General features: G+C 43.8%; 1 protein-coding gene and 1 long non-coding RNA gene across 3 annotated transcripts; one reads left to right on the plus strand and one right to left on the minus strand.

Moving 5' to 3' along the window:
- Positions 1 to 53147: 53147 nt before the first annotated feature.
- On the minus strand, positions 53148 to 54334 carry LOC120644481. Its single transcript, XR_005663771.1, has 3 exons — positions 53985 to 54334; positions 53795 to 53872; positions 53148 to 53383 (listed from the first exon to the last, which is right to left on the minus strand). It is a non-coding gene; the product is annotated as an uncharacterized LOC120644481 (long non-coding RNA).
- Positions 54335 to 62745: 8411 nt separating this feature from the next.
- LOC120644482 lies at positions 62746 to 64449 on the plus strand. Of its 2 annotated transcripts, none has more exons than XM_039921109.1 (4): positions 62746 to 63221; positions 63306 to 63475; positions 63549 to 63708; positions 63875 to 64449. In XM_039921109.1, exons 2-4 carry the CDS (start codon positions 63338 to 63340, stop codon positions 63940 to 63942), a joined length of 366 nt encoding a protein of 121 aa, XP_039777043.1. In that variant the 5' UTR covers positions 62746 to 63221; positions 63306 to 63337; the 3' UTR covers positions 63943 to 64449. The 2 variants fall into 2 exon arrangements, with proteins under 2 accessions (XP_039777043.1, XP_039777042.1); XM_039921108.1 differs by having other exon boundaries at positions 62753 to 63221; positions 63309 to 63475.
- Positions 64450 to 72089: the final 7640 nt, after the last annotated feature.

The raw sequence follows: 72089 nt of genomic DNA on the forward strand, positions 1-72089 counted from the left end.
CCAAGCAAGGCTACTGGTCAGACACCTTTCTTCCTAGTCTATGGATCAGAAGAATCCTCCCTGCGGACATTATGTGGAAATCACCAAGATTGGAGATGTATGACAAGGTTGAGGCAAATGGAACTCGAAAGTTAGAACTCGACTCACTTGATGAGATTAGATGCAATGCTCTATTACGATCGACTCGATATCTCTAGAATATACGATGCTACCATGACCGTAATATTCAGGAAAGGTCCTTCAACATCAGAGATATGGTGCTTCGCCGCATTCAGGATGAGACAGGATTACATAAACTCAATTCACGATGGGAGGGCCCCTTCATTGTTTCTAATGTTACAAGACCAGGATCTTATCGACTAGTTTTTCCAGATGGTCAGAAAGTTCCGAATTCATGGAATATCGAGCATCTGCGTAAATTTTACCCTTGATTTATCATTCTGATGTCTTTTGCTTTGCAAACCATTATAATAAAGAATTGTGTCGTTCAGCAAATCGACTACTATAGACAATGGTCAGCATTTCAAGCAGTCTCCAGACATCTAGTTCTTCCACCAAGTCAAAATGACTATTGCTCAACCTTTCTCTATTTCGCAGAATTAAAGGCACGAGTATCTTGGGCTACCACACCCTTTAAGATATTCACCCTAATTCACTCAATGTTCAACCTTCTTCTTGCCTGGCAAGATGAAGATACAAACTTCAAATGAGTTATCTAGGGGTACCACCTTTCGGAGTCTCTACTCCAAGAACTACTTCGAGTACCAACCTTTCTCTATTACGCAGGGTCAAAGGCACAGGTTAATCAAGTAGTTTTCAGGCTTCCTACGCCTAAGAGACGCACTCTCTACAAGCTATCAGCCAACCTTCCTCTGTATCACAGAGTCAAAGGCACGACCCACACCAGATAGTATTAGACTAATATGTCTATAATTTGATATCTCCACCAGCATCGGCTAATCAACACCAATGGGATGGTATTCATTTCCCAAAGCCTGTGATAAAGCACATGACACTTTACAAGTAACCATGTCGCATGAACATCACATAAAGGGCGCATTTACATACATTACAAATACATGTTTGATTACAAAGATTATGAGTAAATTGTTTAAGCTCCGGCTTCTAGTTCTTGCTCTAACATCTTTACAATCTTCACAGCTACTAGCTCGGCTTCCTCAACATACTTGGTGAATTTTTCTTCATTATATTCCATTGCCATACCATCACCAAGAGGAGCTAGTCTTGCTTCAGGCCAATAGGACTTGACAAGTCCAAGGACATGCGCCACGTATTGCTTGGAAGTCTCTATCAGGTAATGGGCAATTCTTTAAGGAGCCTCATGGAGATGCTCTACCAAAGTCTTGCTCGTTGATGCACCTTCCTCGACTGGATCCACTATATCCACTATGGCTTGTGCAGCAGTCCTGAGCTCTGTGCATTGCTCTATGCTTTGCAGTAGCTTCCCTTGGGTTTCTTCCAAACTTTTCTTCTGATTTTCAGTTCTATCTATTGACAACAGATATCGAACTATCAACATCGGGAACAACTTGGTCAAAGGGTTATCTAGTTAACACAAGGAAATTACCTCAATTTTTCTGGATCACATCCTTCAACAACTGGACCTTATGCTCAAGAGACATTTTCTCCTTTTTCAAGGACTCGTTCTCCTTTTCAAGCAGCTATAGCTTCTCATGACCTTCAGCACCCTCCTTCAGTTTCTGCGACTTCAAATATGACCGATTGGCCATTTGCTAACAACAAACGGTGTTAGGCTCAATTATTCAAAGATATAAGAAGGAAGCACTCTATATATTTCTTACCACAAAAAACCGGGAGAACTCTCGAATATTGGCTTGAAATTTCTTCAAATTCGCCAATGTCAACTGCGGATCTTCTTCAAGATCTTCGCCATGATTGTACTCACAAGGAGGAGGTGACGTCCTTATTTCCATTAGCAAGTCGTCATCAGACTCCTGCTCTTCTGCGACTTCTTCAGAAGGATTTGTTGGATCACCCATATCATATAGTTGAGCCATAGGTACATGTACGAAAGCTGGTCGTGATGGCAGCATTGGCTCACCAGAGAGAATTTATTGTGATGCCGGTCTTGTTGCTCCTACATCATCTCTGGGCTTCTCCCAAGCTGCAGGGACCTCCTCCGCATCTGATATTGCAGCAGCAGCCTCCTTTTCTTCAGTTTTCTGCTTCTTGGTTTGCGGCTCCGAAGTACTACTAAGCAAAGATATAATACTTATTTCCATAACATTTTGGTAATAAGACATTGTCGAATCGACTACTGACCTAGACATTGCACCGGCTTTTCGCTTGCGCACGGTTGTCCTCGGCTTTTTGGGGCAACTCGATTTGGCTTCTTCATCTTTCTGCAAGGGTAGTATGATCATCGGAATCAGAATCTGATAGTGTATCTGATACATTGGGATCAATATTTGGCCGATAGTCATGCGCCGGCTGATGTGCACTGGGTATCAGATGACTTGGACGCACAATATCGGGCATTGGTGGATCACTTCGAAGCACATCTACATCAATCTGCAGACAGATAACAATCATCAGATTACTGTGTTACACAATGTGATTCAAACTACTCGACATAACAGATTATCACCTAATTTGGAGGATTCTTGACATGGTACAATTTTGGCAATATTGGTACATCAACCACTCCATCGAGTACATTTTGAATTTGCTCCATAGCTTCTAGTTGATGTATCTTTTCTGAAGAGAAGTGGGATGGATCTGATAAGCCAATATACTTAAAGCCTAAATTGCATCGCTTTTGCAATGGCTGGATTTGACGCCCAACCCAAGACAGCATCACTGATCCACCAGTCACCCCACTTTTCTTGAGATTGGCAATCCTTGTCAGTAGTTCTTCTTTATTTCCTCCTTGCGCAAACCATTCACTACGGATTTGAGGACTTTATTTCCTCCTTGCGCAAATCATTCGCTATGGATTTGAGGAGGACCAGGTACTCTATCAGGAAGAGCAGGGGCGTGGTTATCAATATAAAACCACTTGGCTCTCCAGTCTCCGATTTTGCTGCGAGGGGTGTATTGCACATACTTTTCTGCCATTTCTGGACGAAGCTACAGATCAGCACCTCCCACTTTGGCTATGTTCTTTGCATGAGGATGAGGATTCAAATAGAAGAGATGTTTGAATAGATCAAAATGGGGATAGATTCCAAGAAATGCTCGCACAAATGAACATAGATTGAAAGATGAAGAATGGAATTTGGGGTCAGATGATGAAGTTGAATCCCCCAATGAAATAGCAAAGCTCACAGAAAATCACAGATTGGTACTGCAAGGCCGCGCTCTACAAAAGAATTTAAACAAGACAGTCTCTGCAACTTTCTCATATGGCCTATCATGATCTTCAGCAGACTGTCATTGAATTATTGCTCTCAATTGCAGCATTCGATTGTCAACAAGATAGGCGATTTCAGACTTTGATAACTTTCTTTTTCCAGCCATCTGCCATGGTTGGTTCCTTGGTAGCTCCCCAGCTGCTTGACTACTTGGGTGCCATTCAGAATGTCACGAGTTGCTTCACTCGCATAAACTCGGTGGCTGCTGGATTGGCGCAGGGATCTATAGCTTGCAAGATAGTTGCGTATTCTCAACGAGCCTGTGGCGGCTTTTTGGATTCAGATGATAATGGCAAAGGTGAAAATCCTAAGGTTTTACTAGATGGTTAAATAACCTACACAGTGGCAATTTCAAAAATGATAGAAAGATGAAGTGTCACGCACCAGTTACGGTTCATTTTTAGCGATAAATTCTGGGATTTCTCTTATATGGCATATTCTGAATTTATCACCAGAAGCAATTTTTTACTGTTTGCCATGACTTTTGATCCTTAATTCCAAATTTGCAGGATTTGGCTTTAAGGCTCGGGGGCTGCAGGGTACGTGTCATAAATGGCATGTTTTTTAAAGCGATTTAAAAGGAAAGAGAGGATTTGGAAGATTTTTTGAAGACTGATTTAACCCTCAGCCTGATTCTGCGATTCAACCTAAGGCTCGGGGGCTACTTCGTATGGAGCGCGAGTTCATCGCGCACCATATAAATTAAGATTCGGGGCTTGAGCACCTCATAACCTCGATGCAGCCAAGGAAGTACTCAGAAGACTGCTTGAAGCACTCCATGAAGCATTGGAGGATCCCAGAAGCACTCGAAGCACTTGGCAACATCATCAGAAGTACTCGATGCCTGCAAGACTCGACTATGAATAACTCGGAGGCTTGTTAGACCCAGGGCAGCAGGACTATTCATAGGCGTGGAATATTCTAGAGTAAAGGATAGCACATGGAATGTTCTTTACCTCGCATGTAGCTGCTTGTATAGAAGTAGAACTAGTCGATGTACAAGGAAAGTACCCGACCATGATAGAGTAGGACTCTGCTAGTACTCGGCTAGGAGTTTCCATGTAACCCTGTCCCCTCGGACTATATAAGGGCGGGAAGAGACCCCTCCAAAATAGACAACTTCATACACAATCACCTAAGGCAATACAAACCAACACACAGAACTAGGGTATTACACTTCGGCGGCCTAAACCTGTTTAAATCTTTGTGTTCCTTGCACTATCGCATTCTGATCTCGGTGAGTTCCTGCCTACAATCAATCTCCTCAGGGTATCCCTCGGAGAGCTTGGCGGCTAAACATCGATAGAGTAGGCAATTTGTGAGGAAAATAAACTCTTTATTATAATAAACTGAGCGATTACAAGATAGAAAGATGACATACCCCTGTTCTTGCGACTTGAATATAAAACACTCTTGATTAAGACCTACCACTTGCCCAGAGTAATTTGCACTGAACAATGGCTATTTTGCATAATATTATAATATTATACAATAGTATATAGTAGTCTTCACTCGTGGTGAGACTTGCTTGGAAGCAGGGGTGCACCTAAGGCTTTGTGCAATGTTCGGCACTCATATGTCGAGTGGGTGCCTTTGGGGGGCACCTGCATTTCTGGTGGAGGATTTGGTTGAATCTTTCTTGGTGTGTGGTGGCTCTTTCACGATGCTGATCGTGAGAGGTTGACGGCCGATCGCTGCTGATATACTGCCTCTTTGGTGGTGGCCTCGAGTAGTCATCTGGAAGTCGGTAGTTGGTGGAGGGGCAATAAGCCTTTGTTTCTTCCCATTTTTGCCTCTTGGAGATGATGATGCTGCGCACGTCGCGGCCGATGTTGATGACATTGTGAAGGTCGCTGTTGGAGTAGTCGAACCAATCGCTATGGCGCTCGTGACTGTAATCAGCTGCGCGTTGATGGCGAAAAGCTCGCTTGATGATTGCGAATCATGCGGCGCTCATAGAGACCCACTTCCTCTTGCTCGTCCTTGTTGGCACCCACCAACGTCACCACTAGGATTGGGAGATCCCAGACTGCAACGCCCACGAATGCCAAATAGCGGGTACCTCGCGTACCTCGAATAAATCCACAAGCGTACGGAGTACCGCTGTAGCATTTTATCCGAGAGTATCCCGGGGTGTCATTTATATTTCTGCAGGGAAGTCAGCGGTGTAAAGAGTTTATTAAGTTATGGAAAATACCATGAACTAGAATTCAGAATCTAAGCAGGGGTAAATGATTCACGAAAAAGTGGTAGTGTGAGACAAGAGAAACCAACTCAACCATACTCACCTTAGGACAGCAGGGAAACAGAGAGAGAAAAGGATAACAAGAGTTAATTTATTAGCTAACATGCTCGAACTATGCTGGGTTGATTCGTTCAGACACAAGATTGAGCTTAGAAACATGGATAAGGGAGACTGCTACTAGCTTGGCAAGATAAACCCGACCAAACCATACGACTCTTTATGGACCTCCTATGGGAGACTGCTACTAGCTTGGCAAGATAAACCCGACCAAACCATACGACTCTTTATGGACCTCCTACCACTCTACCCGAACATGGAGGATTACTGGGCTCTAACAGGGCTGTCACCACCCGCAGGCTACCTCTACAAGCCATGGGATAGAGTCAGATTCAAACATAGTCATTAATCCAGACACCACATTTGCATTAACAAAAACCACTCTAGCCTTGCGGAAGGACATCCATGTCTATCTGGAGCCTTAGTTCTAGAGCGCCCCAAAAAGGGAGGATGACGCAAAGCCATGAATTGGGGACTCAACTAGTGTATGAATCAAACAACTCAAACATAAATCATGAAAGATATCACACACATTGCCAAAGCATATGAACCAAACATGCTAGATAAATAAATAAACTCTGGTACAAACTTAGGACATTACACAAATAGAAGATACAAGACATACAGAACTCTTCATGAAGACCTTAATTAAGACCTTGAACTATGACTCCTTACCTGAATTCTACTAGTCCGAAAACCTTTACAAGGGAAGATATGAGCTACATCTTATGTGAGAGTGTTAATCTTACAACTCTTGGTGTGTCTTGATTTGGAGCCCCTCCACTTGTATTTATAGGAGGGAGCCACCCTCTCCTTGGCTAGGAACTAAGTGTGTTGCTCCTTGAACCAACATGGAGGACCAATGACAAGCTTCCACATCGAAGCTGTAAGGCGGTGGGGCCCATGGGCCGTCGGCCGACCATCATGGTCGGGCGGCCATGGGCTGGCCCTAGTTGCCTTCTTCTTTGGCCAAGACTGTCTTGTGGGCCCTCTTGTTTCTGGTTGCTGATATGGCTCAACTTAAGTCGGTTTGCTTCAGTGGTGGGCCCTCCAATCCATGTAATGCTTGTGTGGCGGTGCGTGATTGGATGGCGTCTTGCTCCTTGGATCAAGGGTATGATTGCCCTTCATTTTCAATTGAAATCTGCACTCATAAAGTTCTAGAGGGACATGTGGAATTTGATGATTTATTAGTGACATGAGTGTAAGAAATGCAAGTCCTTCCATTTATTGTAATCATATTGACCCTTAGAAATGGTCTGTAATGAGCATCAATAAGATCCCCCAAGCTGAACTTTGCTCGTTCCTGAGCAAAGCTAGACTTTAGGTTGTCAATCAGGAGTTGCTGAAATATTTTATTTCTTCGCCATGCAAAAATTTACAACAAAATATTCTACCTCAAATTGAATAAGTTGGTCAAGGTTTTGCTTACGCTTGTTACCTTTGTCTTCATGGGGCTTTTGGCGTTCTCCTTGTCTTGGGCAGTTGAGAAATAGAACGACTCATAAAGCACCACTTACCCATTCTTTGCTTATCTTTACATCCGGAGGTTTTAAAGGATTTTTCAAATAAAAGCAAGTTCCTCAAATGACACTCTCGAATTACTCACTGTGTATGACTCCTCACCAAGGCTTTTTTATGCCTTCTTCTCACCTACTTCTAAAAGGCTTCTGTGGAGCTCATGGTAGAGAAAAATAATGAGGCATACTTGTATCAAATATTTTGCAAAGTCAGAGATTGAACCCAAAAGAGTAAACAAGTCATACAATCTTGATCGAGAAGTGCATGTGTGTGGTGGATGATATGTGGGTAGGGAATGAAAAACTCCATATATGATCTCTCCCTTGTATTTTATTTTAGGCATGGCTAGCTCTTTCTTTATTTATATGGACCTTCATGTGCCCTTTTTTTTTTTGACTCGTGGACCTTCATGTGTCCATATTTTTTTTCGCATAGCTCATGCCCTTCTTGATAAGGAAGTTCAGGAGAGACATCACATATAATGTGGAGCATTCAAATATGGAATGAAATGGGTGGCATAAATTTGCTATCTTCCGGTGTAGAAGATTTAGAAAGTGAGGATGGTGTGTACGTGATTCTCGATCATGAGAGCATGAAAAGGAACTCACAAAGGTTACAAAATTTGACAAAGCTCAAAATGATAGCAAGCAGCATGTAGATTGGATCGTTCAATGTAAGCTTCATGCATATGGCTCTAGTAGGAATTTTCCATCATTGAGGAACTTCTCATTTTCTTATTTTAAAAGATAAAAATTTCGAACGTAAAATTTTGCTCAGAATGAGTTTGTAGCAACTTTAATTCATCATATCATATTTCTCAACAATTTAGACTTGGATCATGCACTTGCAACCAAAAAATTTTAGGTTCAAGGCAAATTTTTTGAGACCAACTAACTCAATTCTTAGAGAATATAGGTTGTAGACTAAGCATGAAGAGAAAATAAAACAGAGCAACCGTTCATCATTTCAACTGGAGAACTAAAATACTCTTACCGGTCATAAGGGAAAATAAAAAGGACTAAACTGAAGGAAATGAAAGCAGATATTTTTATCATTTTTTTCTGCAATGCAATGCAATGAAGGGAAAGGGAAATATACAGATGCAGGGATACATGTTACCTTCCGGGGCTACCTTCCCCCAAGCTAGTTTACTGACCAGGCCCAGGGTTATAGCCCTAGGACTAGTAGTATGTTAGGTTGTCCTCGTGCTGTTTCCTCAGCACATTTAGCATGGTGTTGTAATTTAATTGTTGCTGAGCATGCTGCTGCGTGCTATATTCAATGTGTTGGTTGAGGGTGCCTTGAATTTGCTATGTCCTTTGGTCTATGTTGTCGCACCGGATGTTGAGGTCATGGAATCCTTGGCTGAGGTCGTGGTACCCTTGGGCCAAGAATGAACGGCGGGGTGCAAAGAGTGGGGGCACCCCACTTGAACTGGAGCTCCCGCTATGTCCCTAGTTAGCCCTTGCGGCCTGCTCCCATGCGGCGCTGCCTGCGCTCTGCCATTGTGACCCACTACCTTCAGGTTGGGGACATATTGGTCCCAACCGGGTTGCTGTTTGGATGAAGACTCGGGCATCCCCCCAGCTGGAGCATATCCTGCATAACCATGAAAAGCATGTGGTGGAGGCGGTGGCATATCCATTGCGGCATTCCTTGATCTGCTTCTAGTCATCCTTCGGGACACACTACTCCTGCGAGGAACTTCCATAGGCTGCAGTTCAAATGTTAGACTACGGCTCAAGTCTCGGGTTAGGAAGCAGGATTTCGTTCATATAGCCGGTAAATAAAAATATAACTGAGCCATCTGGGCCACTCTTTAAAGTGTGCCCTTGAACCAAATAACCCATATCGATTTTTAAACGAGGAGCAGCAATATATGAAATTTGAGCCCATCTCAAAACACCTAAACCATTGGCGATTCGTCTAACGAGAGAAGTACATTCAATAGGCCCAACCATTCGAAAATTTCCAAGCCACTGGCGAACCATTTCTTGCACGGGAGAAAATTTTATTTTGTTCACCATGGCATAAAGAATTCGAAGCTCATCAACATGAATAGTCCGAACATCCTATCTAGGAAAACATGTAAGTGCAACCCATTTATGTACCAGATGCAAGGTCGGATGTTGAATATCACTGCAACGAGGCTGTGTATACATGGGTAATCCCGAAATGGAGTGCCAAAAACTTTCTTTATGATATCCATGGGTTGCATGTTCAATATCGATGGCACATCGATGATGGAAACCTAAAAGAGTGCCCAAATCCTTCCAAGTCATTGAAAATTTGTTTCCGAAAAATCAAAATGAGACACCATTTTCAATCTCTACAAGTGTGCAAAGAAATTCAATCGTCAAATCCCGGGAACCCGTTTCAGAAATTTCAGCAAAGGCAGACCAACCGATGGCTTTCCAAACACTGATGAATTCAGAATCCATATGTGTCTTCTCTAGCAGGTCCTCGTCGAACACCCGCGTGTAACCGAAAGCTGTATCTTTCAGCATGTTGTAGGCTTGGAACTCTCGGTCTCCTCGGAGCTCGATGTGGGAATCATCTGGCGCCTCCTCTTCTTGCTGCTCGGCTTGCTCTTCTAGTGCCTGTGACTCAACTTGTTCATCTTGATAGGTGGATCTTGGTGTAGGGGTGGACGAGCAGTGCGAGCTCGATCCTCCATGAGAGCGACTTGAGCTGGAACCCGTTACCCTCTTGAGCACACCCACGAGCTTCCTCCCGATCTTTCTCATATCTGAAATTACAAACAAAAAGACACACAACAAGAACTCGGAATGGTTACGTGAGAGTTAGTAAAAATCAAAGTCACTCATCCGAGAGTTAGTAGTCCTTGCGGGGCTTGGTTGGCTCTCACAAAATCATTCTTGTGGGTGATAACACTCCACAAAATCATTCTTGTGGGCGATAACGCACCACAAAATCGTTCTTGTGGGGTAGTAGTATCACCACAAACACATTTTTGCAGCAGAACGGAAGGAAACACGAGTTGTCGGTAGAGTTCTTCCCTACGGGGTTGATCTAATAACCAAGTTGTCGGTAGAGTTCTAATCAGTTCGAGAATCCTTGGTCGAGTCGAATTTGGTTTCGGAAGGTGTGGGTGGTTTAAGGATATATTCCATTTGTCCTGGTCGGATTGGGTCTTCCGAGTCTTCATCTGAACCAGAGGAGGAGTCAAACTTGTCGTAGTCATGGATTTCTAAGAATGTATGCTTGGGATGTGGGACAAGTGGTATGCCCACCTCCATCCTAAGGGCGTTTTCATTCATCCAATGCATATACGATTGGATTGGAGTTGAGCCTTCTGGTTCCTCCAGGAATCTTCTATCATAAATTGATATACTTTCGGCTAGTTCGGGAATTTCTGTAGCTGGGGTGGGAGTTTCTGGAAGTATGGTTCCAGTTTTGGAGTTGTTCCATTGATTCAAGTAATCGGTGATCGAGATGCTATCACCTGGCTGATCGTCCCCTGGGAGAAAGTTGCCTGATCGAGCAAGTCGAGGGCTGTTCTTCTTGGGGTTCGGGCGAGTTGCCCGAAAATTATCCCAGAGCTTCTTGGCTTTGGATTGCTGCCAGAGTTTGTTGATTTTATGTGGATTGGATAGCCCTTCCATAAACATGTTGACGTCGTCTGACCATTCATTGTGGTTGTCAAATTCCTCTGGATAATCAAGTTCTTCCAGGTATTCCACAAACTCCTGATCGGATGTCCAATCGGGTGATTGTGGGATAGATTCATCATCATTGATAGGGTCGGAATTACTGGCCCCTTTGGATCCAGGGGGAAGTCCCCCATCTGAGATTCTTTGGGTTTCCAATAAGTCTTCAGCCCGTTATGAGTTCGTTCTCTGTATCCTTCTGCGTGGAGGGTGTCTTCCGCTAGCTTGATGCAGTCAGCTAAGAAAGCGTGGACTCAATCTGTTCCTGAGAAAATATCGCCCATTCGATCAAGTCGAGGGCTAGATCACTCAGAAGTTTGCGAGGCTTGGACGTTGCGGTGCCGGAGAGTTTACTCCGCAAGGTTAATGCAACCTTCAATGTTGCAAGAGACCCGATCTACTCCGCCGTGTAGTTCGGTGTTGCTTATCCTTGGATGTTTGATACTTTTAAGATCCTGGATGTAATTCCATAGTAGATCGGAAATTTTTGATGTATGGGTGGTTGAAGTGGTATCAAGATTGGAGATGGATGCCTCCCGCAGAATGGTAGTTTCCTGCTCTCCAATCTCGAGTAATTTGTCCAAATATGTCAGACCCGAGGCAGCGGGACTGCTCACAGGCGTAGAATATTCTAGAGTAAGAAGTATCGCATGGGATAAGTCTTACCGTATTGTAACTACTCGTACAGAAGTTGGACTAGTCGATAGAAGGAAACTACCCAATAGACATTGGAAAGGACTCTAATAGTAATTGACTAGGACTTTCCATGTAACCCTGTCCCCACGGACTATATAAGGGCGGGCAGGGACCCCTCCAAAATATAGGAGTAACCACACGATCATTGATCAAATCTTAAGGCAATACAAACAACCTCACAGGACGTAGGGTATTACGCTCTTGGCGGCCCGAACCTATCTAAATCTTTGTGTTCCTTGCACCATCGCATTCTTGATCTTGGCGAGTCCCTGCCTACAATCAAATACCTTGGGGCTACCCGTGGTAGGCTTGATGGCTAAACACCAACAGCTGGCGCGCCAGGTAGGGGGCTTTGCCAAACATCACCAAGATAACTCGATGGCCAATTCCGGCGACTGCAACTCCGTGCCAGAGGGCACGACAATCATCTTTGGTTCCTGGGTCTACGCTGCTGACTGCTCGGGTGGCTTTACCAGCCGCCTAGCCAAACTCGAGGAATTGGAGATGCCAGCTCTAGCTCGATGCAACAGCATCGACAATTTCGTCGATCAGCTCGACGAGATTCTGCTCCCAGTCCATGTTGAAAACCTAATTCAACCCAAATCTCTCTCCAACCTGGAGGATGATTTGGACGAACTACTCGAAATTGGAGAATAGGAAGCCACCATTCTGCGGGAGGTATCCATCTCCGATCTTGAGACATCTTCAATCACCCATACATATGAAATTTCTGATCTACTCGGGAATTACATCGAAGACCTCAAGACCAGCAAGCATCCGAGAGTCAGCAACTCCAAACTACTCGATGGAGTAGATCGAGTCTCTTATAACATCAAAGGTTGCATCAACCTTGCGGAGTCCAATCTCCAGCACCATGGCGTAAAGGTCCCTCAAGCTCTTGAGCATTCCAGCCCTCGACTCGATCGAACGGGCGATATTTTCTCAGGAACTGACCGAGTCTATGCATCTCTAGCTGATTGCATTAAGCTAGCAGAAGACACCCTCCATGCAGAAGGGTACAAAGAATGCATCCACAATGGGTTGAAGACTTATTGGAAACCAAAGGAATCTCAGACCAGGGATTCCCCTCTAGATCCAAAGGGATGAGTATCTCTGACCCCACCCGTGATGATGAATTCATCCCACAATCACCCGATTGGACATCCAATCAGGAGTTTGTGGAATTCCTAGAAGAACTCAATTGCCCAGAAGACCCGAATAATCTTGATGAATGGTCAGACGACGTCGACATGTTTATGGAAGGGTTGTCCAACCCACATAAGCTCGAAGAACTTTGGCAGCAATCCAAGGCCAAAAACTCTCAACAATTTCCAGGCAACCCGCCTGCACTCCGAGGAGAAAAACCCTCGACTTGCTCGATCGGGTATCTCTTCCTCAGAAGACAACGAGCCAAACGATACTATCTCGATCGTCGACTACACGAGACAGTGGACCGACTCTAAAATTGAGGCTACGCTTCCAACCTCACCAACCCCAGTTACAGAAAATCCCAAGCACATTAATGATCATATTGAATCCGGTTCTTTTTTGGAATAGATAAAGACTTGGAAGACCTAGCTCGATTAGATCAATCAGAAGATTGTGTCAGACCACCCACACTTGCATAAGCCGACTACAACTCAACGAAGGATACTCGAACCGACCAGGATTCTACTAAAACCCTGTTTATAAGAGCAACCCCCTGGGAAGGACGGTACACTGGGAAGAACCGGAGTCCCGTAATCAATCTGCAGAGATATTTTACCCCCAGGTTGACTAGCTCTCATTTCAGACAGGCACACCAATCTCTCCATTAGAAGACAAAGGTCCCCAAGGCATCGAGGATCTCTGTCGCAAGGTCCTCATGATGCGCATCTCAGAACTTTCTGACTCAGAGGACGATCTCCTCGAGCGAGTCAGCCTTGGTGATTACAACTTGGATGAATTCGACGAGTGTCTGTCCGATGATATTGACACCAGTCCAACAGTAACGATGGACATCAATGTGACACCCCTGGTATTTAAGTTTACTAAATCAAGATTAACAATAAATGTTATGCACAAAGGGTAGACAAAAATTTAAATAAAGCAGCACAATTTGATTTTTCAAGGAAAATGAATAAGTAGTTATGTCTTTGCAATTTAAAAATTTGTAACTTTCAAACCGAGTTAAATATGTTCATGAAATTTCATAGGCATATCCTGTATGAAAAGAGTAACAAATGTCTAATTGAACACTAGGAGTAAAAATGACAAAAGTCACATAAAATAATAAGTCCTTTAATTCACAATTTTTGGAGTGCCTGAAACAAAAGTTGTAGATCTCGAAAAATTGAACAAGTTTGGTATTCAAAAGTTTTTCATTTGACCTCGGGAACAGGGAGAAAAACTTAGTTTACATCGGAGCCCCTGTAACTTTTCTCTATGTATGTTTATGCCCCTAGCGTCATCTCTCTCCTTCCTCCTCCCGCCGCTCCCTGCGCACTGCCTACGCCGCGCCGTACACCGGCGCTGCCACCTGGACAAGCCACGCGCCGCGCCCTCGGCCCAAACCACCCTGCGCCCCCGGTTTCCCCTGAGCCCGCTCCTCCCTGGCACAGTGTAAGGATCACCGGGGTGTCCGACCCTAGAGGGGGAGGGGGTGAATAGGGTCGCTAATCGCTTTCTATCCTAGAGCTCAATCTATTTGCATGAGATAAACCTAACACGTCCTACACATGCTAGTTATGACTAAGGTTTATCTATGCTACTCTCTACTTACCCATAAAAGACTTGCAACCTATAGCCAATCCTAATCAAACTAACTAGGAAAGTAAAGGCACGCAAGATAGAGTAAATGAGGAAATGTAATACGGTAAGTAAAGAGGTAAGGGAGAGAATATGCAAACTCCCATGAAGACACCAAGACACACAATTTAACGTGGTTCGCTTAGGACACCAAGTCCCTCCCTACGTCCACGGCCACTTGTCCAACAAGAACAAGTGTGATGCCGAGTCTCTTCGCTTGATCACCGTCTTGCGTTCACCACCAAGGCTCCCGGCAAGCAAAGGCTATGTGACCCCAAGTCACCAAGACAAGGCCACCGCCACAGTCTCTCTCGAAGCGTCACCCACGGCACCGTCTTTACTATCGGAGCTTCTCACCAAGAGGGGTCTCCTTCCCCGCACAAAGTGTCGTTGCCTCTCCACACCAAGTCGGAGGGTCACACGATGAGTACACAAGATGCTTGCCACAGCAAGTCTTTCACTCAAGCTAGTTCTCTCAAGAACTAAGCCTAATCAAGCACTAAGCACTCTCACAAGTGTGCTTAAGCCTATATGATGTACAATGAAGCTCTAAGGTGGTTGGAGGTGTTCTTCAAGTGTAACAGGCTTCAGCAACTCCAGCACTATCAAATGACCCGGCCTTGGGGGTATATATAGGCCACACACCCCAAAAGAGCCGTTGGGAAAGGCTAACAAAATTTCTTAACGTCGGTTAAATCGACGCTCCAGGTTTGCCAACACCAGTTTAACCGGTGAGTGTACTTTCCCTTCTTCTAGCCGTTACAGCTTCCAACGGCTACTTTGATCAATCGACCGACGCTCTCAAAACTAACGTCGGTTTAACCAGTGAGTGCAAGCTCAGAAACCCCCCGAAAAATGGAGTCTCTGGACAACTGCACCGACACTCACTTTGCCTTGATCGTCGGTTTAACCGGTGCCTGTAAAACTCCTGCTGTCTCTTCGGCCTCCAAATCCATTACACCGGTGAGTGTAAAACACCCAACGTCGGTTAATCCGGTGCCAAGTTCATTGCACCGATGAGTGCAATTTGCTCATCATCGGTTTAAACGGTGATAGCAAATTGTCTTCGTCTTGATCTTTTCGACTTGGAACCACCGTAGGGGCGGCCCTTCGGGCCTAGCTACGCCTATCTTCTCTTTGTCATCACTTGAACCTAAAAGCCTGAGAATGGTCATCATAATAATCATATTAGTCCAAGTGTTGTGTTGTCTATATCAATCACCAAAACATTATATTGAAATATGGCATGAGGCCATTTTCGCTACACACAGCGCACACTCGCCACGCGGCCCCGCCCGCGTAGCGCCGCCAGCCGAGCGCCACCACACCGTCGCCCTATCCTCCTTCCCCGGCCGCGCCTCCTCCAGAGCCAGCTACCCAGGTCGCCCTCCCCCTCACCCTTGGCCTATAAAAGACAGGGCTCAAGTTCTCCCTACGTGCACGAGCCGCCATTGCCCTCCATTGGGCCGCCCCTCTGCCATTGCTCCGGCGAGCTTGGCCACCGTGGAGCCACCCCTCCCATGCCCCATTCCCCAATCCAAGCAGCACACAACCTGTCTCACCATGCACGGAACCTCCCCAGCCCGGCCGCCCCATCCCTGCGCCGCCGGCATACCAACGCCGCGGTACAGTGGCGCCGCCACCCCCGACTGCACGCCGAGCCCCTACCTCCGCCCCTCCTCGGTCCAAATCAACCACACCAGAAGCTTCCTCTCATCGCCCTGAATCTCACGGGCACGGTCTTGCTCCTCCTCCCTCGCCGGAGTGCCGTCGCCGCGGCACCGCGCCACCGTCCGCCGCCTGCTCTCGCAGGGAGCTCAACTCCGACCACCCCAGCCCCAACCGCGAGCACCCCAAGGTGCGCTAGGACACCCTCTTCCTTCCCCACCCCCTATACCTCACCGCCGATGACCCCTCTCGATGGAATTTCGCCGAAGAGAAGTGAGCTCTGTTCATAACGTCGGCCCGAGGACCTGAACACAAATAAAAACTATGAATCCGAGGTCCAGAGTGTAAAATGTACATGAACCCTAGAACTTAAATTAGTGAACTTTAAAAATGTGTAGAAATTCGTAGAAAAATCGTAATAATGCAAATCCAAATGTTATGGAATCCTTGCAATAAAATCTACAAGATCAATTACATGCACATCTTCAGTTTCTGCCCACATTTAAATCTAGGAAAAAGATTAGAATAAATAGGTTAAAATTATTCTAGGAGTTCCACTCATCAACTATAGGTGATTTTTGGTAGACATATACCTTGTGATATATATAGCTCTGTGTAAAAGTTTGGAACCCAGAAACTAAGTGTAACTAGATGAAATCTTACCTCATGCTAGATCTAGCAAAGAACTTAACTTTTTAATTCTGGAGGTTATGTTGTAGTTCTTGGCATGAAACTTTTTATAGAATATGAGAACACTAAAAGAACACCAACCTGCATGTTTGAGTATTTTTGGAACTGTGTAGATATATCTATGATTTAACCCTTGTAATATGGCATTAAATCATGATATATAGTTTTTTACTTAGAAAAATCTGGTTTTATTCCTGGAACCTCAAATTAATGTAATATGCATACTGGAAAATTTTTAACCATTAAAACTTACAAGAACTCCTTGGATAAAATAGTTTTCCTTTATGCTTATATAAGTTGTGTTATTTTTCATGCTCAGTATAATTGTCCTTTAAATCTGAAAAATTTACAGTAGATTAATCACATGTTTTTTCACACACAGTAAAATTTCCATAGCCACTTCTTATGATTTTCTCTCTGTATAAATTTCGGACACATTCAATGGCTGCAGTTTATTTTATTTATCATTATTAATCCACTGTACGAAAAATGTTGAAATTTTTGCAGTAAGCCTACATCTGAGTTATACACCTTGTGTAAAAATTTTATGACCAGTAAATACTCAGAACTAAAGTTATGAATTAATCCATAATAAGGCATTAAGGAAAGAAATAATAGTCATACAATTAATTGAAGCTTTATAGGAAATCAACCCCGCCTTCTTTATGAAACAAACCAGAGATAATTATACTCTATAAATGATTGCCCAATAAACTGAATAAAGAAGTTCATCACTCAATGTTAAGTTGGATTACAACTCTATAGTGAAGGAGTCCGAGGACATGCAGCTGAACGCCAGCGGACTAATCCAAGACCCGAACCAAAGTTCGGAAGAGCCTCAAACGTACAGTGCCCAATAAGGCAAGCCCCGGTGCATCTAAACACCCATTAATTTCGAGTCTATAAAATTCATGTTGTAATAATTTTTATCTATGCATTTAAGTTTTCAGGAGTTGACTGTAACCATAGTTGCATGTTCCTAGGTACCCATGTTTTGATGACCATTAGAATGCTCGACTAGATGCCTTGCTAATTAGGACCGGTAAAAGTCGAGTAGTTTCCTGCTACTCGCGAGATATAGGTTCTGACTGCTACCACATGCTGCCACTATAAGGTTTACGGGCGGGGTCATAGTTTGATACGGATGGTGGAGACCCCGTCTGTTTAGTGAAAAGACACTGAGGGCGCAGTGTGTGGTACATCTGTTAAGCGTTTGAACGTACTAGCCACATGCCGAGAAATATGGTAATCGGTAAGCAGAGTACTCGATTGGACCGGGGCGTGGACTTTACTTTCACCCCCTTTTGGACGAAGTCTTTTGTCCAGGATGAACGCAACATGCGGGTGTAGAGTCGTCGTACTCTTAGTCGAGGGGGGTGACCCTTATCCACAAGCCGGGAAGAATGGGAAAATGTTGCGTGGGTGACGTCGCTCCCCATGCATGTGTGTTAGGTTTGCCCCGCAAGGTTAAGAACTCGATTCGAATCGGCCGCCACTCATGGTCAACGAGACTGCTTAACATTTCTGCCACATAGAGTAAGAACTAGAAGATGGTTATGATAAGATGGATGAAGTTCGATGTTTTACCCCACATGCTTGTTTAGAGATAGGTGCTCATCTAGACTGGCTTAATCAATATATAGAATCTGGAAATTAAAATATGAGTAGAAGGATTTAAGTTTATCGCTTTTTCAGCAAAAGAAAACCAAGAGCCTTAAAGTCTTGCATTGTCTAGCTAAGTGGACTAAGGTATATCCATTGACGGGTAAGCCTTGCTGGGTATTAGTATACTCAGCCTTGCTTGTGGCATTGTTTTCAGGTGAGGCTTTTGAAGAAATGATTTCCGGTTTAACTTGACCTTGTAAACTACCTCCTGGCTGGTCTGTGGTGTGGGGCGGATCCTCAGCTGGTGCTGACTCCGATGATCAAGAGTGATGTCTCGTATGGCTTTATCGAGATGTCTAAGTAATGCTAGTTCGCGTGTTTCTACTTCAGCTGAATAATGAACTTAGATGAACTGCAATAATGAAGAACTTATGTAAATTATATCACTTTCATAATGGTGTTGTAATAATTTGATTTCTGCTGCTACTCTGAATGTATGAAATGAGAGTTGATGTATTCTCTGGAGCTCATCTTCTTATGAGTAATTGCTTGATAGATCCTGGATGTATCGTGGCTTTTATCGAGAGTTTACTCGAGGAACTGCTGTCATTTATGCGAGTTGGATCTGAGTTGCCTTGCAACAATGATTAGCGCATCGAACCGAGTTAGTTCGGGCGGTTCCGCCACAATCAAGAGCACCATCAACCATGATCCTCCACCCGCTCCTCCAAATGTAATAGTTACTATCAAACTGGAGGACAATGAAGAAGAAACTGATCTCTACAAGCGCCGCAGGACCTGCAATCAGAAGTGAGCCTTCCAGTGCCAACGCAATGCTAACTATGGTCACAAGCGCCATGGCGACTCGTTTGACTACTCCAACAGCGATCTCTGCAATGTCATCAATATCGGTCGCGATGCGCGCAACTTAATCATCTCCAAAAGGTAGGAACGAGAAGAAACAGAGGCTTGCTGCCCTTCAAAAACTACTGCCTTCCAGATGACTACTCGAGGCCACCATCAAAGAGGCAGCACATCAGCAACGAGCGTCCATCAACATCTTGCAATCAGCATCACAGCAGGGCCACCACACTACAAGAAAGATTTAATCAAACCCTTCATCAACGATGTAGGTGGCACCCCAAGGGCACCCACTGGACGTACGAATGTCGGACATTACGCAAAGCTCTAGGTGCACCAATGCTTCCAAGCAATCCTCGCCATGAGTGAAGACATGTTACATACCCTATTATATAGTATTATTATACCATACTCAATAGCCATTGTTCAGTGCAAATCACTCTGGACAAAGCGGTAGGTCTTAGTTAAGAGTTTTGTATTTTTGAGTTGCAAGAACAAGGGTGAGTCACCTTTTTATCTTGTAATCGCTCACCTTATTATAATAAAGATTCATTTTTATACATAAATTGCTCACTCATCACTCATTTACAAAGATCTACTACCGCTTCATATACTTCCTATTCGAATTCCCAGCTTCTCAAAGAGAGGACGGAGAATTGGATAGTCTTTAGGCTCCCAAGCCTCACAGATCCAAACTGATCGACCTAGTCCTTACAAAGGACTCTCTACTCGTATATCTATCCTTTGAAAAGAAAGGAACACGATAAGTTCGAGTAATTAAAAGGCCACAGGCCTATTTTAATTATCTACTCGTATATCTGTCCTTTCAAAGGAAAGGAACACGATAAGTTCAAGTAGTTAAAAGGCCACATGCCTATTTTAATTCTCTACATGTATATCTATCCTTTCAAAAGAAAGGAACACGATAAGTTCGAGTAGTTAAAAGGCCACATGCCTATTTTAATTCTCTACATGTATATCAATCATTTCAAAGGAAAGGAACACGATAAGTTCGAGTAGTTAACAGGCCACATGCCTATTTTAATTCTCTACTCGTATACGATAAGTTCGAGTAGTTAAAAGACCACATGCCTATTTTAATTCTCTACTCGTATATCTATCCTTTCAAAAGAAAGGAACACGATAAGTTCGAGTAGTTAAAAGGCCACATGCCTATTCTAATTGTCTACTCGTATATGTATCCTTTCAAAGGAAAGGAACATGATAAGTTCCAGTAGTTAAAAGGCCACATGCCTATTTTAATTCTCTACTCTTATATCTGTCCTTTCAAAAGAAAGGAACATGATAAGTTCGAGTAGTTAAAAGGCCACATGCCATTTTATTTCTCTACTCGTATATCCGTCCTTTCAAAGGAAAGGAACACGATAAGTTCGAGTAGCTAAAAGGCCATATGCCAATTTTAATTCTCTACTCGTATATCCGTCCTTTCAAAGGAAAGGAACACGATAAGTTCGAGTAGTTAAGAGGCTATATGCCTATTTTAATTCTCTACTCATATATCTGTCCTTTCAAAGGAAAGGAACATGATAAGTTCGAGTAGTTAAAAGGGCACATGCATATTTTAATTATCTACTCGTATATCTATCCTTTCAAAAGAAAGGAACACAATAAGTTCGAGTAGTTAAAAGGCCACATGTCTATTCGAATTCTCTACTCGTATATCTGTCCTTTCAAAGGAAAGGAACACGATATGTTCAAGTAGTTAAAAGGCTACATGCCTATTTTAATTCTCTACTCTTGTATCTGTTCTTTCAAAAGAAAGGAACATGATAAGTTCGAGTAGCTAAAAGGCCACATATTTATTTTAATTCTCTACTCATATATCTGTCCTTTCAAAGGAAAGGAACATGATAAGTTCGAGTAGTTAAAAGGCAATATGCCTATTTTAATTCCCTACTCGTATATCTGTCCTTTCAAAGGAAAGGAACATGATAAGTTCGAGTAGTTAAGAGGCTAAGTGCCTATTTTAATTCTCTACTCGTATATCTGTCCTTTCAAAGGAAAGGAACATGATAAGTTCGAGTAGTTAAATGTCCATATGCCTCTTTTGGTACTCTACTCGTATATCTGTCCTTTCAAAGGAAAGGAACACGATAAGTTCGAGTAGTTAAGAGGCTATATGCTTATTTTAATTCTCTACTCGTATATTTGTCCTTTCAAAGGAATGGAACACGATAAGTTTGAGTAGTTAAGAGGCTATATGCCTATTTTAATTTTCTACTCGTATATGTGTCCTTTCAAAGGAAAGGAACACGATAAGTTCGAGTAGTTAAAAGGTCATATGCCTATTTTGGTTCTCTACTCGTATATCTGTCTTTTCAAAGGAAAGGAACATGATAAGTTTGAGTAGTTAAAAGGCCATATGCCTATTTTTGATTCTCTACTCGTATATCCAGCCTTTCAAAAAGAAAGGAATAGGATACATTCGAGTAGTTCTAGGCTAACATGATCCAAAGGATCTGCATACTAGGCAACAACACAACTATCGTGATCTCACAGAAGAGGAAGGAGAATCAAGTAGTTACTAGATTGATGCTAACATGTCTGCACAAAAGAATACTCCTCGCTTTCGCATCACTAGCCAAACTATCGTGATCTTTTCTATTCAGGAACGTTGCATATTGTGCCTCTACCGCAAGCAACACTAAAGATCACATGAGCGAAAAAGCAAGGAATATATACAGAAACCAAAGTATGACTTTTGGCTTATCCTAGCATAACAATAACATTACAATACAAGTCACATTGTATCAATACATACAAAGACCTATGCTGTGTGCACATGCTGTTTATGGCTCTGCACTTGGCTCTTGCTCTAAGATGTCCACGATCTTATCGGCAACTAGCCTCACTTCTTCCACAAAGGTGGTAAACCTTTCTTCTGAGCATTCAACAGAAATGCCTTCACCCAATGGAATGAGGTTTGCCGGCGGCCAATAAGACTTTACCAACCCGAGTATGTGTGACACATAACCTCGGGTGGTATCCGAGAGGTACCTCATGATCTTCTGTGGAGCACCTTGCAGTCGCTCCAGCAAAGTTTTTTCTACTTGGGTACCCTCTTTGGGTGGATCCACCATATCCACCACAGCCTGCGCAGCAGCTTTCAGCTCACCGAGCCCTTTTTCATGGAGATCTTTCTCCTCAGCCATGTTCTTGATCTGCTGGAGAGTCTCGGTGAGCTACTTGTCAGCATCCTTCAACACCTTCTTGAATTTTTCCATTTCATCTATACGATGGTACACAAGGTTCTTTAAGTGAGTCACCAGATCTTCTTTAGTTTCTAACAAATTTTTGAGCTCTGCGTGAATATAAGACTATAAGCAACTGCAAAATGATGGAAGGAGCTTCGTTCGACTACATCAACACAAGGAAAATAGAATAAGGAATCTTACCTTTATGATTATTTGTGATTGTTTTATTTTTCTCTTGCAATGACTTGTTTCTCTTCTCGAGAGCTTCCTTGTCCTTTGCAAGTTCTGTCATTTGCTGTTTCAGGAGCTGGTTCTCTTGAGCTTGTTTGGCCCTCAACTTCTCCAACTCCAAAAACTTGGCAGTGTCATAATTGGCCAGTTCCTATACACAGAGGAGCACATTAGCTAATCAGTCGATTGCACAGATAAGTACTCAATAAACAATAATACTTACCGATAGGAATTTCTAGCATTTTGACAAATCTTCTTATGCTAATCTAACCCGATCTGTCGATAGTGGGAAGTCCTTTAAAGGAGCTTCTTCGACTACTGGCAGACGGCCCATCTCCATCCCAGAATCAGCACTTGTCATAGGTTACTCTTCAATTGTTGATGGCTGATCTGCTGATCCAAATGCTTCATCAAGACACATGAAAAAGGCAAAGGGAAAGTGTTATCGCCGGTATTTGGCCAAGATAGATATGGGCCGAAAATGTCTGATGGGCCGGTTCGGATCGTCCAAGGAAGAGGTGATTACGGTCCACGCTAGGAGCCGATGGGCTCATCTTATCTGTACATTATTAAAGATAGACTAGTTTTCATACTATTTAAACTAGGGCTTGTATAGCTTGGTCATCAAGTCTCCGGACTATAAATATGTACCCATACCTAATGAATAAAGATTGACGGCAAACGTTCCCCAAGCAGCGGTTGTCTCCAACATTCTCTCGGCGCATCGCCACCCCTAATCGCATTAGGGTTTTCCTCGAGGTAAGCGCCATGTTGCTCTAAGGATTCTATCGTAGTCTCATTAGAGCATCATGGCTGAAGCCTCTTACCATGGTAGATCTTGTTCTGAAGCATTTTTTATGGCGAGATCTGCTAGTTATCCTGGTTACCTTGTATACTTTTCGATCTACTTTCACGTCTGTGCTTTGAGTCGATAGGTCGTTTAGTCATACCGATCGGAATGCGTTACCTAGCCGTTTGTTACAATCCACGACATGTGCTACAACACGTGCATGCGACTTGCCGATAGGATAGCATGTGCCGATCACCCTGCCCGATATGTCTTAGATTAGATCTATCTGTATGGATGGATTTCTTTGGAGATCCTGGCTATGTTCACGCATGCTTAGATTGTTCTACGTTGTGCATAGCAAGAGCCGATCTGGATAGGTAGATTTATTTATATCATGTTTTGGAGCAGGTTTTATTCTTTATAGATGCAGTTTATTTACTTTTCTTCATTAAATGCGTCTACAATTGGCAGATGTGCCGATATGCTCATGAACGCCCCTGGATCGGCTGATTTTGCCGATGCAAGACAGAAGGATTGACAGATACCGATCCGAGCGATCGGCAGGAATTTAACGTTTACTCTCATGTGACACAGGGAAAGCAGGAGACGGAAGCTATGACACTCACCCCTTCCTGGTTGCAGGTCAAGCCAGGTGGCACGCCCTGAACACCAAGCCAAGTACAAGCCGCACGAGGAGAGACGAGGGTAGCAGCAGCATGATCTCCCAGCTCAGCGGTGTGTTGATCACCGGACTTCCGTCCGTCAGTTTTCGTGGCAACACATCTTTTGGCACGTCCAGTGGGACCATCGACATCGACATCGGCACCATGCCTCCCAAGCCGGCTAGTTCCAAGGCCGGCGAGCAATACAACAACGCCTTCCTCCCCGAGGGGAAGTCTGGCCTACCAACGCTGGACGACCTCTCCGGGGAGCACAGGCGCAAGTACGACCAGGTCATGGCGGCCTTGGCAGATGAAGTCCTCAAGCACTTCACGCGGACCAGCACCGGAGGAATCAAGTGAGCCGGTACTCCGGAATCGGCCCTGGATGGGATCGATCTGTCCGTGCCTTCAGAGGAGCACAGCCAGGCACTTCGGCAGGATATCAACTACATGATCCATCACGCTCTCCTCCGACAGACCGAAGTCATCCTCAACTCCATGGATAACATAGTGGCCCGCGTCAAGTCTATTCTGGCCGGTGAATACGATCAAGACATCAGCCCAGTGATAAACTCCCATGCGGGAGAGAATAGGTTCTACACGCGCCCACTCCAGATCCCTCATATCAATGCTCCTGAAGGGATGAAAGCTGCGTTCATCCTCTACGCACCACAAGATCAGCACGATGGACCAACTTGCTATGAAGACCCGCCCACCTTCATACCAGAAGGATACACTTGTCAGCTTCGCTACAGGCCATTGCGGACGGATGAAGAGCCCTACCACTGGCAACAGCTGGCCAAGGAGGCCAGCGCCAACACTCGCACAACTATCGGCAGGGACAAACCTGTCGATCAAGAGCTACTGGCTTGGAAAAGCTAGTACGGAGTAGGGCCGGTTTCTCACAACCAGGCCAGTCAGTCCCTCAGCGCAGGGATAGGAAACCTTCAGGATCAGTTGGCTGAGATCCTAAGGAACCAGTCTATGATCAACTGCCGCCACCGCCCAAGTTCAAGGTGCCAGAATTTTTGAAATTCAACGGCAATGACAACACCAGCACAGTGGAGCATATCAGCCAATTTAATGCTCAGCTCAGCATCGCAGCTGTCGCCGAACACATGAAGATTCAGCTCTTCTCCCTGTCGCTGACCGGACCGGCATTTGGGTGGTACACTTCCTTGGCGCCGGGATCCATCACATCGTGGAAGTAGCTGGAGGAGCAGTTTCATGCTCAATTCTTCTCCGGCTTTGATGAAGCTACACTATTAAACCTCACAGCCCTCCGTCAGCGCACAGGGGAGATTGTGAGCTAGTACATCTAGTGCTTCCATGAAGCCCGCAACAGATGCTACTCGCTACACCTGTTAGAAAGGAATCTGGCAGAACTCGCCTACGGTGTCCTTTCCCGAGACACCATGGGCGTCTACGGGCCGACGGATTTTGACTCCATTAGCCACCTTTTGTCGAAGATATCCGCTTACGGACATCTCCACTCTGATTTGTATGCAGAGAAGCCAAGGAGACTGGTCGCCTACTTCCAGGCCGCCGAGGAGGAATCAGCCGATGAGGCCGAGGTGGCCGTCGTCCAGTGGGCCAAGGTGTCTCAACCTCTGGCTTGCCCCTGACTCAAGCGACCCAAGGCGACCATTGAGTATGACTTCGATGTGACCAAGATGGGGTAGATCTTCGACTTGCTCCTCAAGGAGAAAGAGCTGGAGCTTACGGCCAGACATCAGATCCCTTCGGCCAACAAGCTCAAGGGACGCAAGTACTGCAAATGGCACAACACCGTCGACTCTCACCAGACAGTCGACTACAAGGCTTTACGCTAGCAGATACAGAGTGCCATTGAGTAGGGGAAAGTCGACAAGACGCCCTTCCCATAGGTCAACATGGTGGATGTTGCGCCTGCGCCACAATGGCCTCCATCCGACGAGTCCTCCGCGTCCCTCCAGCGGATGCAGAAAGGATGCTTCATCACCAGGACAGCGCGTGGTGAGCACGGTGCACCCATTTTTCCCTCGATTAACATGGTGTCGTGTGTGCATAGTTCCAAGGGGAAGGAGAAAGCCAATCCAGACGATGATCGGCTCCTGGAGTTCAAGCCCGAGAACCACGTGTCGGTAAAAGAGGTCGCAAGGAACCGCCGATCACGACCCAATTCAGGGGCGTTGATCGGCTTATATGCAAGATCCGAGCACTAACATGATGAAGACTGACACCATGACTACTGGCACGTCTACCGTCTTGAGCGGGTTGACAGAGGACGTGGGTTCCACCATGCCCCACGCACCACTCACGCTGTGGTGAGCGCCGCCGGGAAATGCGGCATGGACAGGTGGAACGCCTCCGCCATGAGCAGCAGCGCGACGAAGAGCACACGTGCCACGACAACGGAGGAATCAGGGCACACTGGGAGTGCCCATTCTTCCAATACTACATGAGTAAGGGGATGGAACGACTCCCAACTCCTGAGGATTGCCCGGAGTGCTCCACCCGGCGGCAGGGAGATTGGCGACCATCGGTGTTCCAGAGGCTCGAACACCCATCACCACCCCAGTCGCGCCATGGGTCACTCGAGCGGCCCACGCAAGAGGAATCCAGCAGGAAGCGCGAGGAATTCCACCTCCCAAGGTGGTGCCCAGACGGGGTCTCCAGATCACAGAAACGGAGAGTCCAGAGGCTTCGTAGCCTCGAACAAGCCGAATAAAATTACCTTCGGCTCCTCAAGCAAGTAAATTCTGGGCAGGCAGTCGTCCCTCCCCCTCGCAGAAGACCCAACAAAGTTTGGAGGAGGGTGCAGCCGACCACGTCGACAACCAACATCAGCGCATCGATCGATCCAGCAGCAGCTGGGACAGGCACTCCGTAGGGTAAACAGAGGGCAGACTGGTCGACCGATATGAACATGGTGTTCTCCCTACCGGAGGAATTCCGCAGCCCCAAGCCAAGCCAGGAGATGATGGCACAGCTCATTCTGGGGCCTGCGGCTATTGTCTTCGAGAAGCCGATCGACAAGAAGTACCATCACCTAAAGCCGCTATACCTCAAGGGCTATATCAATGGTAAGCCGTTCAACAGGATGATGGTGGACACCGGTGCGGCAGTCAACCTCTTGCCGTACGGGATGTGTTGCAAGATAGGCAGGATGGTAGAGGACCTAATCAAAACCAACGTGGTCCGCAACGATTTTAAGGGCAGCCCCACACCGGCAAAGGGAGTCCTCAACATCGACCTAACCATCGGTCACAAGACGGTTAGCACCTCCTTCTTAATCGTGGACTCCGACGGGATTGGATACACGCCAACTGTTGTGTGCCGTCCACCATGCAGTAGTGCTTAATGCAATGGGACGGCGATGAGGTGGAAGTGGTTCAAGCCGATGACTCATGCGACGTGACCATGGCAGATCCTCCAAGCTGGTGGGGAGAAGGGATGGAATGCCTGAACGACAGGAAGAATCAAGACTGGTGTTTCGTTAACTAGTCAAAAAATGGATTTACGCCGGTTCCAGCAATCGGCGCCGATTCATGAGAACATTTTCTCATAGTATGGCCGATCCCAGCGATCGGCCTCTTTTTAAAGAATCATGTGTTCTTTCCAGTTGTAAAGCCGATTCTAGCAATCAGCAACAAAAATATGTAAATTCTTCGATTCAAAATGAAATAAAATCGGCCGATGCATGCCATCGGCCCTTTTATTATTTCGTGCCTCTTATGGTTTTTAGTTCCGAGTTGGCGGAGGATGGCTAGTTGGGTTTTGGATTCACACCGGCTGATGATCTCGAGGAGATTGACATCGGACCGGGTGATCGTCCTCATCCTACGTACATAAGTAAGAAGCTCGAACACGAGGCCAAATCTCAGCTCACCGCTCTCCTCAAGGAATTTGTAGATTGCTTTGCGTGGGAGTATCACGAGATGCCTGGCTTGGATCGTTCGGTAGTGGAGCACAGTTTGCCGATCAAGCCTGATTTTTGCCCCTACGCTCAGTCTCCCAGGAAGTTCAATCCCAGCAACCTAGGGGAGATCAAAGATGAAATTCAAAGAATGACCGAAGCGGGTTTCATCCGGCCGTGCAGGTATGCTATGTGGATTTCTAATATCGTACCTGTCAGAAAGAAGAATGGCCAGCTTTGTGTCTGCATCGACTTTAGGGATCTCAACAGAGCCACACCCAAGGACGAGTACCCGATGCCGGTGGCCAATTTGCTCGTTGACGCGGCGGCCGGTCACATGATGATGAGCTTTCTCGATGGCAACGCTGGGTACAATCAGATTCTGATGGCGGAGGAAGATATATTCAAGACCGCTTTCAGATGTCCGGGTAATATCGGCCTATTCGAATGGATCGTCATGACCTTCGGCCTCAAGAACACCTGAGCAACCTACCAGCGGGCGATGAATTACATTTTCCATGACCTCATCGGGCAGCTGGTGGAGGTATACATTGACAATGTGGTCGTCAAATTGGCTCAACAGGAGGTACATTTAGCCGATTGGCGACGAGTACTGGAACGCACGCGGCTCCACGAACTGAAGATGAATCCTAAGAAGTGTGCATTCGGTGTCATAGCAGGGCAGTTCCTGGGTTTCATGGTGCACGAGCATGGGATTGAGATAGGTGATAAGAGCAAGAATGCCATCATGATGATGACCCCGCTAGGAGATAAGAAGCAGCTGCAGAGTCTGATCGGAAAATTTAACTACATCAGATGATTCATATCGAATCTATCTGTCAAGATTGAGCCGTTCATGCTGCTTGTGAAAATCAAGAGCGCCAGCGACTTTACCTGGGGGTAGGAGCAGCAGAAGGCATTTGGTGATTTGAAGTAGTATCTCTCTTTGCCGCCAGTGTTGGTCCCACCCCAGCTAGACCAACCGTTCATAGTGTACCTGTCAGCCGATGAGGTTTCCATCGGCTCCGTGCTAATCCAAGAATTCTAGGGAAAAGAGAGAGTTGTGTTCTACCTCAGCCGATGTCTGCTCGATGCAGAGACAAGGTATAGCGAGATGGAACGCCTTTGTTTATGTTTGTACTTCACTTGCACCAAGCTGCAGCATTACTTGCTCAACACAGAAACCCGCGTTGTCTGCAAGGCTTACGTTATCAAGCACATGCTGTTGGCGCCCATCCTCAAAGGGCGGCTTGGGAAGTGGATGTACGCCCTCTCGGAATTTGACGTGCGATTTCAGCCAGCCAAAGCTGTCAAGGGACAAGCTTTGGCAGATCTCGTCATAGAAAGGGCGTCACCATCGGCTTGGTTTGCCGATGTCAGGCCCTGGGTTATGTTCTTCAACAGATCGACTTGTGACCCCGCTTGTGGTATTGGAATCCACATCGTATCTCCACGAGGGGTCGTCTATGAGTTCGCATTCCATTTGGCGTCTAAGCTCACCAACAACCAGATAGAATATGAAGCTATCTATAAGGGTCTAGAGTTGCTTTTGGACGCTGGGGCCGAAGTAATTCAAATCTTCGGTGATTCAAAGGTTGTAATTCGTCAGCTCACGGAAGATTATGACTGCGTCAGCGACAATTTACACACGTACTTTGTCAAGTGCCACGATCTGATGGCAAGGTTCCGATAGGTCACGCTGACTTGGCTGCCTCGGGAACGGAATGTCGATGTAAATAGACTGGTGTAGGTCACTTCCGGGTATGTACCACAGACTGATGACATTTTGGTCGAGATATCATAGTTGGACACTGCCGATTGGAGAGCCGATCTCCTCCAATACTTGAAGGATCCGGCTCTGGGGCATATAGGAAGACACGACGCAGAGCCCTGAAGCATGTTATCATTGGGGATGAGATGTACTTTCGCGCCATCGATGGAGTATTGTTAAAATGCCTAGGCCCCATCAAAATTTTGAACGTCATGCACGACGTGCATTAAGGTACGTGCGGTACTCATCAGTCGGCTCACAAGATGAAATGGCTGATCAGAAGATCGGGTTTTTATTGGCCTACAATGCTGGAAGATTGTTTCAAGTATTACAGAGGTGCCAGGACTATCATAGGTTCGGGGCAGTACAGATGGCTCCAGCAGACTTGCTACACCCGATCGTCAAGTCATGGCCGTTCAGAGGATGGGGCATGGATATGATCAGCCAAATCAACCCTCCGACTAGTAAAGGACACAAGTGGATCCTAGCAGCTATGGATTACTTTACTAAGTGGGTCGAGGCCGTACCAATGAAGAATGTCACAACTTGGGATGTGGTGAACTTCATCAAAGAACACATCGTATACAGATTCGGTATTCTTCAGACTATCACTACAGACCAAGGGATGGTTTTTATAGCAGAGGAATTCAAGAAGTTCGCTAAGAAGATGGGCATATCTCTGATTCAGTCATCGCCGTATTACGCGCAGGCCAACGGGCAGGCTGAAGCATCTAACAAGAGCCTGATCAAATTAATCAAGCGCAAGATCGACGAGTACCCGAAGCAATGGCACGAGCGTCTAGCAGAAGCACTGTGGGCATATCAGATGTCCTGCCACGGGTCCGTCAAGTGCGCACCATATCAGTTGGTCTACGGACAGGAAGCCGTGGTGCCTTGGGAGATCAACATCAGCTCTAGGCGCGTTGCGCTACAAGACAGAATATCTGCCGATGAGTACTCCTCTCTCATGAACATTAACACTGAAGATCTCACGGAACTTCGGCTTTGGGCTCTGGAAAAGATCAAAGAAAATAAGGCGAAAGTCGCCAGAGCTTACAACAAGAAAGTGAGGCTGAAGAGTTTCCAAGTCGAGGATCTTGTCTGGGAGTTGGTTTTGCCCATTGGAAGTAAAGACCCGATGTATGGCAAGTGCTCACCCAATTGGCATGGTCCTTATCGCATAGTGGAGACTTCGCCAGGCAATTCCTACTGCATGGAAACCCTCGAAGGGGTAAGGTTTAGCCGCAACGTGAACGAAAAATACTTGAAAAAGTATTACCCCAACCTTTGGGTAGGCTCGCAGGGCTATTCCTGTCAGGTCACGCCAAGAGCTGTTGCATTGCCATCGACGCGGAATGTTGGACACAGGTTTGGAGCTGATGCGTTGCATCGCCTCAAGGATGTATAAAAAAATGAAGCCAATGCGTTGTCATCGCCTCTAGGGATATATAAAAAAAAGAGATATGATTCATGCAGGTGAACACGGTGTTTAATGGTACCGAGCTATTAAGCTTGGGGGGCATGAGTTTGTTACAATAGTTGCCTACTGCTGGAGGGATGACAATCATCAACTTCCATTGTTGAGGCGTTGGAGCTCGGGTTCTCTGGTGGCAATGTTCTCATCAACTTCAGAGAGCTTTTGCTGAAGGTGTTGGATTTCTTCGGCTATTTTATTTCGTGTTCTCTTCAACTCCTGCAACTTCGAGGAAAGGGCCGACCGAGGGTTGTCGTCGGCCAAGGTAATCTTCCATTGTTGTAAAGCTGAACTTTCCTCGATGATCTCTTTTTTCAGTGCAGCTTCATTTTGCCGAGCTGCGACTCGTGTCAATGTGGCCGTTACCTCCTCCCGATGAAAGTTGAGGTCGGCGGCGCAACAGGGCACTTGCTAGAGATCAGTGGGAAGGTGTCCAGCTGTTGAGTCCAGCATCATGCGGAGACGGTCCTCACTCTGAATCAGCTGGTCTATAGGCATCTCCAGCAAGGCCACCATCTCTTGTAGCCGATCTATGAGATCGGCTGGTATGTTCCTCTGCGATGAAGGGGTATCGCGGTCTGAATGGCGGCGCCCAGAAGAGAAGGAGCGGAGTTGAGCATGAGTGGCAGATTCTGAGCCTGGATGCAAGTCATATCATCGGCAGAATGAGAGGAGGCAAGTAAAGCTATCAGATTTAGTGTTTACCTCTATTGCTGATGGTGCGTTGCCTGTTAAGCTTTCTGGTATATCGGCTGAAGAGCTGATATTTGGCTGAAGATCCGGCGAGGGTACGCTAGCAGATGGAAGCTCTTGCAGAGGTTTGTCGATGAACGAGAGCAGCAAGGTGATGATGTCTTCTGCAGGTTCTTTTGTCTGCGACAAAGGGAGAATAATCAGAAGACAGATATTTTAGACCAGAGTTCTTCGAGTGAATAGCATACCGGGACGTCATCAGAATCAGAAACTGAGAGGATGGGAGCTCATTTCTTCCTGGTTATGGCTTTCATCATCCTGGGTTTTTTGGCCCATGGCTGGCATGCATCATCGCACCGACGTTTCATCTCAGGGGTAGCAAACAGGACCTTCTCCAAGGTAGGAGCGTTCTTGCCGTATAGTGGTACTGGCGCTGTCGGCATATACTGAAACGGTTCCCTCTCGGCATCCTTGGGGGCACGTTTCTCTTCGAGCTGTAGAAGAAATATATTCAGTTCGGTAGCCAGAGTGCATTAGTACTTTGGAAGGATCCGGATCGGCAAATGTAGCGAAAATGGCCTCTCATGCCATATTTCAATATAATGTTTTGGCGATTGATGACACACGCAACACTTGAACTAATGTGTTTGCTTAGATGATATACTCAGGCTTTTAGGTTCAAGTGATGACAAAGAGAAGAGAGGCGAAGCTAGGCCCGAAGGGCCGAAGCTAGGCAAAATGTACCCTAAAAACAAGCAAGTGATGCCATTAGCAAGGGGGAGGAATGGAAAATGCAATGCAAAAGGATGCATGGTGATAGAGGGAGGTACTTAGTCAATGTGGGGGAGAAGTGCAATTTGATGATCCCATGGACTAAGGTACAAATTTTTCATTGCTCATATAGTTCAAACCACACACAAGCCTTTGTTCTACAATTCTTTCTACAATTGGTATCAAGGGCTCTTTAAAATGAGCATTGAAATGTCATCCAAGGAAGCTAAGTAGTTTCTAACTTTTCAAATTGGTATCAACTTCATATTCTTGAAATTCATCTTGCTTGTTTTGGTTGTGTTGTCATCAATCACCAAAAAGGGGGAGATTGTAGCGAAAATGGCCTCTCATGCCATATTTCAATATAATGTTTTGGCGATTGATGACACACGCAACACTTGAACTAATGTGTTTGCTTAGATGATATACTCAGGCTTTTAGGTTCAAGTGATGACAAAGAGAAGAGAGGCGAAGCTAGGCCCGAAGGGCCGCCCCTACGGGGGTTCCGCCAAGCAAATTACACACGTCGGTGCATTGACTTGAGCACGTCTGGGAGTTTTAGTATCACCGGTTAAACCGACGTAAGGCAAAATGTACTCATCGGTGCAATGACAGAGATGGCCTGCGGGCTAGGGTTTGGCACCGGATGAACTGACGATAGGAAGTTTGAATACGTCGGTGCAATGACAGAAGCAGACCAAGAAAAATGCATGCATCGGATGAACCGATGATGCACCGGTTAATGGCATCGGTGCAGTTGTCCAGAGAGTTTGTTTTTCAAGGATCAGAGGACAGTTGCACTCACCGGTTAAACCGACGCTAATATTACATACACCGGTCGATTGCGTCGGTTGATTGCCCGTACACGTAACGGCTAGTTTTCAGTGGGCAGTTTAGTATCACCGGTTAAACCGACGATGGCATTTTGGGGAGCATCGGATTAACCGGTGTTAAGCACATTTCTGGCAGCTTTTCTCCAACGGCTATATTTGCTTGTGCTGCCTATATATACCCCCAAGGCCGGGTCATTTGAGAGGGCTGGAGTTCAAAAGAAGTATAATAGAGCTAAAGATCATCTCCAACCACCATAGAGCTTCATTGTACATCATATAGGCTTAAGCACACTTGTTAGAGTGCTTAGTGCTTGATTAGGGATTAGTTCTTGCGAGAGCTCCCTTGAGAGAAGTCTTGCTGCGGCAAGCAAACACTTGTACTCGTCGTGTGACCCTCCGACTTGGTGTGGAGTGGCAACGACACTTTGTGCGGGGAAGGAGGCCCCTACTTGGTGTTAAAGCTCCAAGATAGTGAAGACGGTGCCGTGGTGACGCTTCGAGATAGACGGTGGCGGTGACCTCGTCTTTGTGACTTGGTGTCACTTAGCCTTTGCTTGTCGGGAGCCTTGGAGGCGTGGCAAGACGGTGATCAAGCGAAGAGACTCGGTATCACACTTGTTCTTTGTGAGCAAGTGGCCGTGGACGTAGGGAGGGACTTTGGTGTCCTAACCGAACCACGTTAAATCGTGTGTCTTGGTGTCTTCACGGGAGTTTGCATATCCTCTCCCTTACCGCTTTACTTACCGCATTAACGTTTCCGCATTTACTCTTTCTTGCTTACCTTTACTTTCCTAGTTAGTTTGTTTAGGATTGTCTATAGGTTGCAAGTCTTTTGGGGTAAGTAGAGGGTAGCATAGATAAACCTTAGTCATAACTAGCATGTGTAGGACGTGTTAGGTTTATCTTATGCAATTAGATTGAGCCCTAGGATAGAAAAGCGATTAGCGACCCTATTCACCCCCTCCCCCTCTAGGGTCGGACACCCCGGTGATCCTTACAGCAAACTCACCTCCTCTTGTGTTGGTACATGTGATGGGTCGATGCCGATTAGGAGAATCCCAAGTGGACCATGGGAGAGATGTGCTTTCCAGTGAGTCCACCTAGCGCTGAAGCCCTTGGATGAGTATGTGAATTCTAGGGCATGTGGCATTGGAATGACAAGATCTGGGAAGAGATTGTATGCACGGTGGGCTGTCAGGCTTTCAGTAAGGTCAGATCGGCTCTGGAAATTTTCATGGATTTCTGAAGATTTTGAAAAATCTTATGAGAGTTTCAGTGATTTGTTGATTCAGTTTGGTTGACCGATTAGCAAGAGAGGAAAATACTCAAAGATAACGGCTACCTCATATGTGCTTCCAAATTATGAGCGGGTATTATCAGAATATTTGCAGAAGCATCGATCGGTCAGTTCGGGTCAGATTGGGTATTCAACAGATGTGAAATTTGAGTACACTGGGAAGTCAGAGCATGATTAAATAAAAGAAGGGGCGATTCATTCATTCTAATGTATATTTACAAGAAAGCCGATCTAATGGATCAGGCTATTACATCGGCTAGCTACTATTATCTACTCATCGGCCAAGACATTGCTGACCACCGCATCAAGACTGACGTCTTTAGCAATGGCGGTGGCCACTACACCGAGATCATCGGCGAGTTCTTCAAAATCTTCCCGTGCATCACCTACGGGGAAGATTGGATGTAGGGTCCGGAGGTCGTTCCCGAAAAAAGTCTGCACCATGGCGAGGGTGATGGTGGCGCCACAATGGACTCCGTGACCGGCGACCTCCCGGACGCGGTTGGCGACGTCCTGCAGACGAGCATCAACGGTGTCACCTCGGCATTCACCTCCTCTGTAGCGGTGGCCGCTGCGTCAAGGAGAGTTTGGACCTGCGATTCCAGGGCTAAGAGGAAAATGCAGGCAAAAAAATAGAAAAGGATTGATACTGTCAAAAGAGGTTTTTCAAGTAGCAATGGAAGACTAACCTGCTACCCTGGCATCGGCAGTGACGAGTTGGGCGCGTGTAGTCAGCGCCATGTCTTCAGCAACCACCAATTGAGCTTCCAATTGGCTGGTTTTCTTGGTCTCTTCGGCGTAGTTGTTGTGCGCCTCATCCTTCTCCCGGTAAAGATCCCGGATGAGGTTCCGAGTTCCCTCATCAAGGTCATCAAAGGGATTCAATGATGAGGGAGAAGGAAAACAAGGTGGTGCACTAGAAGCTTCATCGTCTCTCTGGAAGAAGAAACGGAAAGACGATTAAATCTAATCAAGCTACGGGAGAACACGCGAACGACGAGTACATTACCCGTGACGGCGGCGGAAAGCTGGAGGCTAATTGAAGGGGCCTTCTCCTGTGCACTTGTTTCCCACCATTGCTTGCTGATGGAGGTGGAGAATGGGGTTTTTTGTGCTGGAGCAAGAGAAAGGAAGCTAGAAGCCGATGGAGTTTGATGAGTCGGCTCTAGTGGCTACTATTTATGGCCATGGGAAGGAAGGTGAAAGGGCATCGGACTCAGTTCCCGATGGGTTGTCTACGGTCAAAGACGGTGCTGCAGGTCCCCGAGAATCCTTTACTGATTTTGTAATAATTATTATTGGCGAAACCAGGGGAGCATGTGTTACCGCCGGTATTTGGTCAAGATAGATATGGGCCGGTTCGGATCGTCCAAGGAAGAGGCGATTACGGTCCACGCCAGAAGCCGATGGGTTCCTCTTATTTGTACATTATTAGAGATAGACTAGTTTTCGTACTATTTAAACTAGGGTTTGTATAGCTTGGTCATCAAGTCTCGAGACTATAAATATGTACCCATACCTAATGAATAAAGATTGACAGCAAACGTTCCCCAAGCAGCGGTTGTCTCCAACATTCTCTCGGCGCATCGCCACCCCTAATCGCATTAGGGTTTTCCTCGAGGTAAGCTCCATGTTGCTCTAAGGATTCTATCGTAGTCATGTTAGAGCATCATGGCTTAAGACTCTTACCATGGTAGATCTCGTACTGAAGCATTTTTTATGGCGAGATCTGCTAGTTATCCTGGTTACCTTATATGCTTTTCGATCTACTTTTGCGTCTCTGCTTTGAGTCGATAGGTCGTTTAGTCATACGGATCTGAACACGTTATCTAGCTGTTTGTTACAATCCACGACGTGCGCTGCAACACGTGCATGCGACTTGGTACTAGGATAGCGTGTGCCGATCACCCTGCCCGATATGTCTTAGATTAGATCTATCTGTATGGATTGATTTCTTTGGAGATCCTAGCTATGTTCACGCATGCTTAGATTGTTCTACGTTGTGCATAGCAAGAGCCGATCTGGATAGGTAGATTTATTTATATCGTGTTTCGGAGCAAGTTTTATTCTTTATAGATGTTGTTTATTTACTTTTCTTCAAAACCTACACTAAAATCAGCAGATGTGCCAATATGCTCATGAACGCCCCCGGATCGGCTGATTTTGCCGATGCAAGACAGCGGGGTTGACAGATGCCGATCCGAGCGATCGGCCGGAATTTATCGTTTACTCTCGTGTGACATAGGGAAAGTAGGAGACGGGAACTACGACACTCACCCCTTCCTAGCTGCAGGTCAAGCCAAGTGGCACGCCCTGAACACCAAGCTAAGTACGAGCCGCACGAGGAGAGACGAGGGTAGCAGCAGCGCGATCTCCTGGCTCAGGGGTGTGTTGATCACCGGACTTCCGTCCGTCGGTTTCCCGCGGCAATAGAAAGAAATTGAAGTACAAGGAAGATATTAACATTGGCTTACCTGGTGGGATCTTGGGTCCTTCAAGTAGCAGCACGGCACCCTGACCATCTGGGGCCGCCTCCTCTGCTCCAATTGGCGCTCCTTTCCCCGAACCCACGGGAGCCTCCTCAGCAGTGGATGGTGTGGCGGAACCGCCCGAATTAACTCAGTTTAATGCGCTAATCATCGTTGCAAGGCAACTCTGATTCAACTCGCATAAACGACAGCAGTTCCTCGAGTAAACTCTCGATAAAAGCCACGATAACTCCAGGATCTAGCAAGCAATTACTCACATGAAGGTGAGCTCCAGAGAATACATCAACTCACATTTCATACATTCAGAGTAGTAGCGGAAATTGAATTATTACCAAACCATTATGAAAGTGAAGCAAGTTTACAGTAATTGTTCATTATTACAGTTTATTACAGATTCATTGTTCAGCGGAAGCAGAAATACGTAAACTAGCGAGAACTAGACATCTCGATAAGCCCGTACGAGACGTCACTCTTGAGGATCGGAATCAGCACTAGCTGAAGGTCCAACCCACACCACAGACCAGCCCGGAGGCAAAGAGCACGGCCAAACTATACCAGCAAACATATTCCCAACAGCAAAACCTGAAAACAAAGCCACAAGCAAGGCTGAGTATACTAATACTCAGCAAGGCTTACCCGACTAATAGGTATCCTTAGCCCACCTAACTAGACATGCAAGGTTTTTGGCTGAGGAGTTTGTTTTGCCGAAAAGCAGCTAAGAGTTTATCCTTACTTTCAGGTTTTAGCTTCCGGTTCCGGTACAATTTAACCATTCTAGATGAGTTCCTATCTAGGCATCCATGGTGGGAAAACAATTATCTTTCATCATCCAATGTCATTAATCATTATCGTCTTCCACTTATTACTCTATGTAGCAGAAGCGTTAAGCAGTCTCATTGACCATGAGCGGCGGCCGATTCGAATCGAGTTCTTGACCTTGCAAGGCAAACCTAACACACACGCATAGGGAGTGATGTCACCCACGCAACCTTTCCCCTTTCTTTCCGGGTCGTGGATCAGGGCCACTCACCTCGACTACAAGAACCCCATGCCACGGCCTCGCCAGGTCATGAGCAAACTTGCACCCGCATTTGCAAGATGAGAACCACGTTCAAAGAGAGTGGAAAACCTGTCCACTTCCGGTCCAATCGGGTAATAAGCTTACCGATTACCATATTCTCGGCATGTGGCTAGTATGTTCAAACACTTAACAACCACTACCACACACTGCGGCCTTAGCACATTTTTCTACCCAGACGGGGCATCAACTATCAACATGAATATCGTACCCGGCCCCGTCCGTCGACCTTATGATTGCAGCGTGTAGTAAACAAGCAATTCCTATTTTGCTCGCGAGTGACAGGAAATCACACAACTTCTACCGAGGACTTAGCATAGCCATTTAACGTACTTAACCAACTAGTAATAAGCCATCCAGGGGTACCTAGGATTATGCATCTAAGGTCTCAAGCAACTCCTAGAAACTTAAATGCACAGACAATAATAGATTACAACATAGTTTACATAAATTTACAAATAATAGGGATTTAAATGCACCGGGGCTTGCCTTCTTGGGCACTGCTAGGCTTGGGCTCTTCCGAACTTTGGTTCGGCTCTTCAGTCAAATTAGCTGAGTTGCACATAGTTCGATCTTGGTTCTGGCACCAACTTGTTCGTTCCGTCGGTGAGAGTCGTTGATACTATATGAATGCAAAGAATGTTCGTTATTTCATGATTCAATTCTTATGAGACTTTCCTTCACTATATAGTTGTAATCCAACTTGAACTGGAGTGATGAACTTCTCAGATTTTGGTTTATTGGGCAATCGTTTATAGAGGAGTTATTACTCAACATATTTTCATAAAAGAACTGGGTTGGGTTTTTCTTTTAACTTCATTATTCATAAGGAAAATTTATCATTATTGTCCTATGAGTTATAATTACTTTCTAGTGCTGAAATATTTACAGAGGGTTCTACTCTTGATTACCATTGTACCATAAATTTTTCGGATTTTTCCTACATATAAATCAATGGTAATAATTTTGACAAGCTTAAATGTAAAATAACTTGGTTAAATTTTTCAGAGAGTTCCGAAAGGTTTCTGGTTCTCAAAATTTTTGTAGAGCTTCTTTTTAGAGTTGTGCTACTTCAGAAAACTTATCACAAATTTTCGCCTGGAGGAGATTTAGTTTTATTCTTACTCCTTTTTAAACATGTATAAATATTCAGGATAATTTTTTTAAGAAAACTTGTTCTAAACTTTTTTTACAGCAACCAAATACTGTTATTAATATTGTGGTTATGTTTTATCCATAAAAACAAAGTATAACTACCGAAAGAAAATACACAAACAAAATAATACGATAGCAAGAGTAATTTATAACTATTGTTTTTTCTCAAGATCTGGTTCCCAACCTTTACATGCAGGGTGGGTTACTCAAAAACAAGCTTCAGTAAAACTTTCACATTTTTCCAGCTATTCTAACTATATTCTATGATTTATGTCTATTTAAAGAGGATTAAAACACATATATAATTAAACAGTTCCATAAATGGCCAAACTTGGGGATTGAGCTTTGTTTGTCATGTTCAACTCCTAGAAAACGTTTCATAAGCTGAAACATAGCAAAACTATCACAATTAAAAAGTGAAGCTTTCTAGTAGATCTACAAAAGTGAGTGATTTCATCTAGCTCTAGATGTGTACTAGGGTTCAAATTTTTACCACATGCTAGATTCAGCATGAGTAGCATGCTAGCCAAAAATCATTCAAAGTTACAAAGTAAAACTCCTAGAACAATTATACCCTATTTATTCTTGTATTTATTCTAGAGGTAAAACTATTGAGATTCAGCTAATGTGACTGTTTATAAACTTGTAGATTTTGTTGCAAGGATTCCAAATCATTTGGATTTGCATGTTTACGATTTTTCTACGAATTGTTATTGAATTTCAAAGTTTACTGTTTTGAATTATAGAGTTCATGTACATTTTGCGTCCTAGCCCCTGGGAAAAGTTTAACCCATTAGGATTAGGTCCTTCGCCGGTTGGGGAAAAACAGAGGAGGGGCGGCGGCCGGATTCCGGCGAGGTCCGTTAACGGCGGTGAGTGATAGGGGGCGGAGGAGAAAGAGGGGGTCCTTGCGCACCTGTGACTGCCTGGGATTTGGTCGGGGCAGTCGGAGGAGGTGGGTCCACGGGAGCAGGCGGCTGGCGGCGGGACTGAACCGCGGCGGCAGCGCTCCGGTGAGGTCGGGTCCAAGTGGCTAGGCTTGGGAGCTTCAGTAGTGACTGGGGAACGTGACTGGAGTGCGGGTCTGGGCAATGTGGGTCTGGACGGGGCTGGCCACGACGAGCTGCTGCTCGCCGGCGGTAATGGCGGACGGGGTGGAAGTTTTGGGCGCGCGCAGGACAAGGGTCCTTTTATAGGCGTGAGAGATGGGGAGGGTGAGCAGGGAGCGAGTGATCTGGGGGAGGTGCGGCAGGGCAGAGGGGCAACGGTGCGGCAGCGGGGGCTCGGCAAGGGCGCGTGTCGAGGTCACGTGATGCCAAGAAGGAACGGACTAGGGAAAACCGAGGGCGCGAGAGCGGTTTAGCTGGGGGCGCGGCGCGTGGCCGGCCGGGTGTCGGTGCTGGCGTACGGACGCCGTAGGCAGGGCGCAGGGAGGAAGAGGGTGAGAGGAGGGAGATGGAGTCAGGGGGCAAAATCGTAAATAGAGAAAAGTTGCAGGGCTCTGATGTAAACTAAATTTATCTCCCTGTTCCCGAGGTCAAATGAAAAACTTTTGAATACCAAACTTGTTCAATTTTTGGAGATCTACAACTTTTGTTGCAGGAACTTTTTCATTTGAGCTATGGTTTGAAAGTTATTTAATTATTCCTAAAATGGTGTATTAAAGGATTCGTCATTTCATGTGACTTTTTTCATTTTTACTCCTCGAGTTCAACGAGTAATTTCTCCGTCTTATCATGTTGGATATGTCTATAAAATTTCATGGTCATTCGTGGATCCATTTGAAAGTTATTTTAAAATTCTTATCACTAGAATTCGAACTCCTAATTATTTAAACTTCGAATTGCAACAGGTCTTTTTAATTAACTTGTATGGCACAAAAATATGAGTGTTTTTAAGCTAACTCTTTCATAACCAATTGAGTATAAAAGTTATCTTATTCAAGGAATGTTCTATATATAACTATGTATTTCTTCGTACACAAAAAATACATTTATTTTGATTTTACTTGGTATTATGTGTTAACGGCGGTTTAAGATTTCTTGTGCATTATGCATCATATCACGTTTAAGATTTCTTAAGATTCCTTATTTACCATTTTAAAACTCTGGGATGTCACAGCCTACCCCTCTTAAAAAAAATCTCGTTCCGAGATTGGATATTAAATGAAGGCTGATATGAGGATACCTAGGGTGGAGTTGAGAAAACCAGGATAATGTCGATGTAGATAATCTTCAGTTTCCCAGGTAGCTTCCTCTTCAGTGTGATGATTCCACTGAATCTTATACATTTTAACCACCTTTCGACGAGTACCTCTTTCCTTGTGATCAAGGATTTTGATAGGATATTCCTCAAAAGAGAGATCAGGTTCCACGATGATTTCTGGTTGGTCAATAATTTCTTCAGGAATTCTGACACATTTCTTGAGTTGAGATACATGAAATACATTGTGAATGAGAGCGAGTTGCAAGGGAAGTCACAATCGGTAAGCCACTAGTCCACATGTTTCAATGATCTCATAAGGTCCAATGTAGCGAGGAGCCGATTTGCCTCGGATTCCAAAACATTGGACACCTTTCGTTGGAGAAACCCGTAGGTAGACATGATCACCAACATCAAATTACAAAGGCTTCCTCCTATCAAAATAATTTTTCTGTCTAGATTGAGCTGCCTTTAAATTTGCTTGTATCACTTTGACTTGATCTTCAGCCTCGATCACTAGATCTGGTCCAAATATTTTACGCTCGCCTGTTTGTGACCAACTCAAAGGACTTCAACATCTTCGACCGTATAAGGCCTCAAAAGGTGCCATCTTTAGGCTAGCTTGATAGATGTTATTGTACGAGAACTCTGCTAGGGTTAGACATTTGTCCCAGTTCTTATCATAATGAATGACACAGGCTCTCAACATGTCTTCTAAGATTTGATTGACCCTCTCGATCTGTCCATCAGTTTGAGGATGGTATGCTAAACTTTGAATTAGCTTAGTACCCAGTGACTCTTGCAACTGTTCCCAGAAATGTGCAACGAATTGTGTCCCATGATCGGAGATGATTGTTCTGGGCACGCCATGTAGGCAAATGATGCGATCTAGATAAATCTCTGCATATCTCTTGGCATTGTAGGTGGTGTGCACAGGAATGAAATGGGCCGATTTGTGAGCCTATCGACAACAACCCAAATGGAATCATGTTTTTGGGCGGTGTTTGGTAATCCCACTATAAAGTCTATGCTTATGTCTTCCCACTTCATGATGGTATGGGCAAGGGTTGCAGTGTACCAGCTACTTTCAGATGACTGGCCTTTATCCTCTGACGGGTGTTGCATTCTGACACGTATTTGGCAATCTCCCTTTTCATTCGGGTCCACCAAAGGTGTTGCTTTAGATCTTGGTACATCTTGTTACTGCCCGGATGAATTGAAAATTTTGAAAGATGTGCTTCGTCGAGAATTTGCTTTCGGAGCTCTCGGTTCTTCGGAACGACTAAGCGAGTTTTGAACCATAGGATTCCCTTGTGGTCCTGACGGAAACATTTATATTTTCCATCCCCTTGAGCGAGCTTTCGCTTAATGTTCTCCACACCTTTATCCTGGAGTTGTGCCATGATAATTTGGTCGTAGAGAGTTGGTTCCACTGAGATGTGATTGAAGGTGCCCTGAGGAATCATTTCTAGATTGAGCTTCTTCATCTCATGGCATAGTGTTTCACTATAAGACTCTACAGATAAGCAATGGCAATGCACTTTGCGGCTCAGTGCATCCGCTACTACATTAGCCTTGCCTGGATGATAATGGACCTTTGGATCATAATCTTTGATTAATTCCAACCACCATCTTTGCCTCATGTTCAACTCAGCTTGAGTGAAAATATACTTGAGACTCGTGGTCAGTATAGATATTGCAATGAGTACCCATGAGATAATGTCTCAAAATCTTGAGTGCATGAATAACCGCTGCAAGCTCAAGATCATGAGTTGGGTAATTAACTTCATGAGGTCTAAGAGCTCGGGAAGCATACACAATAACCCGATTATCTTGCATAAGAACACAGCCAAGACCAGTACTTGATGCATCATAATAAACATCGTACGGCTTACTGTTGTCTGGTTGAGCCAAGACAGGTGCTGTGGTCAAATGTGCCCTTAGGGAGTGAAAATTTTTTTCACATTTCTCATCCCACCTAAACTTTACTTCCTTCTTTAACAATTCAGTCATCGGTTTAGCAATCCTGGAGAAATCGGGAATGAATCGGTGATAATAACCAGCCAAACCAAGAAAACTGCGAATCTGATGGACGGAAGTCGGAGGTTTCTAGTTCATTACTTCTTGCACTTTGCTAGGATCAACGGCTATGCCATCGCTGGAGATAGTGTGGCCTAAATATTTTACATTATCCAGCCAGAATTCACATTTGGATAACTTGGCATACAATTTATGATCTCTGAGGCGTTGTAGAACAATGCACAAGTGTTTCGCATGCTCTTCCTCAGTCTTGGAATAAATCAGGAAGTCATCAATGAAAACCACGACAAACTTATCGAGCTCAGGCATGAATACCGAATTCATGAGATACATGAAATAAGCCGGTGCATTTGTGAGGCCAAATGACATGACTAAGAATTCGTGGAGCACATATCGTGTGGAGAATGCAGTCTTGGGAATATCACTTGGGCGAATCTTAATCTGATGATAACCAAAGCGAAGATCAATATTTGAGAATACCCTTGCTCCAGCTAATTGGTCGAATAGCACATCAATGTGGGGGAGCGGATATTTATTCTTGATAGTCACCGCATTGAGAGGGCGGTAGTCCACACACAACCGCAAACTATCATCCTTTTTCTTCATAAATAGGGCTGGGCAACCCCAAGGTGATGCACTAGGGCGAATGTACCCTTTGTCTAGAAGTTCCTAGAGTTGAATTTTTAATTCGGCCAACTCCTTGGGCGCATTCTATAGGGTCTCTTGGAGATAGGTGTTGTGTCTGGCTGCAACTCGATAATGAATTCGATATCTCAATCAGGTGGCATTCCAGGAAAGTCATCCGGGAATACATCAGCTTACTTGCATACCACTGGAATTTCCTCGAGTTTAGATTCGCTCATGGCGAATGCACAGGAATTTATACACTCCCGGGCTGGAGGATAGAGAGTAGTAGCACCGTGAGTGGGGGAGTTGATCTCAACAGCTCTTGATGTAATATCGAGGGTCACCCCGTGCTGAGTCATCCAGTTCATCCCTAATATAACATCCATCCCTTCGAGTGCCAAAAGGATAAGATTTGTCGTGATAGTTTTACTACCCAGCTGGATTGGTACCTGCCTTATTAGTTGATTTGAAGTGATTTTACCACCCGGGGTGGATATCATGAAGGACCCTTTAGTGTGACTGAAATCCAATCCTAGTCTTGCGCCAAATTTTGCACTGATAAAACTATGTGATGCACCGGAATCAAATAATATAACTGCCGGCTTGTGGTGGATAGAAAATGTGCCCATCATCACTGGTGTGCCTTCAGGAAGATCAGCAAGTGTGGTGAAGTGGAGTCTTCCCTGCCGGTCCTGAACAACCTGCTTCTTGCCCTTGTTTCTGGCACTCTGAGTAGAAATTTGGCCTTGCCGGGGTGGTCTGACCTGGGAGCAGTCCCGGGCAAAGTGAGCTGAAGTCCCACAGTTGAAGCAATGGCTTGCCGGGCTTGGACGTATGGGTGGCGGAGCGTCCGGCCTTGGGCCATGCTGCTGTGGAATAGGGTATCGAGAAGTACCCTGCTGCTGGGGCGACCTGGCTACCCATGGCCCTTGCTGAGGTGCTCTCTGAGGTGCGGGTGGAGTGGCATTCTGCACCAGGCGATACCTCGGTGGTGGGGCACTAGAGGATCCAACATGTACCTTCCTCTTTTTCTCGGCATGATGGGCCATAATGCAATCCTCCTGGGTGATAGCTAGGTTAACTAGCTCATTGTAGGTGTCCGTCTTGACCAGGTTCAGACGTTCCTTGAGCTTGGTATTTAGGCCCCGATGAAAGCAATCACGCTTCTTCATGTCAGTGTCAACCTGATAACCCGCATACTGACATAAATTATTGAATTTCTGGGCATATTGGAGAACAGTACCAATCCCCTGAGTAAGATCCAGGAACTCATTAAATTTTCTTTCCATAAGCCCTTGCGGAATATAATGAGCTTTGAATGCATTCTTGAAGTCGTCCCAGGTGACAATATGATCAGCCGGGAGCATAGCAGTGTACTGATCCCACCAAAGGCGAGCAGTACCGCGGAGTTGTTGCACGGCAAAGCGGGCCTTGTTTACATCAGAACATGGCACCACCAGTAGGGAAAAATTGGATTCGATGGTGCGAATTCAAGCGTCCGCATCTGAGGGCACCTCCATCATGTTGAAAAGAGGGGGCTGAGTTCCTAAGAAATCTAGGTAACTCGCAGCTTGAGGCTGGGGAACATTGTAGCCATTTCGCTGCTGCTGGAACTGCTGTCCTTGAACAATTTGTCGAAACAACTCAGTTTGGGCGGCAAATAGTTCCGCCAGATCAATTGGTGGCGGTGGTGGTTGCTGTGATCCACTATCGCTTGGTTGCCCAAAGTCATCAGGGGTACCACGAGTTGTTCCAACCATCTGAAATATGGAATTTAGCATCAGCATTACGATCCATAACACTTTCGATGCTGATAGGGCAAGTACAAGGCAGTTTTATTCCAATAACTTGATGGAACCATATACACAGAAAACCATTTAATACGGAAAAACATATAACCGGAGCTCTGCATATTCAATTATCTTGAAATCTTGGCAGGAGTGAGATAATTCCATGTGCTACAACTTTGGTAGTCAACACAGAGGCCAATTGGACGATTAAGTGGTCGAAGGATTTCCTCTATAAGTCTCGGTTTCGGCTGATAAACAGATGCTGGATACAGAAAGAAAAATGTGTATCTACTGGAATTGTAGTCCACAAATTCCCAAAATTCCAGAATGTTCCTTAGATAATTGTGCACAACTTTCCTAGTCAAGCACAGGTCTAAAACGGATTTTAAGGTGATCATACCCTTCAGTTTTTGGATACTGGTCGAAACAGAAAACAGAGTATCCAGAAAGCTATTGTTTTGAATACCAGGAAACATCTACTTGGACAAAAATTCTGAAATTTTAACAGAAGATTCCTGGTTAAGTTGGTTACAACTTTTGTGTTGAACTTTTATTCAGAATGTGCTCCTAAGTTGGTCGAAAAATTTAAGTGGCCAGACTGCTACAATTGGACAGAAATGTCTGTTATTATAAACTCCTTAGGTTCTTTATTGTGGCTTGTTCTAAAAATTCCCAAATTTTTACAGCGTATAGTGGATTTGTTTTGTCACAATTCCCTCATAGGTTCGACTTAAGTTGGGTTCATTTACCAGCCCTAGAAATTTGAGTTATACAGTTTTCAGCAGAACTTCTAGAAAATCCTTACGATCGTTTCAAGGTTTAGTGCTTTTTGGCCTTTCGTTTATGATTCCGATTTGAATCGAATGCATGCACATCCTATTTGTCCTCACGAAGGAAAAGAATTGCCAAAAACTTTGATCTTACGTGGTTAGTTTCGGTGGCATACATATTACGTCTCTCCTTATATATTACTAGCCGATTAACTAGTCGTCCTAGATTTATCGATTCGTGGTTAGCGTACCTGCAGAAGATTTGCATTTATGAAATGAACCTTTCGTGTCAGCACTCATGAAAGCGTCCTCATTCATTACCGATTGCTATAGAACCGGCATCCATACAATTCCCACCGTATGGACAACGTTAAGCATACGCCATCGAGACAGCGTATTAACTGTGTACCGTCGTAGACGTGGAATTGAATTCCAATTTTCGAACCATTACTCCCCATATAATCAACTGATGGTTGGTATATGGTCAGCAGCTCAAGTAGGTCACTGCTTGAGCGCAGCTTTCGGCACGCATCACCGACTAGAAGGTAAGAATCCCTCAGCTGACTGAGCAATCATACCTCCGCGGCGATGTGTCGATACAGTATTTAAATACAGAATTTAAATACTGAAAGGTAATGTGCTGGGAGTTAGTCATAATATATAAGCCACCTTAATTATACCATTTACACCCCTAGGCTTTACGTCCTAGACTCCTTAATTTTTCCAACGCGTTTTTGAAAACTTAGTCATTTTGAATTCAAGATTTAAGTTAAGGTTCTAAGAGTTTCTAATTAGAAAACCTTGGTGCATTATCTGTTATGCTTTGCTTAGCTCTGATACCAGCTGTGGCGGAACCGTCCGAATTAACTCGGTTTAATGAGCTAATCATCGTTGCAAGGCAACTCCGATTCAACTCGCATAAACGACAGTAGTTCCTCAAGTAAACTCTCGATAAAAGCCACGATAACTCTAGGATCTAGCAAGCAATTACTCACACGAAGGTGAGCTCCAGAGAATACATCAACTAACATTTCATACATTCAGAGTAGCAGTGGAAATTGAATTATTACAAAACCATTATGAAAGTGAAGCAAGTTTACAGTAATTGTTCATTATTATAGTTTATTACAGATTCATTGTTCAGCGGAAGCAGAAATACGTAAACTAGCGAGAACTAGACATCTCGATAAGCCCGTATGAGACGTCACTCTTGAGGATCGGAATCAGCACCAGCTGAAGGTCCAACCCACACCACAGACCAGCACGGAGGCAAAGAGCACGGCCAAACTATACCAGCAAACATATTCCCAACAGCAAAACCTGAAAACAAAGCCACAAGCAAGGCTAAGTATACTAATACTCAGCAAGGCTTACCCGACTAATAGGTATACTTAGCCCACCTAACTAGACATGCAAGGCTTTTGGCTGAGGAGTTTGTTTTGATGAAAAGCAGCTAAGAGTTGATCCTTACTTTCAGGTTTTAGCTTCCGGTTCCAGTACAATTTAACCATTCTAGATGAGTTCCTATCTAGGCATCCATGGTGGGAAAACGATTATCTTTCATCATCCAACATCATTAATCATTATCATCTTCCACTTATTACTCAATATAGCAGAAGCGTTAAGCAGTCTCATTGACCGTGAGCAGCGGCCGATTCGAATCGAGTTCTTAACCTTGCAAGGCAAACCTAACACACACGCATGGGGAGCGATATCACCCACGCAACCTTTCCCCTTTCGTTCCGGGTCGTGGATCAGGGCCACTCCCCTCGACTACAAGAACCCCATGCCACGACCTCGCCGGGTCATGAGCGAACTTGCACCCGCATTTGCAAGATGAGAACCACGTTCAAAGAGAGTGGAAAACCTGTCCACTTGCCGGTTCAATCGAGTAATAAGCTTACCGATTACCATATTCTCGGCATGTGGCTAGTACGTTCAAATGCTAAACAACCACTACCAAACACTGCGGCCTTAGCACATTTTTCTACCCAGACGGGGTATCAACTATCAACATGAATATCGTACCAGGCCCCGTCCGTCGACCTTATGATTGCAGCGTGTAGTACCAACCTCAGTTCCGTAGGCACTGGCGATGCTTCCTTCTGGATGAGCTCTATTACGAACACATTTCTTGAGTACCCCCATGAACCTTTCGAATGGGAACATGTTGTATAGAAATACTGGTCCGAGGATATCAATCTCTTTGACAAGGTGCACTAGAAGATGTGTCATGATGTTGAAGAAAGATGGTGGAAATATCAGCTCAAAGCCAACAAGACATTGCACCACATCATTTTGCAGCTTTATCAAATTCTCCGGGTCAATTATCTTCTGAGAAACTGCGTTAAGGAAGGCACATATCTTCACGATGGTTAACCGGACGTTATCAGGCAGAATCCCCCGCACCACAACCGAAAGAAGTTTGGTCATAAGCACATGGCAGTCATGGGACTTGAGATTTGTAAATTTCTTCTCTGCCAAATTTAAGATTCCTTTTATATTGGATGAGTATCCAGATGGAACCTTTATACTGCTCAAGCAGTCAAACATGGTTTCTTTCTCTTCCTTGCTAAGAGTATAGATGCAGGACTTAAGTATTCTCGTCCATTATCTCGCTGTTGTGGATGTAAGGCATCTCGTTCTTCCATACGTTGCAATTCTTGATGTGCTTCTACTGTATCTATTGTCTTTTCGTACACTCCCAAGAATGCTATCAGGTTGACATAAAAATTCTTCGTGAGGTGCATCACATCAATTTCATGACGAACATCTAAGACTTCCCAATATGGTAGCTCCCAATATATAGATTTCTTCTTCCACATGGCGCCATTCCGTTTTCGTTCGGAACAGGTTGGCTACCAGATCCCTTTCCAAAAATATCTTCTAGATCTTTTACCATGTTGAAGACGTCTTTACCACTACGGTGCATCAGTTTTGTTCGGTGGTCCGCTTGGCCTTTGAAATGCTTGCCCTTCTTTCATACTGCATGCCTAATGGGAAGAAACCGACGATGACCCATGTATACAACCTTCTTACAGTGAGTCAACCATATATTATCGGTATCATCTAAACAGTGTGTGCATGCTTCGTATCCCTTGTTCGAATGTCCTGACAAGTTACTAAGAGCAGGCCAGTCATTAATCATTACGAACAGCAATGCTCGTAGGTTGAAGTTTTCCTATTTGTATTCATCCCACATCCGTACACCTTCATCGCCCCAGAGCAATAAGAGTTCTTCGACCAATGGTCTTAGGTACACATCAATGTCATTTCCGGGCTGCTTTGGACCCGGGATAAGCACTGGCATCATGATGAACTTTCGTTTCATGCAGAGCCATGGTGGAAGATTGTACAAACAAAGAGTCACAGGCCAAGTGCTATGACCACTGCTCATCTCACCAAAAGGATTCATGCCATCGGTACTCAAACCAAACCTTATGTTTCTCGCATCCAAATCAAATTCAGGGTACGTTCTATCTATTTTTCTCCACTGCGACCCATCAGCGGGGTGTCTCAACATCGAGTCTTTCTTGCATTCCTCTTTGTGCCATCGCATCAACTTAGCATTATCTTTATTTCTAAACAGATGCTTCAAACGTGGTATTATAGGCAAATACCACATGACCTTCGCAGGAACTCTCTTCCGGGGAGGCTCCCCCTCGACATCTCCAGGATCATCTTTTCTAATCTTGTAACGCAATGCACTGCATACGGGACATGCATCCAAATTCTCGTACTCGCCTCGGTAGAGGATGCAGTCGTTGGGGCATGCATGTATCTTTTGCACTTCCAGTCCTAAAGGGCAAACAAGTTTTTTGGTTTCATACGTTGTGGCAGGCTATTCGTTGTCCTTAGGAAGCATTTTTTTAACAAGATTGAGTAATTCACCAAATCCCTTGTCGGATACACCATTTGTCGCCTTCCATTGCAGCAACTCCAAGGTGGTGTCAAGTTTCTTCAATCCATTTTGACAATCTGGGTACAACAACTTATGGTGGTCCTCTAACAACTTCTGAAACTTCAACCTCTCCGTTTCACTCTCACAGTCTGCCTGCACATTGTGCAATGCCTGCCCCAGATCGTCGCTGGGATCATTTTCTGCTACATCTACTTCGGGCTCTTCCATGGGAATATTGTCCTCGAATGCACCAATTCCAGCATTCCCGGGAAAGTGGTCGTCAAAATCTTCTTCTTCATTGTCTTCCATGGTAACCCCCTATTCTCCATGCTTCGTCCAACAAACATACTTCTTCATGAAACCATTTGCGAAAATGTGGCTGCGTAGGATTCTTGAAGATGAGTAATCCTTGTTATTGTTGCAATGAACACACGGGCAGCACATAAAACCATTCTGCTTGTTTGCCTCAGCCACAGACAAAAAATAATGCAGGCCATCAATGAATTCTTTCGAACGTCGGTCAGCATTGTACATCCATTGCCGGTCCATCTGCATTTTAAATAAATCGATTTGAATTCTTTACATGTATCGAATAAATAAAATATATCAAACCTAAATTATAGCGCATCGTGTATTCCCGAAAGGTAGTGCCATCACCGTTGGATGGAGATTAACGACGTATACTTGTTTCGAAATAAAGATTTTTTAGCTTCTAGATGGTTTTAATGTGAGCCTGAATAAATACATCACTAGAGTATCAGAATAATCCATTCATATTACAAAAAATTCTAATATACTCATTTCATTAGTTCATTCATGAATACAAAAATCAACTATCCACAATATGGTCATGTATACAAGTACATCACATGAAGTGTCTACACTCATTCTAAAAATTTCTACTATCCACATACTCATCTAAATCTAAAAGAAAATCACACCTACATATGCAATCTAGCTAGCTAAATGTCCAAGAAATGAGCTAACTACACATTTTCTCTATTTCTAAAGCATGAAATGAGCTATACAAGCCAAGGAAGAAAAGAAAAACAAGCCCCAAACCTTTAGCGCCGATGGATGGACGGGGAATCAAAGATCTTCACAAATGTGGTGAAGAAATGAGCAAGAACTCCTCCCTCCCGAGCCGAGAACAGCAAGAAACAAGTGAGCTGAATGGCTCGGGCGGGGGAGAGGGAAGGGGATAAGGGGGGCCAAGGCCTTTTGTCCCGGTTGGTGGTTCCAACCGGGACAAAAGGCTACGCGGGCCTTTTGTCCCGGTTAGAACCACCAACCGGGACAAAAGGCCCCCATTTTGTCTCGGTTGGTGTCTCCAACCGGGACAAAAGGCCCCTGTCCCCCCCCCCCCCCCCCCCCCGCTGGCCCGGCTAGCTATTAGACCCGGGACAAAACCCACCTATTGTCCCGGGCCCAAAGGCTGCCGGGACAAATGGCCTGGAACAAAGGCCTGTTTTGTAGTAGTGACTCAAGGTGACTAAAACTATCTATGTGGTTTTCTATGCATTTTTTATTGGTGTAGGTGTTTTCTTGACCTAGCAACAAATGAATTAAACTCGTTAAAACCCGTGCGGCCTTTGCACATTTTTCTACCCAGACGGGGTATCAACTATCAACATGAATATCGTACCAGGCCCCGTCCGTCGACCTTATGATTGCAGCGTGTAGTAAACAAGCAATTCCTATTTTGCTCGCGAGTGACAGGAAATCACTCGACTTCTACCGAGGACTTAGCATAACCATTTAACGTACTTAACCAACTAGTAATAAACCATCCATGGGTACCTAGGATTATGCATCTAAGGTCTCAACACTACAAGAGATTTGACTATCCATGATGATCCATTATCGTCACAAAAAATATGGGTTTTCGTCATAGAAGCTTAATAGTGACATTTAGCCTGCGTCATGAGAATCGTCACAGAACGACCGTCACAAAATAGTATTGGTGACGTTCTTCACAAAATCGTCATAGAATGGAACTAGTTTGTGACGATTCACTTATCGTCATTAAAACATACTTTATGACAATTTCTATAACATCATGTAATGTATTTTATGACGATTACATTATCATCACTAAATTTATACATTCTATGACGATATTTTTTATCATCCAATATCACCAAAGCATCACAAATCCTCTGCATACATAGCTATTCTGTGACGAAAATATCTCCACATTGTCATAAAAGGTTATCCAAATACACGTAGATGACAAATGAAAACCATTCAAAAGAATAAATATATATATATTAGACAATCATCCTAGAATTCTTTTACTTATACAAGACCAGCACTTGGTCACAAGTATTCACCACCATATACAAATAAATATACACAAAAAAGACAGTGTGAACAAATGATCCTAAAGATGGTGGCCGCAATCATCGTTTGCCGTAGTTGATTCCAGTGTGCAGCTAACGCAAACATGGTTGACCACTGATGTTGACCATGTGAATGTCGACACTCTGCATGGTTTTCCCTGCTCACACAAACATGAATCAGTTGCCTGTTTAGATACGTGAAAAGACAAGAAACCACAATATAGCTGTAACATGGTTTCACAATCCACCGCTCCTTTGAAAAAAAAAAGATATCTACTCTAATTAAGGACATGAAAAGCTGTATAGAAGTCACATAAATTGATTTTCAGATGAGATAAGCTTCAACTGAAGTAAATCAATGGAAGCCAATTGGCTTGACAGAACATCTAGCTTCACGACATGTCACATTAATGATGCCTTTTAACTAATATGTGAAATTTCTTTCAGTCATCAGAGAGGAGATTAAGGAAATGCATCTATGAATTCCTAAGATTTGGGGCATCTCACGCACATATGGCATCTCAGTGAAAGAAGCAATAGAGATTTGGGGCGAATGGAGTGATTGTTACCTATAAGCTGCCGGCGGTGCTTGAATCGTGGACAAAGTCAAGGGCAGCTTGGATTGGACATGACCCGAACTCCAAATCCTGTCACAGGGAGAGAGCATATCGTGACTCATGAGCCAAGAAAGAAACTGGATCTAAATTAAAGATCGAAATTAGTTGCAATGGATTGGGGGGATTGGGAGAAGTTGAGCACCTGCTCGGCGGCGTTCCTTGCGCCCAATGTAGCCATCCGCCATGGCGTGCGAGTACTCCGGGAGCCCGGCCGTGTACCCATTCTTGCCGCTGCATATGGCCCCAGCAAGCAGTGTGCGCACCTCGCCGTAGTCCGCTCGCATGCTGTGCTGCGCAACAGGCTGAGGCTGGCGGTGATGGAGGCCAGAGCGACGAGGCAGGCAGAGGGCATCACCCCGCTGCGTGCGCCGGCGCAGCGGCGCTACGCATGGAACTTGGGGAATAGGCCAGGCGCTTGGTTCTTGGTGCTGGTGGTGTGTGGTGCTTGGTTCTTGGTACTGAGGAGGGAGAGAGAACAGACGAGGGAGAGACGAAGGGATAAGAATGGAACGTGTGGACAGGAGCGCTTGGATTCCAAATTTTGAAGGCCGCGCGCGCAGGAGATAGCGGGGGTATTTTCAGTTCCGACGATGGAAGGTTGGCCGCCAAAACTTTCAAAATAAAAGTTTGGCCGCCAAAATTTTAGGTGCCGAATGTAGTATGTCTGGCCTTTTTATCTGAAAATAATATGGGACTCATATTTTGCCTAAGAATTTTGCTATTAAAAAATATTTGAACTAATAATCACCTTGTATCACAAAAATATTGAACTACTAACAAATTAAATGATTCTATCAAATAGACCTAGTGAAAAATACTAATAAAAAAATTGAACTAATAATCACCTTGGTGTGTTTGGATCTATGGGTTATTTTTTAGCCAAAAGGGAGCCAAACAGGAGGGCTATTTCATTTAAGGGCTATTTTCTTGAGTTAAACTTTAGCCCTCAAAATAACTCTCGGCTATTTCTCCGAACAGGGCCCTTGTATCAATGTAGCTTGCTAGTCAATATGATAACTATGAATGTACGCTGTCAGTTAACACTAAATGGGATTACCTCTTTCGTTTCATTTTTAAAACTTTTTTGGGACCTTAAAAAAGATGCATGCACCATAACCATCCCTACCATCCTAGAGTAGCCGCTATTGCTCGTCGTTGCTCGCACACATATGAAAGAAGTGTGTCCTTTTGAAAATAGTATTATTGAGTAAAACTATTAATAGTCTTTTTTATATAAGCAAACATATGAAATAAGGTTTTGTTATATTTTAGTGTGAAGAAGTAATGTTAGCTCTTAATCATATTGAGAGGGAAGACTAGGACTTCAAAGGTATACTCTCCCTAGAAGGCTAAATGAAGAATAAGTTTATGATGTTTGGTATTTAGTGACGAACCTACATTTATCATGAAACAAAAACGTCACTAACTATTTGATATTTGACGACAAATTTGTCATATCGTCATTGATTGTTGCATCTTTTGTGACGAAAATTCATGTTCGTCATTAAGGTACTCGTCTACCTTAGATTAGTGACGATATTGCTTAAATCGTCACAGAATGGCAGCTATTCTATGACATTTTCGTTTTTCGTCATTTAGATTTTCGTCACGGATACTCATATTTCTTGTAGTGCAAGCAACTCCTAGAAACTTAAATGCACAGACAAAAATAGATTACAACATAGTTTACATAAATTTACAAATAATAGGGATTTAAATGCACCGGGGCTTGCCTTCTTGGGCACTGCTAGCCTTAGGGTCTTCCGAACTTTGGTTCGGGTCTTCAGTTAGATTAGCTGAGTTGCACGTAGTTCGTAGTTCGTTCTTGGTTCTGGCACCAACTTGTTCGTTCCGTCGGTGAGAGTCGTTGATACTATATGAATGCAAAGAATGTTCGTTATTTCATGATTCAATTCTTATGAGACTTTCCTTCACTATAGAGTTGTAATCCAACTTGAACTGGAGTGATGAACTTCTCAGATTTTGGTTTATTAGGCAATCATTTATAGAGTAGTTATTACTCAACATATTTCATAAAAGAACTGTGTTGAGTTTTTCTTTTAACTTATCATTATTGTTATATGAGTTATGATTACTTTCTGGTGCTGAAATTTTTACAGAGGGTTCTACTCTTGATTACCATTGTACCATAAATTTTTCAGATTTTTCCTATATACAAATCAATGGTAATAATTTTGACAAACTTAAATGTAAAATAACTTGGTTAAATTTTTCAGAGAGTTCCAAACGGTTTATGATTCTCAAAATTTCTGTAGAGGTTCTTTTTAGAGTTTTTAAGCTTCAGAAAAATTATCACAAATTTTCGCCTGCAGGAGATTTAGTTTTATTCTTACACCTTTTTAAACATGCATAAATATTCAGGATAATTTTTGTTAAGAAAGCTTGTTCCAAACTTTTTGTACGGCAACCACATACTGTTATTAAGATTGTGGTTAAGTTTTATCCATATAAACAAAGTATAACTACCAAAAGAAAATACACAAACAAAACAATGTGATAGCAAGAGTAATTTATAACTATTGTTTATCTCAAGATCTGGTTCCCAAACTTTGCATTCAGGGTGGGTTACTAAAATCAAGCATCAGTAAAAGTTTCACATTTTTCCAGCTATTCTAACTATATTCCATGATTTATGACTATTTAAAGAGGATTAAAACACATATATAGCTAAACAGTTCCATAAATGGCCAAACTTGGGGATTGAGCTTTGTTTGTCAAGTTCAACCCCTAGAAAAATTTCATAAGCTAAAACGTAGCAAAACTGCCACAATTAAAAAGTGAAGCTTTCTAGTAGATCTACAAAAGTGAGTGATTTCATCTAGCTCCAGATGTGTACTAGGGTTCAAATTGTTACCACGTGCTAGATTCAGCAAGAGTAGCATGCTAGCCAAAAATCATTCAAAGTTACAAAGTAGAACCCCTAGAACAATTATACCCTCTTTATTCTTGTATTTATTCTAGAGGTAAAACTATTGAGATTCAGCTAATGTGACCGTTGAGAAACTTGTAGATTTTGTTGCAAGGATTCCAAATCATTTAGATTTGCATTTTTACGATTTTTCTACAAATTGTTATTGAATTTCAAAATTTACTATTTTGAATTATAGAGTTCATGTACATTTTGCATTCTAGCCCCTGGGAAAAAGTTTAATCCATTATGATTAGGTCCTTCGCTGGTTGGGGAAAAATAGAGGAGGGGCGGCGGCCGGATTCCGGCGAGGTCCGTTACCGGCGGCGAGTGATAGGGGCCGGAGGAGAAAGAGGGGGGTCCTTGCGCACCTGTGGCTGCCAGGGATTGGGTGGGGGCGGTCGGAGGAGGTGGGTCCACGGGAGCAGGCGGCCGGCGGCGGGACTGAACTGCGGCGGCGGCGCTCCGGTGAGGTCGGGTCCGAGTGGCTAGGCTTCGAAGTTTTAGTAGTGACTGGGGAACGTGGCTGGAGTGCGGGTCTGGGCAATGTGGGTCTGGACGGGGCTGGCCACGACGAGCTATTGCTCGCCGGCAGTAATGGCGGATGGGGTGGAAGTTCTGGGCGCGCGCGTAGGACAAGGGTCCTTTTATAGGCGTGCGAGAGGGGGAGGGTGAGCAGGGACCGAGTTATCTGGGGGAGGTGCGTCCGGGCGGAGGGGCAACGGCGTGGCAGCAGGGGCTCGGCGACAGCCGTGTACGTCGTGGCGAGTGCAGACTCGGCAAGGGCGCGTGTCGAGGTCGCGTGATGCCAGGAAGGAACGGACTCAGGGAAAACCGGGGGCGCGCGAGCGGTTTGGCTAGGGGCGCGGCACGTGGCCGGCCAGGTGTCGGCGCCGGCGTACGGACGCCGTAGGCAGGGCGCAGGGAGGAAGAGGGTGAGAGGAGGCAGATGGAGTTAGGGGCAAAATCGTAAATAGAGAAAAGTTGCAGGGCTCTGATGTAAACTAAATTTTTCTCCCTGTTCTCGAGGTCAAATGAAAAACTTTTGAATACTAAACTTGTTCAATTTTTAGAGATCTACAACTTTTGTTTCAGGCACTTTTTCATTTGAGCTATGGTTTGAAAGTTATTTAATTATTCCAAAAATGGTGAATTAAAGGATTCGTCATTTCATGTGACTTTTGTCATTTTTACTCCTCGAGTTCAACTAGTCATTTCTCCGTCTTGTCATGTTGGATATGTCTATAAAATTTCATGGTCATTCGTGGATCCATTTGAAAGTTATTTTAAAATTCTTACCACTAGAATTCGAACTCCTAATTATTTAAACTTCGAATTGCAACAGGTCTTTTTAATTAACTTGTATGGCACAAAAATATGAGTGTTTTTAAGCTAACTCTTTTATAACCAATTGAGTATAAAAGTTATCTTATTCAAGGAATGTTCTATATATAACTATGTATTTCTGCGTACACAAAAATATATTTGTTTTGATTTTACTTGGTATTATGTGTTAACGGCGGTTTAAGATTTCTTGTGCATTATGCATGATATCACGTTTAAGATTTCTTAATATTTCTTATTTAGTATTTAAAAACTCTGGGATGTCACAGATGGCGGGAGGACGGAGCCGATCGCGGCTTTGAGCAGAGAAGCAGCCGATGCTGCCATGGCGGAATCAGGCTCGGGGTCTGGCGATGTGATAGACAGATCTGTCAACCCCAACCCCAGATCAGCTACTTTAATTTGCTACAAAGAAATGGAAGAATACCAAGATAAAGCACAAAGATCAAGACTTCAAGCAAGCATGAATTACAATTCAAAACAAGCTGCAAAAACTTACCAGGCAGATCTCCTGATTGGAAGCTTCCAAGCTTTGAGTAGCTTTGGGACGGGAACTGTCACCAAAGCACTCGATTTAGCAGGCACTTCAGAAGCATGGGTCACATTCTCACCACTCACCGAAGACAGTGGCTCCGGCAAGATGGTTCCAGCATCTCTTGACGGGTCCACTGGAGTGGAGGATACGTCAATACCCACTCCAGTATCATCCCCAATATCTTTTGTCCTCGGCCTCATTGACCTCGGACTAAACAAAACGGGAGAAGAAGAGAAATAAGCAAATAAAGCTCACCAAATTTCAAAAGAAGTTGACCAAGAGAATTGTAGGCAAAGGAATATGTACCTGGCTTCCTCCAAAGAAGACGGCCTACGCTTCCGCGTAGTACTCCTGGACGCTTTGGGATGGTTTCCAGCCGAATCCCTCCCAGCGCCAACATCACCAGCTAGCGCACCAGACTCTCCCTCAACGTCTGCAGACGAGGAACTTAGATCAGAATCAGAGACGACCATGCTATCTTCAGCGCGCTGCTGCCTTTGCTGTAGCAGTGGGTTATGCGCACTTGGAAGGAGGTGAGTTGGCTGTGCGATCTCAGGAAGAGGAGGACTGCTTCGACACACATTAACATCATCCTGCAACAGAAGCCTACATATTAACATACGACACAATAAGGAAAAGCAGTCGATTAAGTTCAACCAAGAGATCTTACATACCTCTTTTGGTGGATTTTTTATGGTATATGCAGCTGGCTTCACCGGAACACTATATACTATGTCGAGTACTCGACGTACTCACGCATCACTTCATCTTCTGAAATCCGCTTGGAAGAAATATATCATTTTTACTAGGTTGAGGTTTGAGGTGGAAGAAATATTTGAAAAGATGAAAATGGGGTTCAATCCCCAGAAAAGCCTCGCACAAATGAACAAAAATAGAGATGTGGAGGATGGAGTTTGGGGTCAAGTGATGCACTTGAATCCCATAGTGAAAAAGAAGACCACGGAAGAAATCAGAAGCCAGAATTGCAAATCCGCACTCAACAAAAGAAGAAAAAAGAACTATCTCATTTGTCTCTTCAAATGGACGAGTGTGGCCTAATGTAGAGTGCCACTTGACAGTTTCTCGCGATTGTAGAAGACATTCATTGATAAGAGACTGAATATCAGATTCAATGAACTTACTCGCCAACCACCTGTCATCCAATGAGGGAGCATTGCTCGCCACCTCCTTCTCCTTCCCCTTTCTGGTCGATTTCTTGGGAGCCATGCGGAAATCGACAGAGCGCTTCGCACGCATACACTTGGGGGCTCCGGATCTGTGGCGGAAGTGGGAGTGCTGAACTATGGAGATTCAAAGGATGCACTGAAGGAAGGAATGGGAGAGCTCGAGAACAGATCTATTCTCAGTGGCGGCGGTGTCGGTGTTTAGCCGTCAAGCCTACCACGGGTAACCCCAAGGTAGTTGATTGTAGGTAGCGAGTCACCAAGATCAGAAACGCGATGGTGCAAGGAACACAAAGATTTAGACAGATTCGGGCCGCCAAGAGTGTAATACCCTATGTCCTGTGTGGTTGTTTGTATTACCTTGATGATTGATCAATGATCTTATGGTTTCTCCTATATTTTAGAGAGGTCCCTGCCCGCCTTTGTATATCATGGGGGGACATGGTTACATGAAAATTCCTAATCGAGTACTATTAGAGTCCTACTCAATGTCTATCGGGTAGTTTCCTTCCATCGACTAGTCCTACTTCTGTACGAGTAGTTACAATAAGGTAAAGCGAGTAGTTACAATAAGGTAAAGCTTATCCCATGCGATACTCCTTACTCTAGAATATTCTATGCCTGTGAGCAGTCCCGCTGCCCCGAGTCTGACAAGCCCCCGAGCTCTTCGTAGTCGAGTCCTACAAGCATCGATTACTTCTGAAGGCATCTTCAAATGCTTCGACTGCTTCTAGACCTCGTCATGTCTTCCTGAAGTCCATCAAGTGCTTTGAGTAGTCTTCCGAATACTTTCTTCGACTGCATCGAGGCTATGACGTGCTCAAGCCCCGAATCATCTTCTTTTATATGGTGCGCGATGAACTCGCGCTCCATATGGAGTAGCCCCCAAGCCTTAGTTTGAATCGAAGAGTTAGGCTGAGGGTCAAATTTATCTTTTTATTTTTCATAACTCCGAATTTTTTTTGTCATTGATGATGTATATCCCGCAGCCCCCGAGCCTTGAATCCAAATCCCAAAATTTGGAATTAAGGATCAAGAATTCGTGGAATTAAATTCATCTTGATGTTAGGAATGGAAAAATCCTGCGAATCGCTCTGCAAAAAAATGCAGGGTGTCGATTGGTCTTCTGCGTATTAACGAAAATGCCACCGCCACTAGTTATTTAACCGCGCGGTGACTCTTTAGGTTTTCACCCGTAGCCATAGCTATCGCACACATCCTAGCCTCCACTGCCACTAGAAATAGATCTGTTCTTGAGCTCTTTCACTCCCTCCTTCATCGCCTCCTTTGATTTTCCATAGTTCAGCAGTTCCACTTCAATCACAGATCCGAGCCCCAGAGTGTATTCGAAGCATTCTGTAGATTTCTGCATGGCTCCCAAGATATCGATCGGAAAGGGGAAGGAAAAGGAGGTGGCGAGCAGCACTCCCTCTTTGGATGACGGGTGGTTGGCGAGTATGTTTACTGAATCTGATATTCAGTCTCTTGTGAATGAATGTCTTATTCAATCGTGTGATACTATTAAGTGGTGCTCTGCTTTAGGCCACACTCGTCCGTTTGAAGAAACGAATGAAATAGTTCTTTTTTCTTCTTTTGTCAAATGCGGATTTGCGATTCCAGCCTCTGATTTCTTCCGCGGTCTTCTCTTCCATTGGGGGATTCAAGTGGATCACTTGACCCCAAACTCCATCCTCCACATTTCATTTTTGTTCATTTGTGCGAGGCCTTTCTAGGGATCAAACCCCATTTCGATCTCTTCAAATATTTCTTCCACCTCAAACCTTGGCCTAGCAAAAAGGATATAGCAGTAGTGGGGGGAACCGGTCTGTAGCTTCGCCAGGGCAGAGAAAAATTCTATATTCCATACAATGCCCGACAAGGTGATTGACTGGAAGGCTAAGTGGTTTTATGCCGGAAATCATGCACCAGCCTTACCGGAATGGGCACCCGGTGTACCCACACATTGCTGCGAATGGCATTCCGAGCCAGAGAATATGTTCCAAGTCAACGATTTGTTGATTGAAATAAAAAATTTGACGAAAAAAATCTGACTGGAGCCTCCGTTGTCATGTCATGGATGGCAAGGAGGATACAACCCCTTCAACAGCGATGCCATTTTGGTTTTCGCTATAGTGGAGTGAATGATCCGTCTCGGTTTACTTCCGAGCGGATTTCAGATATGGTGTACCGGTGGTGCCAACCGCATGCAGCATGAAAGATCCACCAAAAGAGGTATGTAAGATCTCTTGGTTGAATTTAATCGACTGCTTTTCTTTACTATGTCATATGTTAATATGTAGGCTTCTATTGCAGGATGATATTAATGTATATCGGAGCAGTCCTCTACTCCCTAAATTTGCGCGGCCCTCTCACCTCCTTCCAAGTGCGCAAAACCCACTGCTACAGAGAAGGAAGCAACACGCTGAAGATAGCATGGTTGTTGCAGATTCTAATCTGAACTCTTCATCTACAGAAGTTGAGGAGGAGTCTAGCGCTGGAGGACGTGATTTGGGCACTGGGAAAGATTTAGCTGGGAGCCATCCCAAGACGCCTAGGAATACTACGCTCAAGCGTAAAGCGTCTTCCTCTGAGGAGGCCAGGTACGAATTCGAGTACTGGATGTGAAGTTTCATCAAATATCTCAAGTATTATGAGCTTGATTGACTAATTTCTCCATTTGACCCCATTTGTTTAGTTCGAGGTCAGTGAGGCTGAGGATACAAAAGAGTGGGGATGATACTGGAGTGGGTATTGATGTATCCTCCACTCCAGTGGACCCATCAAGAGATGCTGGAACCATCTTGCCGGAGCCATTGTCTTCGGCAAGTGGTGAAGATGTGATCCTGGCGGAACAGACAATCCCCGCAAGTACTCTTGGGGATGTTCCGTCTAGGATGCAAGATGCCGGTGGAAGGAGTCGCTCTGGTCCTATACAAGATCCTCGACTTCTACCCCCAGGATACCCGCTGTGTCGACTGCTTTGGTGGCGGTCCCCGTCCCAAAGCTACTGAAGAATAGGAAGCTTCCGATTAAGAAATCAGCCCGGTAAGTGCTTTTGCGTCTTGTTTTAACTTGTAACTCTGGAATTCTTGAAGCCATAAACTTTTTCGAGTCTTTATCTTGTCGTTCAACTGCTGTCGTATAGCAAAGCCGCCGATCTGGGGTTGCTGGTTCCATCCGTTGCAGCACCAGCCCCCAAGCTTGACTCCGCAACAGCAGCATCGGCTGCTTCCGTGCTCTAAGCCGCGGTCAGGTCCGTTCTTCCAACATCCACCGCCGAAAGAGCTCCCGTAGATTCCAAGGAGGGAACGCCGAATGGAGTAGAGGACGCTCCCCCGAGTGGTCATGGTGCCACTCTGCTGCTCGAAGGACCCAAGACCCAACAGGGTAAGCTATCAATATTATCTTCCTTGTACTGTGATTCCCTTCGCTTTGCCTTTTTCAAGTATCTTGATGAAGTATTTGGATCAGCAGATCAGCCATCAATAGTTGAAGAGCAGCCAATGATGAGTGCTGGTTCTGGAATGGAAATGGACCATCTGCCAGTAGCTGAGGAAGCTCCTTTAGGGGTCTTCCCGCTATCGGTAGATCGGGTCACGTCAGCACAAGAAGATTTGTCAAAATGCCGGAAATTTCTATCGGTAAGTATTATTGCTTAGCGGGATACTTATCTGTACAATCATCAGCTTGCCTAACATGTTGCTCTATCTGTAGGAACTGGCCAATTTTGACACTGCCAAATTTCTGGAGTTGGAGAGGTTGAAGGCTGAACAAGCTCAAGAAAACCAGCTACTGAAACAACAAATGGCAGACCTTGCGAAAGACAACAGGTCTTTGCAAGAAAAGAATAAACTAATTACAAAGAAACATAGAGGTAAAATTCCTTATCTTGTTTGCCTTGTGTTGAAGTAGTCGAACAAAGCTCCTTTCATCATTTTGCAGTTGCTTATAGTAGTGTATTCACGAAGAGCTCAAAAATTTGTTAGAAACTAAAGAAGATCTGGTGACTGACTTAAAGAACCTTGCATACCGTCGTACAGATGAAATGGAGAGGTTCAAAAGAATGTTGAAAGATGCTGACAAGCAGCTCGCCAAGACTCTCCAGTAGATCAAGAAGATGGCGGAGGAGAAAAATCTCCGTGAAAGGGAGCTCAATGAGCTGAAGGTTGCTGCGCAGGCTGTGGTGGATATGGTGGATCCACTCGAGGAGAGTACCCAAGTTGGAAGAACTTTGCTGGAGCAACTGCAAGGTAGTCCACAGAAGATCATGAGGTATCTCTGGGATACCACCCGAGGTTACGTGTCACACGTACTCGGGTTGGTAAAATCTTATTGGCCGCAGGCGAATCTTGTTCCCCTAGGCGAGGGCATTTCTGCTGAATGTTCAGAAGAAATATTTGCCACCTTTGTGCAAGAAGTGATGCCAGTAGCAGATAGGATTGTGGACAATCTAGAACAGGAGCCGAGCGTAGAGCCTTGAACAGCCTTTGTCCATTCGATAAGTCTTTGCATGTTTTAATTCAATGTGACTTGTATTATGATGTTGTTGCTGTGTTGGAACAAAACAGAAGTCAAACTTTTGATATCTGTATATATTCCTTATTTTTTGCTCGCATGATGCTTTGTGCAGATTTGTTAGCATCAATCCAGTAAGTAGTAATTGCCTGATTGCCCTTCCTGTGAGAGGTTTGGGAATAAGAGTAAGTTGTGCTACTGTCTAATATGTGAATCATGTTATAACTACTCAGACTTATCGTGCTCCTTTCTGCTGAAAGGAAGATATACGAGTAAAGAAAAATTATAGGCACTAAGCCTTTTAACTACTCGAACTTATCATACTCCTTTCTGCTGAAAAGAAGATATACGAGAAAAGAAATATAGGCTCGGGGCCTTTTAACTACTCTTACTTATCATACTTCTTTCTGTTGAAAGGAAGATACACAAGTAGAGAAAACAAATATAGGCCTGGGGCCTTTTAACTACTCGAACTTATCATACTCCTTTCTGCTGAAAGGAAGATATACGAGTAGACAAAAGAAATATAGGCGCGTGGCCTTTTAACTACTCGAACTTATCATACTCCTTTCTGCTGAAAGGAAGATATACGAGTAGAGAAAAGAAATATAGGCTCGGGGCATTTTAACTACTCGAACTTATCATACTCCTTTCTGCTGAAAGGAAGATATACGAGTAGAGAAAAGAAAATATAGGCTCGGGGCCTTTTAACTACTCGAACTTATTATACTCCTTTCTGATGAAAGGAACATATACGAGTAGAGAAAAGAAATATAAGCTCGGGGCCTTTTGACTACTCGAACTTATCATACTCCTTTCTGCTGAAAGGAAGATATACGAGTAGAAAAAAGAAATATAGGCTCGGGGCCTTTTAACTACTCGAACTTATCATACTACTTTCTGCTGAAAGGAAGATATACGAGTAGAGAAAGGAAATATAGGCTCGCGGCCTTTTAACTACTCGAACTTATCATACTCCTTTCTGCTGAAAGGAAGATATACGAGTAGTGAAAAGAAATGTAGGCTCGGGGTATTTTAACTACTCGAACTTATCATACTCCTTTCTGCTGAAAGGAAGATATACGAGTAGTGAAAAAAATGTAGGCTCGGGGCATTTTAACTGCTCGAACTTATCATACTCCTTTCTGTTGAAAGGAAGATATATGAGTAGAGAAAAGAAAATATAGGCTCGGGGCCTTTTAACTACTCGAACTTATTATACTCCTTTCTACTGAAAGGAACATATACGAGTAGAGAAAAGAAATATAAGCTCGGTGCCTTTTGACTACTCGAACTTATCATACTCCTTTCTGCTAAAAGTAAGATATACGAGTACATAAAAGAAATATAGGCTCAGGGCCTTTTAACTACTCGAACTTATCATACTCCTTTCTTGTGAAAGGAAGATATATGAGTAGAGAAAAGAAATATAGGCTCGCGGCCTTTTAACTACTTAAACTTATCATACTCCTTTCTGCTTAAAGGAAGATATACGAGTAGACAAAAGAAATATAGGCTCCGGGCCTTTTAACTACTCGAACTTATCATACTGCTTTCTGCTGAAAGGAAGATGTATGAGTAGATAAAAGAAATATAGGCTCGGGGCCTTTTAACTACTCGAACATATCATACTCCTTTCTGTTAAAAGCAAGATATACTAGTAGAGAAAAGAAATATAGGCTCGGGGCCATTTAACTACTCGAACTTATCATACTCCTTTCTTGTGAAAGGAAGACATACGAGTAGAGAAAAGAAATATAGGCTCGCGGCCTTTTAACTACTCGAACGTATCAAACTCATTTCTGCTGAAAGGAAGATATATGAGTAGAGAAAATAAATATAGGCTCCGGGCCTTTTAGCTACTCGACCTTATCATACTCCTTTCTGGTGAAAGGAAGATATACGAGTAGAGAAAATAAATATATGCTCAGGGCCTTTTAACTACTCGAAATTATCATACTCCTTTCTGCTGAAAGGAAGATTTACGAGTAGAGAAATGAAATATAGGATCCGGGCCTTTCAACTACTCGAACTTATCATACTCCTTTCTGCTGAAAGGAAGATATACGAATAGAGATAAGAAATATAGGCTCGGGGCCTTTTAACTACTTGAACTTATCATACTGCTGTCTGCTGAAAGGAAGATATACGAGTAGAAAAAAGAAATATAGGCTAAGGGCGTTTCATCTACTCGAACTTATCATACTCCTTTCTGATGAAATGAAGATATACGAGTAGGGAAAAGAAATATAGGCTTGCGGCCTTTTAACTACTCAAACTTGTCATACTCCTTTCTGCTGAAAGGAAGATATACAAGTAGAGAAAAGAAATATAGGCTCGGGGCCTTTTAACTATAAGAAGTTATCATACTCCTTTCTGCTGAAAGGAAGATATACGAGTAGAGAAAAGAAATATAGGCTCGGGCCTTTCAACTACTCGAACTTATCATACTCCTTTCTGCTGAAAGGAAGATATACGAGTAAAGGAAAAAATATAGGCTCGGTGCCTTTCAACTACTCTAACTTATCATACGCTTTTCTGCTAACAGGACAATATACGAGCAGAGAAAAGAAATAAAGGTTTGGGGCCTTTCAACTACTCGAACTTATTATACTCCTTTCTGCTGAAAGGAACATATACGAGTAGAGAAAAGAAATATAAGCTCGGGGCCTTTTGACTACTCGAACTTATCATACTCCTATCTGTTAAAAGCAAGATATTCGAGTAGAGAAAAGAAATATAGGCTCGGGGCCTTTTAACTACTCGAACTTATCAGACTCCTTTCTGCTGAAAGGAAGATTTACGAGTAGAGAAAAGAAATATAGGCTCCGGGCCTTTCAACTACTCGAACTTATCAAACTCCGTTATTCTGTAAAGAAGATATACGAGTACAAAAAAGAAATATAGGCTCGGGGCCTTTTAACTACTTGAACTTACCATACTGCTTTTTGCTGAAAGAAAGATATACGAGTAGAGAAAAGAAATATAGGCTCAGGGCCTTTCAACTACTCAAACTTATCATACTCCTTTCTGATGAAAGGAAGATATACGAGTAGACAAAAGAAATATAGGCTCGGGGCCTTTTAACCACTCGAACTTATCATACTCCTTTCTTGTGAAAGGAAGATATACGAGTAGAGAAAAGAAATATAGGCTCGCGGCCTTTTAACTTCTCGAACTTATCATACTCCTTTCTGCTGAAAGGAAGATATACGAGTAGACAAAAGAAATATAGGCTCCGGGACTTTTAACTACTCGAACTAATCATACTGCTTTCTGCTGAAAAGAAGATTTACGAGTATAGAAAAGAAATATAGGCTCCGGGACTTTCAACTACTCAAACTTATCAAACTCCGTTCTGCTGAAAAGAAGATAAACGAGTAGAGAAAGGAAATATAGGCTCGGGGCCTTTTAACTACTTAAACTTATCATACTGCTTTTTGCTAAAAGAAAGATATATGAGTAGGGAAAAGAAACATAGGCTCAGGGCCTTTCAACTACTCGAACTTATGATACCCTTTTCTGCTGAAAGGATAATATACGAGTAGAGAAAAGAAATATAGGTTCGGGGCCTTTCAACTACTCGAACTTATATACTACTTTCTGCTGAAAGGAACATATACAAGTAGAGAAAAGAAATATAAGCTTGGGGCCTTTTAATTACTCTAACATATCATACTCCTTTCTGCTGAAAGGAAGATATATGAATAGAGAAAATAAATATAGGCTCGGGGCCTTTTAACTACTCGAACTTATCATACTCCTTTCTGCTGAAAGGAACATATACGAGTAAAGAAAAGAAATATAGGCTCGAGGCCTTTTAACTACTCGAACTTATCATACTGATTTCTGCTGAAAGGAAGTTGTACGAGTAGAGAAAAGAAATATAGGCTCGGGGCCATTCAACTACTCAAACTTATCATACGCTTTTCTGCTGAAAGGACGATATACGAGTAGAGAAAAGAAATATAGGTTTGGGGCCTTTCAACTACTCGAACTTATTATACTCCTTTTTGCTGAAAGGAACATATACGAGTAGAGAAAAAAATATAAGCTTGGGGCCTTTTGACTACTCGAACTTATCATACTCCTTTCTTCTGAAAGGAAGATATACGAGTAGAAAAAAGAAATATAGGCTCGAGGCCTTTCAACTACTCGAATTTATCATACTCCTTTCTGCTGAAAGGAAGATATACGAGTAGAGAAAAGAAATATAGGCTCGGGGCCTTTGAACTACTCGAACTTATCATACTGTTTCTGCTAAAAGGAAGATGTAGGCGTAGAGAAAAGAAATATAGGCTCGGGGCCTTTTAACTACTCGAACAAATCATACTCCTTTCTGTTAAAAGCAAGATATACGAGTAGAGAAAAGATATATAGGCTCGGGGCCTTTTAACTACTCGAACTTATCATACTCCTTTCTTGTGAAAGGAAGATATACGAGTAGAGAAAAGAAATATTGGCTCGCGGCCTTTTAACTACTTGAACTTATCATACTCCTTTCTGCTGAACGGAAGATATACGAGTAGACAAAATAAATATAGGCTCCGGGCCTTTTAACTACTCGAACTAATCATACTGCTTTCTGCAGAAAGGAAGATTTACGAGTAGAGAAAAGAAATATAGGCTCCGGGCCTTTCAACTACTCGAACTTATCAAACTCCATTCTGCTGAAAAGAAGATATAGGAGTAGAGAAAAGAAATATATTCTCGGGGCCTTTTAACTACTTGAACTTATCATACTACTTTTTGCTGAAAGAAAGATATACGAGTAGAGAAAAGAAATATAGGCTCATGGCCTTTCAACTACTCGAACTTATGATACCCTTTTCTGCTGAAAGGAAGATATACGAGTAGAGAAAAGAAATATAGGTTCGGGGCCTTTCAACTACTCGAACTTATATACTACTTTCTGCTGAAAGGAACATATACGAGTAGAGAAAAGAAATATAAGCTTGGGGCCTTTTAATAACTCGAACATATCATACTCCTTTATGCTCAAAGGAAGATATATGAATAGAGAAAAGAAATATAGGCTCGGGGCCTTTTTACTATTCGAACTTATCATACTTTTTTTCTGCTGAAAGGAAGATATACGAGTAGAGAAAAGAAATATAGGCTCGGGGCCTTTTAACTATTCGAACTTACCATACTTTTTTTCTGCTGAAAGGAAGATATACGAGTAGTGAAAAGAAATATAGGCTCGGCGCCTTTTAACTACTCGAACTTATCATACTCCATTCTGCTGAAAGGTAGATATACAAGTAGAGAAAAAAAATATAGGCTCGGGCCTTTCAACTACTCGAACTTATCATACTCCTTTCTGCTGAAAGGAAGATATACGAGTAGAGAAAAGAAACATAGGCTCGGAGCCTTTCAACTACTCGAACATATGATACCTTTTTTTTGCTGAAAGGAAGATATACGAGTAGAGAAAAGTAATATAGGTTCGGGGCCTTTCAACTACTCGAACTTATATACTACTTGCTGCTGAAAGGAACATATACAAGTAGAGAAAAGAAATATAAGCTTGGGGCCTTTTAATTACTCGAACATATCATACTCCTTTCTGCTGAAAGGAAGATATATGAATAGAGAAAAGAAATATAGGCTCGCGGCCTTTTAACTACTCGAACTTATCGTACTCCTTTCTGCTGAAAGGAACATATACGAGTTGAGAAAAGAAATATAGGATCGAGGCCTTTTAACTACTCGAACTTATCATCCTGCTTTCTTGTGAAAGGAAGATATACGAGTAGAGAAAAGAAATATAGGCTCCAGGCCTTTTAACTACTCGAACTTATCATACTGCTTTCTGCTGAAAGGATGTTGTATGAGTAGAGAAAAGAAATATAGGCTCCGGGCCTTTCAACTACTCGAACTTATCATACTCCTTTCTGCTGAATGGAAGATATACGAGTAGAGAAAAGAAATATAGGCTCGGGGCCTTTTAACTACTTGAACTTATCATACTGCTTTCTGCTGAAAGGAAGATATACGAGTAGAGAAAAGAAATAAAGGCTCAGGTCCTTTCAACTACTCGAACTTATCATACTTCTTTCTGCTGAAAGGAAGATATACGAGTAGAGAAAAAAAATATAGGCTCGGGACCTTTTAACTACTTGAACTTATCATACTGCTTTCTGCTGAAAGGAAGATATACGAATAGAGAAAAGAAATATAGGCTCAAGACCTTTCAACTACTCGAACTTATCAAACTCTTTTCTGCTGAAAGGAAGATATACGAGTAGAGAAAAAGAAATATAGGCTCCGGGCCTTTCAACTACTCGAACTTATCAAACTCCATTCTGCTGAAAAGAAGATATACGAGTAGAGAAAAGAAATATATTCTCGGGGCCTTTTAACTACTTGAACTTATCGTACTGCTTTTTGCTGAAAGAAAGATATACGAGTAGAGAAAAGAAATATAGGCTCATGGCCTTTCAACTACTCGAACTTATGATACCCTTTTCTGCTGAAAGGAAGATATACGAGTAGAGAAAAGAAATATAGGTTCGGGGCCTTTCATATACTGGAACTTATATACTACTTTCTGCTGAAAGGAAGATATACGAGTAGAGAAAAGAAATATAGGCTCGGGGCCTTTGAACTACTCGAACTTATCATACTGTTTCTGCTAAAAGGAAGATGTAGGCGTAGAGAAAAGAAATATAGGCTCGGGGCCTTTTAACTACTCGGACAAATCATACTCCTTTCTGTTAAAAGCAAGATATACGAGTAGAGAAAAGATATATAGGCTCGGGGCCTTTTAACTACTCGAACTTATCATACTCCTTTATTGTGAAAGGAAGATATACGAGTAGAGAAAAGAAATATTGGCTCGCGGCCTTTTAACTACTTGAACTTATCATACTCCTTTCTGCTGAACGGAAGATATACGAGTAGACAAAATAAATATAGGCTCCGGGCCTTTTAACTACTCGAACTAATCATACTGCTTTCTGCAGAAAGGAAGATTTACGAGTAGAGAAAAGAAATATAGGCTCCGGGCCTTTCAACTACTCGAACTTATCAAACTCCATTCTGCTGAAAAGAAGATATACGAGTAGAGAAAAGAAATATATTCTCGGGGCCTTTTAACTACTTGAACTTATCATACTACTTTTTGCTGAAAGAAAGATATACGAGTAGAGAAAAGAAATATAGGCTCATGGCCTTTCAACTACTCGAACTTATGATACCCTTTTCTGCTGAAAGGAAGATATACGAGTAGGGAAAAGAAATATAGGTTCGGGGCCTTTCAACTACTCGAACTTATATACTACTTTCTGCTGAAAGGAACATATACGAGTAGAGAAAAGAAATATAAGCTTGGGGCCTTTTAATAACTCGAACATATCATACTCCTTTATGCTGAAAGGAAGATATATGAATAGAGAAAAGAAATATAGGCTCGGGGCCTTTTTACTATTCGAACTTATCATACTTTTTTTCTGCTGAAAGGAAGATATACGAGTAGAGAAAAGAAATATAGGCTCGGGGCCTTTTAACTATTCGAACTTATCCTACTTTTTTTCTGCTGAAAGGAAGATATACGAGTAGTGAAAAGAAATATAGGATCGGGGCCTTTTAACTACTCGAACTTATCATACTCCATTCTGCTGAAAGGTAGATATACAAGTAGAGAGAAAAAAATATAGGCTCGGGCCTTTCAACTACTCAAACTTATCATACTCCTTTCTGCTGAAAGGAAGATATACGAGTAGAGAAAAGAAACAT

This window comes from Panicum virgatum, chromosome 8K, assembly GCF_016808335.1.
Source record: "Panicum virgatum strain AP13 chromosome 8K, P.virgatum_v5, whole genome shotgun sequence".
Lineage (NCBI taxonomy): Eukaryota > Viridiplantae > Streptophyta > Magnoliopsida > Poales > Poaceae > Panicum > Panicum virgatum.

Coding starts and splice junctions, on each gene's coding strand:
- LOC120644482 (XM_039921109.1), top strand. CDS start 63,338: ATGATGAGTGCTGGTTCTGGAATGGAAATGGACCATCTGCCAGTAGCT. Junction 63,476..63,548: donor AATGCCGGAAATTTCTATCG/GTAAGTATTATT, acceptor CTCTATCTGTAG/GAACTGGCCAATTTTGACAC. Junction 63,709..63,874: donor AATTACAAAGAAACATAGAG/GTAAAATTCCTT, acceptor ACCGTCGTACAG/ATGAAATGGAGAGGTTCAAA.